We start from the raw sequence: 72089 nt of genomic DNA on the forward strand, positions 1-72089 counted from the left end.
AGGGAACAAATTCAAATATTTTTATAACAAATACCTTCTTATATATCTTTATAATATCCTTATCATATAAATTTCATAACATTTAATTTTAAAGTTTAAAATACTGGAAAAAATAAAAGCTTAAAATGTGCCTTAACTTTTGTAGAGGCCACATTTTGTTTTATTTTCTTCTAGTATGTTAAAATAAACACTAACTGAGCATTAAAATATGAAGTGTGTTCTCCGCAGACCTATTTTTTAACAAAGCATGTACAGTGACCAGAGCACCAAAACTTTTGAATTAGATGTCATATGTCTATAATCTTGCAATTTTGCAAGTTTCAAAAACTGTTTAACGTCTGATATGGTCAAGTCCTGTACAAGGATTAAGTCTAGTCCTACATTAAATCTTCATTTCAATGGAGAATCTTTGATTCACTATCCTTTAGTACTGCTTAAGAGCACCAAATGAGACTGTATTGCTTAAGATGTCTTACTGAACGTGGGCCTGGACTATTGCACAACAGCTAGTACACAGCACATCTCAGACTCTCATAGGGTGTCTCATGTTCTTGCAACTTTCTTTTGTTTTTCTAATTAGAAATCTTCTAATTTCTAATCTTTCTTTTGTATTCTGGTTCCTGAGAAACACCCAAGACCCAGGGCTGGGTACTGAAATTCAATAATTTTATAGTGAATTACAGAATTACCTCAGTACTACCCAGTATTGAAAAATTCTGTGCCATTTAATCATGAAGCAGTCACAGTTATTGGCATCACTGAGCCAATAGACATGCTTGTTCCAAAGTCTAGAGCGCTGATTGGCTGTCTAAACTGTGTTCCACATGCATCTTATTAGCTATGCTGCTTCTTAATTGCTCTGTAATCTGTTGCAAGCAGTAAATATAATCTTTCCTGCCAGACCTACTTTTCTGGTACCTGAAAATTACCATCCAGATTCACTATCAAAATTCAAGGAATAGGTATAGAAAATTTGGAACAATACCCAGCTCTACAAAGAGATGATGTAGGGATGGACTCCAGTTCAGGATGGCCACAGTGTTACACAGTCTGGGTTTTTCACGGCTCAAACGCATCAATATAAACTTTGTACTAAGAGTAAAAGTTTGAAGACACCAACTCATCCAATGTATTAATAGGAAGTTCATCCCCCTTTGCTGCAGTAACTGTCTATACTCTTCTGAGAAGGCTTTACACAAGATGATGGAACATTGCTGTGAGGATTTGACACAAGAGCGTTAGAGAGGTCAGGTAGTGATGTTGGATGGAGCCCCTTCAGTCCAGAGAACACAGTTCCACTGCTCCACAGTCCAGTGGTGGGGAGATTTATACCCCTCCAGCTGCCCATTTGTCATTGGCCATGGTGACCTTAGGTTCATGTCCAGCTATTCCAGAGCATCATATTCCATTGATTAATGTTTTTCTATGGAGATTATACAATCTGCACAACTGAACACTTGTGTCAGTGACGGGTGACTTTAAAGCAGCTGAATTCACTAATTAATTCTGGACATGCTACATGTGGAGTGATTATCAAGATCTTTATGAGGTGACGTAGGTGTGTTACAATAGGGAAAGTCTTTATGAGCCGACAGAAGTTGGAAGCAACAAAATATTATTCCAATTATACTTTAATCAATAAGTATTTTGCAAAAAAAAAAAATACTGAGGGAAAAGTGTTTGTCTTGTCTTAGTTTATTTTTGTAGAAAATTAAGAAATGCATGTATATTATAAAACTAAATTAAACACTTTATATATTTGTACATTCACTGCTAAAATCACAATATTTTACAGTATTTTCAGTGATGAGACATTGATTTCACAGACACTCACAGTTTTATAAATGTACGTCATAAAGGGAGAAGGAGTAACTGAACTGACATCTCATGAAAGAGTGTCCATAACTCACTTTTAATAAAAAAAAATTACCAAGTTTTTCTATGTGAAGTGTTTTATTTGTTGTTGTAAGGTTGTGAATGGTGTGTGAAGGGTTTCTGCTTCAGCAAAGAACAGCTCCGAGTCTCACAAACAGCACCACGGAAACGATCATGGAGGCCAACTGCAAAGCAGAACCATTAATCATTCTACAATGAACAGCGGTGGACAAAGTACACAAATCATGCACTTGAGATACCCAAGGTAAAATATTACTCCAGTAAAAGTAGAAGTTCCTCCCTTTAGAACTCCACTTGAGTAAAAGTACAACAGTGTTTGCCTTCAAATGTACTTAAGTATCAAAAGAGAAAGTACTGAAAGATTAATTATGACTTCAATGTCCTGTTATCATTTTTGTAACAAGACTCTTGCTTTATCAACTTTTGTTTTCACTTTAATAATAATAACATTTAATAACATTAGAATAGCACATGATGTTAATAACATTTGAATAGCACAAGATGCCAATAAATATTCATTAATATAATCTAAAGTCACAGTGTTGGCTAAAAGGGGCATTCTGACTTAAAACGTGAAGCATTTTTCAAGTTGTGTAAAAAGTTACGCATTGCTTTAATCAGCCTCATCAGTTTGATTCATGAGTTTGAGATGAAACAAACAAGTAAATTAAAGAGAGTAAATTTGTGTGCTAAGCTGGGTTCATACCTGCATGATACACACAGTGGCTGCAATGGCACTGATGATCACACTCTTATCCATAATCGTCTCAATCAGCTTCTCCATGCAGCTCTGAGGAACAGAAACAGAGCTTAAGCTTTTCACATATATCCATCCATCCATCCATTTTCTAAGCCGCTTCTCCGTCAGGGTCGCGGGGGGATGCTGGAGCCTATCCCAGCAGTCTTCGGGCGGAAGGCAGGATACACCCTGGACAGGTCGCCAGTCCATCACAGGGCAGACAGACAGACACAGACAGTCACTCACACACTCAAACCTAGGGGTAATTTAGCACACCCAATTGGCCTGACTGCATGTCTTTGGACTGTGGGAGGAAACCGGAGAACCCGGAGGAAACCCACGCAGACACGGGGAGAACATGCAAACTCCACACAGAGAGGACCTTGGCCGCCCGGCCAGGGAATCGAACCCAGGCCCTCCTCGCTGCGAGGCGACAGCGCTACCCACCACGCCACCGTGCCGCCCCTTTTCACATATAGTTCTTTTTAAATGACCTTGACTGAGTTTTATTAAAATAAGCCTGGAAGGGAACCAACTGCTAAACTCCTATTGGCCACGCTGAAACGACTGGCCTAACTGCATTGTATAAAACTGGAAAAATGACCCTGCGTGTCAGCAACAGTTGGATCAGTTTTTCGGCTGTGCTTATTATTGAGCTCCACCCACTGAAAATCAATGTCTGTAATGAAGTTGTGTATTTGAAAGCACAGTGGTGAATTTTCTTTCATTCAGAGTTCAGTGGTTACCCACCATGAGCCTTTAACATGGCATCGCAACCAAGAGCTGTCCCTTTTGCCCAGGGTCTAGGCATTTACAAGTATCTCTAATATGTTCTATGCTATCGTCATAATAACTGTCGGTAGTCTAACTTCTCTAAAAAGAATGAAAAGAATCAAAGAATATCAACTTAAAAGTGAAACAGGATAAAAAAGAATAAAAAAGAATACAAAGACTTCAGCCAGTGAGTTCTTGTGGAAGGAAGGAAAAGGTCTTCTCTTTATTGAGCTTCAAGTGGCAAGACGGCTCTTGGGCAACCTCAATGCAAATACCATCTCGAGGCATCTTTTTTTACACAACTCCACACCTTTTTAGTCCCCATCAAATCCAAATGTTACACCTTTTTTTGGTAACCCTTAAACCCAAACGCATATGATGTCCTTTTTTAAAAAACAGCCACACCAGGCTGTTCCATCCTTATAGAACCATCTTACAGAACTTCTCCACATAAGTTCAGGAGTTCACTTCAGCTATAATTTGTATTGTCATCTGAGTTCTTCCCCTTTAGAAATGAAATTCCAAATGCATGCAGTCTATAGCCTACTCCCCAATGTTACCTTTTTAGGAGAGCTCCAATTGCTCTAGTTAGCCAATATTTAGTTTATTGATTATTAATCAGGGAATGTTTTATTAAATCTTCCCCAACAACGGTTAAATCATGCAGGCTCTTGCATCTTTTCGCTTTAATATGTCAGGGCTGTTGTCTTGTCGCAGATCACGAGCAGCTTTTATCCAAAGTAGAACCTTCTAAATTATCCTTGGTGGTCTGTTTTCACCTGTTGAAATGCTGGAAGACTGTAGCTGTGTGTACGGTGAGCTTTGAGGTCTTCACCATAAAGCAAAAGTGGACTGAGGCTGTTTTGTTTTCACAATGCACAAAACAATCGAACCACAAAACGAACTACAACCCAACTGAGACCAGTGTTCACATATGCACAGGAAACCACGACTTCAGACAATGAAACAGCCCAAGTGTGAAAACGTCCTAATATACACCACCGCAATAGAATCTCACAAAGAATACATGCACGTTATCATTTTAAAGTTTGTAGTCAATGAATTTAAGAATATAAAACTAACTTTATTGCAGAAAAACGTGTAATATGATTCTCATATGACCGTCCTGTGCAAGCTCAGATACTTAAATTCAATAATAGCTCAATAACAATTTAAATAATTGTTGGAAATATTAGATCTAGTCCAGAATGATAGACAGATATTATGGATATAGATATTTATAGATATTTCTATAGATATTTCTAAAAAGACAGAGAAAGCAGTCTAAAAAGTTCTATTAAAATAAACATCCAGAATGAAGTTTGTAGAAAATGAATATCTGGAATGAAATGCTGACAAATTCAATATCCATGAAGAAATTCTAATAAAATTACTATCAGAAAAAAGTGCTTATAAAAAGAATATTCAGAATGATGTTCTAATACACTTAATATCCAGAACAAAGTTGCAATAAAATTCATAATCAGAATGAAGTTCATGTTTAAATGAATATCCAGGATGATGTTCTAATTAAAAAAACATATAAAATAAAGTTCTAATAAAATTAATGTCCAGAATGTCTTGTACTAGAAAACACTCAGAGAAGATAACTTGACACAAATGATTGTAAATAGATCATTAAAATATATTATTTATCATTTAAAAAAACTTCTAAAATATTTATAATATTGAAAAAAACTAAATATATTTAGGTGTCTAGTTTATGATACCTATTACCTACAATGTTCACATTGCATAAGTTATTATCGTATATAAATTGACAAATGATCCCAAACTTTTGAATGAATAAAAATAACCTAGATATCAACCATCTCTCTCTAAAATTAGTACCTGCTGATGGATCAGGCTAGGTGTAGTGTCCAGTCCATTGCATTCTGGTGAATTCATATCCACGCAGCAGGTCTTTGGGTACAGAAGGCCAGTGTTGATGCCGAATATGGAGCTCTTGAAGTCGTCGGTGGAATTCTCAAACCCACAGCATTTATACTGCAACACCAACAAAAAATAAAAATGGACATTACCGCATTAGTACTCAAACCAAAACCATCACTTAAGTACACTCTTTAAAAAGATGGTTCTTGAAGGGTTCTTTGCATAGTGAAATGGTTCTTTAGACTGATGGAGCATGTGTTCTATATGGTTCTATATAGAATCTTTTCAAAGATGGTTCTATATTGCACCAAAAAATGTTCTGCTGCTGTTAGGATGTCAAGCTTTGTGGTGCTATGTCAAACCACTGCAGCAAAATCATTGCTTTAGTATTCATACTAAAGTGCTAACGTCAATGGGCAGGTCTTACTTCGATCATGATGCTGTTCCAGGCTCTAGAGATGGGGTCAGTGGCTGCAGGCCCCATATACGCAGTCATCAGCGACTCCTTACTGGCCTCTCGAATCATAGAGGTCACCTGGAAGCAGGATGAATTTAACAGCAGCACTAATGCAGGTCTTGCCTTACGTTCACAGTGTACATTGTGAAGAGTGTGGTGTGTAAAGTTGGCCTCTCTGTTTGGAAAAAATTAATGCAGTGTTGTGATTTTGTTATGTGGGCCTACAGTTGTTTAAGTAGTGAAAAAGGCATGATGGGATTTGCTCACCACATCTTTGTAAAGTATGACCACAATGGTGCCCACAATCTGCCCGATGAACATCATAGACACAATGAAGAAGTACTGTAGAAAGAAGAGAGTGATGTGAAAAGTGGATGAACAGCCAAACTGATGTACTGATTAATGAATGAATTATTAATGATTTTACATCAATAACATCAGATGGATTTGAAAAATCAGTTAGCCAATGAATGAATGAATGAATTAATTAATTAATTAATTAATTGGTTAATTATTTATACATTAGAGATGTGGTTTGCTTAAATAAATGTAAGAGTTCTGATCATCAGTAAATGCATTTATAAATAGATTATGTGACTAGATGTGGCTTTGGATGAATAAGTTTGAGTGTTTTTGATAAATTAGTTGGTGAATGAATTAATAAACGGACACATGGATAAATGCATGCATGAATGAATGAATGTCTCCCTCTCACCAGTAAGATGAGCCAGCGGTTTTGGGTCCAGGCTCCGCTACAGCCTATCATGCCGAGCAGACATAGAGCTCCACCTACTCCCATGCAGATGTAGCTGCTGGTCAGCAGCTGACTGGTAAACGAGCCCATCACCTCGATGAAGGATGCAGCACCATATTTGATCCAGATCCCCAGGCAGAACAGGACTAATCCGCTGATCTAGACCATGACGGCAAAGCACAGCCTGTTTATGAGCCTCCTGTCACTTTCTACATCACTCTGAAATTGCTTTTTTACTCAAAGGTTCAGAAGGCAGGTTAAACCAGTCATCTTGGATAGTGAATAAAATGGCTATATTTGTGCTGTACATATCATGATGTTCTTCAGAACGAGCTTGAAATGAAAGACACAAAATGTAAAATATATGGTCCATAAATGCATTTATTTGTATATTGTATCTATGATAGAATATAAAAGGCTCTTAAATAATAAAAATAATTATTATATATTAATACTGCAGTGTTCCTGCTCTGCCTTCCGCCCGATGACCGCTGAGAAAGGCTCCAGCACCCCCCGCGACCCTGAGGGAGAAGCGGCTTAGAAAGTGTGTGTGTGTGTGTGTGTGTGTGTGTGTGTGTGTGTGTGTGTGTGTGTGTGTGTGTTCCTGCTCTTCAAAACCTGTGTTCTATCAGAAATAGCCAATTATTTTAAACAATTATAATATTTGATATGTCATCATGTGTGAAAAAGAACCAGATCATTATTGTGGCCTGGAACATAGTTTAACTAAAGTCTGCAGCACCGTGAGACATCGTTGGCTAATCAGTGAACACAACAAGCACTAGTTCATACAACCATAATCGAAAGGTTCTGGAGAGACTGCAGAACTTCAACAAACGATGTAAGTACATCTTAATAAAAGTCTGCTCCGGTCTGTAATTATTCATGTTCATGGTAGAGCTTCCTAAAAAATGTTGAACGGACATTGTCGTTAACTTGATGCTAATATGACATAGGAATTCCCTTTGACAGGCTAATGGAAATTAGTATTAGAAGTATTTGTGGTAGAACTTTGATGAAAGAAATGCTACTTTTAATACAAATTAAAGTCAATTTCTGAATTAAATGTTGCAATATTTAGCAAACAAATTGCGAAATTCTCATTTAAGGTTTAGTATTTTGTAACTACCATAAAATATCAGATACCAGAATATGGTTCAACCATTTAGATTTTACAATCAAAGCTATCTGTTTTATAACTTGTCATAATCTTCTAGTGTTGAATTATGTCTACATTGTTTACCTTCTGGATCTTCTGGATTTCTTGAAATTCAATAATGGCTTTAATCCAATAATATAGATCCTAGTTTGCTGTTTACATGACCACTTGAAGGTAAATTCCACTGATTTTTGAACATTTTCTGAATAATTAATTTATTAATTTATGAAGGGTGGTTAGATGTGAAACAACTCATTAATTCATCATTAAACCTACACGTGTCTTCTGAGTTTTTATATGGAATGTTGATGATGGTGAAATAGTGATAAATCTGGAAAACAAACAAAAAAAGCTTTGCCTTACAACACCCTCCTTGTACCTGTCCACCATGAAGGAATTGTTAAATACACTTAAGACCAAAATCTTATATCAAAAATATTGGAAAACAAAGTCTCAGCCATCAGGTAACATCCATAACCATTGTGTATAAAAGCTTTCTCTGATTTGGCTTTTGGCAGCATTTTGGACGTCTGGTTCTTATGTTGCGAACCATTCTAACTCAGTAAGTTTGGAACGGATTATTTCACAGTACACCACTCTGAATGACTTTGGCAACGTATTAATAATATAATTATGCAGAAAGTTTCTGCTTTAAATAACCTAGTATGAGTTGGGTGGATTGAAACTGAAGTATCTATATTCTAATCTTAACGTTTCCATTTGAGAACTGATTTCACATATGAAAACATTGCAGATTTTCTTTAGCTAATAATCAGTATGTTGTACCAAAGATGTATTTAATGCTGAAACAACATGATTGTTGTACATAAATATGTAGGAAAACTGTGTAGGAACTACTTTTCCTGACGCCTTTTCCCTGCACTCTTCTTAAAGACACAGTTGGTGAAGGAGACACAGTGAATGCTCTGCTGCAACGGCAGAGCAATGGCAGATTACACTAATGCAAAGGTTTTTAAAGATATTTTGATGTCCACATTTATTGAAATTACAACCATCTTTTTCGTTTCTGTTTGTACAGGATGACTTTTAGAATGACAGGCATTGGGATTTTAGCTTTGGAATAGCTTAGTAAAAGAAAATCAGTGGTGATCAGCCATTGTTATTGGGAACCACTTTGTGCAGGTCATCAGCAAGATGGCCTTCATGACTTTACTTACCAGTATTACGCAACTGAGGAGTATCATCAGGTACCTCAGAAACAAGTACCCAGAATTCAGACGGACCATGCTCTGTGGCTGTGGTCAGCAGACTGATGGAGAAGGAGTCTTGTTCTGAACAGAGAAAGCCAGTCAGTGTTATTGATGCTGAAGTAAGGATGTGCACAGTTCATTTTATTCAAGGCAACGACCTTCTTTTAGCTAGTTAGCTAGGGTTTTACTGCCAATTCATTTGCTTAAATAAAAATGAAATGATATTAGTTACGCTCATGGTCCACTAGCTGAAATCACTGGATTGTGAACAGAAGGGAGGAGTAAGTTACATTTACTCAGTTCTATATACTTTAGTATAGGCTGACACTTTGATAGCTTTATACTGAAGGGACGTAGATTATCTCCCATAGTCAAATCTAAATCTTTTTGATATAGAACAGGATTTGTTTATGCCCACCTCCAATCTAGCCTACCAGACATGGCGGGGGCCTGTGGTACAGGAGTTGAAACTACTTCCATCATTGAGTAACTGGCTGAAAGGGCCCATTCGGGAACGTTCAAGGCCTTGAGCCTGAATCAGAGCAACTTCTGTTGATGTCATTAAGATGCACACGATGGACACCGTCTTTGTTGACTGAATCTCACCAACGGCACTGTGTTTAGTTTAGTTTCTGAGCCAACTCAAATCTACCAGTACATGTAATTAGCATCAAGCAGGGGTGTCCAATCTTACCCTCAAAAGGCCAAACAAGAAGAGCCCATCTGATTCCACCCGTTTAATCAGTCAGAGTTTAAACAACTGATCATGTGTGCTCCTGCAATCGAAACCTGCAGCTATAACTGCCATTTGAGTGTAAGACAGGACACCCCCAGTGTAAAGATAGGACTGTTTTGACAAAGTCTGTGTTAAATATTGAAGACACCTGCAGGTGCTCTCACCCCACCACTCTATCTCTCTCTCTCTCTCTCTCTCGTTCTCTCTCTCTCTCTCATTGTCTCTCTACCTTTAGAGTTTTGTCCTGATGATTTTCTTTAAGCTTTTGTCTTAGTTCAGCCTTTCGTGTGATGTTACGTGCGTTTGTGTGAACATGTTAACTTGCTGGGATCATTTTTTTATCCAACCATTTTTATAATTAAAAAAAAAATCTTATTACATTTTACAATCTATTTCACTTTTGACATCCAATGTGTGATCTTCTCCTTTTAGTTTTGGGATATATTTCATCATAGAAATTATGAATTGGTGTTTTTCATACATTTCTACCTTCTTATTTCAATAACTCTGTGGTAAATTAATAAACCTACTCAATATTTCCAGATACTCGGTTAACATAACACTTTTAGTTGTACTCAGGCAGAAAGAGGTTCAGCCATTCACTTTAGTCTTTAGTTCCTACGTCTTTTTCTGGGTTAAATTTCTTGGTTCTTGGTTCAACTCTTGAACTGCTTGGCTGCCACTGTGAACCTTTTTTTTTTATTTTCGAGCAAAAGGCTCCAAAAAAAGAGAAGAATAACACCTGATGAGTTTTTGGACCTGTTGCTACTAACAACTTAAGCATGTTTTGAAGCTACTTTCACTTCTTAGGAGTAAAAGCAGCTACTCTTATTTTCCTGGGTGTTGGTTTAGTCTAGTTTACCCACCTGTGTCTGTCTGTGAACGGCGGACCGAACCGGCTGAACTCGCTGACCTTCCCCACCAGCTCTTAGAACACGGCGGTTTCTCTGGTCACAACATGCTTTGACGTAAATTCATATTTTTTTATGACGTTTTGTTTACGTTTCACTGCTTAAATCGATTTACTGTGATTCAAAACTAACGCTGGGAAAAAATTAGATGCGAAAAGAACGACGCGTCCGTCTTATTTCATATCAGTATGTAACGTTACTTGCAAAGCTCACAAGGAAAGTAAAGCGGTCAGATCGCCCCCTGCTGTCTGCATTCAAAACGCAGGTTAGCGATGAAATGCACATTAAGAGCTGTACAACACCAAGTAATGCCGCCCATATCATTCAGATACATTCAACAATGTCAGCATCCAAAATCCTTAATTCCCTGTGAAAGAGAAAAACTAGCTTTACCCCTCAACGGACTACAAAGTCTAATGGTTGGATGACATCACGTTCGTACGTCAGACGAAGTGGAGCCAGAACCAAGCGCTGGGAATTGTAGTTCAATTATTTTAATTTTCACACTAATACGTCTCAGCTATTAAATGACTTGCTGTTAAATTGTATTAATAGCTACAATGCTTTTATGGTCGCAAAATGACTCAAAGAGGCGCTTTAAGTTATTTTAAACGTGCCTATGTGTTTATCATTATATTATCAAAAAGACCCCTATGATGATTATCCAATCAAAGCTTTTCTAAAACAACCAGCAGGTGGTGTAGGTTTGTACTTTCTTTTCCCGAGGATGTGCCTAATTTTGTAAAAGGTGTCATTCCCAAAGAAGGTTTTCTCTATGGAAAATATGAAGACTGACTTATAACTAAAATCAGCATCATTAACATAATAGCAGTGATAATAGTGTTGAGCTCTGACATTATAATTACTGACTGCACTGTTATTTTATTTATCTTATTCTTTTTCTTCTTCTTCCTTTTTTTTCGTCCATTAACTTCGAGATATCAATACCATTCCACACCAGAATGTTCGGTCTGATCAGGACGTTCTGTTTGCATACAGCTTTTGGATAAGACATACATGTTCGTACAATCATCATTAAATGACATTTTTTCCTGTAGAAATGAATGGGGGGCAAAAGTTTGTGCACCCAGCTTATATCACCATGTTACAAGTCTATTTGCAACACCTTATATCATAGCAACCATCAGCAACCACCTAGCAACCACCTGGAATCCCAATTAAACCACTGGAGCAATCCAAACAACTTGAGACACCTCAGCAACTATCTAGCAACATATTAGCAACCATCTGGGATACCATAGCAACCACCTAGCAACAACCACTTAGGACACTATAGCAACCACCTAACATGATATTAGCAACCATCTGGGATACCATAGTAACCACCCAGCAACACCCTAGCAACCATTTGGGATACTGTTGCAACTGTCTGGCTACATTTTAACAAGCTTAAGCTGTGTAGTCACTGCATTTTCTTTTGGAAATGCGTTTTCTAGATGCTTTATTCCTATTTCATGGTATTTTTTGTTTTTCCTCTCCATGTTTCACATGACTGGATGTTCATAATGAATGGTTTCATGAATGAGCTCTGGAATTAATCACAAGCTGCATCAAAAACCACATGCTATACTATACATATGTACTACTGTGCTGATGAATGCACTACTGCTGGTGTACTATTTTGACGTACTATTTAGCACATCAGATTGCGAACAACAAATGAAGCTGTTAACTAGTATCATCAGAATGAGTAACAGCGGTTGCATTTATTAGGTTTTGTAAACTTAATCTGGAACTCTGGCTTAGCTGAACATGCTTTATGAGACAGGACTCAGGTCTACTGAAAGCTGTAGCTGTGTCACAGTCAAGAAGCTGTGTGCATTTTCTATCATTCCCTATGATGCATGTACCTCAACAAGAAGGGCAATGTTGTTCAAGGCTACATCTTTTTTTCTCTTTCACAGTTAATGCACAGCCTGCCTGAAGGCCTCACAGACAGTCATTTCTGTCACAAAACATCAAAATGTCTGCATAGATCAGCTGTAAACACAGATGTTCAGGGGTTTGATGTGAAATTTTAGGCACTCTAAAAAACTTAGAAAGTCAGAAGTATTCAGAGCAGGTGATGAGAACCAGACATCCCAAGAGTTCAGTGAGTCTAAAAATGACCTCATAGGGAATTTCTCATCGAAATGGTTAGAAACACTCTGCCTGAAGTCTGAGACATTACTTTACAATAGTTGTGATATAAAGTGATGGCATAAAATGTATATTTTAAAATGCATTTTTGGTGGAGAGGTATTTGCAGGGCACTGTAGGTTCACTGGACATTCTGGACAGTAAATAAAATGGTTATATGTGTGTTGTAGATGTCCCGACCCATGGTTCCTATCACCATAACTGTTAAGATATCTGTAAAGATAAGTTTCAAACCACTCTGAATGACTGTTTACACCTCAGCAAAAGAATTATGCAGAAATTTGGAATAAAAGGTGGAATTCCCCTTTCAAGACAGTGTATATAGATTGCCCCAGTGGTTCCTTATAGCCATTACACTGAGCCCAACATCTACATAGAGTACAACTCTTTTGCTTTAGTAAAAGTAGAAGTAACTTTTGCTGTTAACAGTGAAAAGTAAGGACAATAAGAAAATAATCATATGTAATTACAATGTTCCATGTAATAATACCCAATACATGTTCCATGTAGTAAGCAATGAGTGTACTAAGAGTTGATACACTGATTTCATGAAAAAATAAGGTGGCTGTTCAAATGAAATTGAACATACATTAACATACAGGTCATATATTAGTTTTAATGAATGTCAAAATAAAAGTCTTTACATTCCAGGATTTAAATGAACAGCACACAAACATTCACTTTTTAAGCCTCAACTATACATTTAAAATCAAGCACTTAAAAAAGGCTATTCTCTTAATTGGAGAAACAAAATCTAAAATGACACAGTCCTTATTCCATTTGTAAATGTATTATTTAGAAATTAAATTATTATTTTCTGACAATGCGTCAATTGCTCCATTATCTGACTAAAAGACTCATGTCATTGTCCTTATGGAAATAACAATAAATTAACTGGGTCCTCTATTGGTGAACAGCATAGCTGGCACCAACAGCTATCAGTTGTGACATTCATCAAGCATCGTCTTACAGTGATTACAAAATGTTCTTAACAATGTCAAAATGTCATTACATTAAATGAATGAGCAAGTGCTTCAGGCGTAATTGTTCTCAGGAGGGATCCTGACAGTATTTCAGGCTTTTACCCTCACCCTAAAAGTCTGTTGGGCCTATCGCTCCAGCTCAGCCTCCAGGATCTCCCCCCATGTCTCCACGTCTAAAGGACACATGCTGTTTGGTGGAAGATCCTCAGCACAGCAGATATTGCTATAGCAGCCCTTTAACCATCTTTTCTTCACGCAGCCCTTCTGGTAGTTCCGCACCAGAGTCACCTGGGAGAGAGTCAAACAAACTCATGAGCTCCAGCTAAGAACATTAGAGGAATTGTTCACTGGAAAAAAACAAAAAACAAATAACATGTCATCATATCCCAAATGTAATGATCAGCCAGGACATACTTGGTGTTTGCTTCTTTAGTTTTGCACTGGAGCTATGAGGCCAATGTTGCTAAGAAGTAACACGTCTATGTCATCAAGTATCTTGTTTTAGACTTATGTCAGACTTCTATTACATTAAGCTTGAAATCATATTTGATTAAATTTTCAGTATATACTGTACCACTCATCTAGCGCTTTCATATTTAGTCTTGAATGTGAATTCCACCAATTTTTTTTTAAATGTCTGTATGACTAAATGATTGATGTGTAAACAAAGTCATTCAGGGCGGTCTCTTGTGAGATGGTTTGTTCTAGAGAAAATTAAGAGTCAAAATTGTTCCAAGTGGTAGTGATACGAACCAGACATCTCAAGAGTCTCTGAAAGCTCATTCACGGAAAGTTAGTGCATGAAATGCTTATGAATAAATTGTCTGATGCCTGAAACATTGGTTTATAATAGTTCTGAGTTCACAGTTTGGCCTAAAATGTATTTTTTAAATAATGTACATTAATTGCAGAGAGACACATGCAAGGCATTTTATATATATACACACACAGAAAGTAATTTCCATAACAGTGTTTTTACTAGCGGAGGATTCACACTAAATCCTGATGCGTGTTGATTTGCCAGGTTCAATAAAATGAGGCATTCCAGCGCTGAACATGCAGAACCTTTTACTTCATTAACAAAGTTTGTATACTTGCTTATCCAAAGCTACTTCCATAATCAATTTTATTAAGAAAGAGCCTGTACTCTTGTGTAAAGGCTTTACACTAGATGTTGGAACATTCCTGTGAGGTTTGGTTTAATTCAGCCCCTAGAGCATTATTGAGGGTACTGATGATGGATGATTAGTTTTGGATCACTCCAGCTCATCCCAACAGTAATGGATGGAGCTCCATCACTCCTGAGGATGCAGTTCCACTACTTTACAGCCCAAAGCTGGGGTCTTTATAACCCTCTAGCCAAAGCTTGGCACTGGGCAAGGTGACCTGAAGTGATGAGTGCACCTTAAAGTAGCTAATTTCACTAATAAGAGCGAGTGACTAGATACTTTTGGGCGGACTTCTATTCAAGTTGTTTATTTTAGTGAGTAAGTGACAACACTTTTAACTGAGTTTGAGTTCAGGCCACTATGTCCATCTCTAATTGATAAACCTCTGGCTAGTTTATTACTCTGTCATTGTATATGAGGACAGATCACTTGCTTGCAAAGTCTAATCTACCTCTGTGTGTTGACGTTTTGACAGTCTGAATGCTCCTTTGAGAACAGCACCTCACTGAACAAATCTCTCTGAGTGACCAACCTTCCACGAAAGTCCATCCTGTTTGTCCCTGTCCACCTCCCTGCGACACACAGCCAGTACACTCAGACAGTGGCTCCTCCAGAGGTGGTCACTGCCCTCGATAATGTTGTTCCATTGCTTGCAGGTGAGTGAGGCGCAGCACAGGCTCCTCAGGTCCAGCTCACTGAAGATCCGCACACTCATCTCTGTGGGAAGCGTCTCTGTGAAGTTCTGCTGGGAGATCAGGGTGGGGCATCTTTTACAGAAAGCCCAGGTGTCGCTGTTCCTTCTAGAGACATGCTCTCTCAGCATCCCTCAGCTCTCCAGTTGCTTCTGTTTCAATAAACAAGCAGATTTGATGTAAAGCAGCACCAGTGATAACAAAAACATGGTGTCTATCAATATTAATTATTTATCACTCGTATCTCATTGAGTGATGAAATTCTGCAGATTATAAATTTTCAATTTCATACCACTTTTGTGTTTGTAAGTAGAACAGAAAGATATTTTATTATGGCTTGAATTTGACTGAAAGTTAATGTGGTGTGTAGCCTTTTTTGCAGAATGACTTTTTACATTTTTGCCATTTCTAGACATTGAAAAAGGGGAGCAAAAGGGCTGCAGAAGTGCAGGCTCGAAGCTGTCGACACGGAATGTAAATTGAATTTAAATGCAGTTCACTGTATAAACTCACTATGTAATGAAATGTTATAATGTAATCACATTTGAATATAGCAAAACAAAAGTACTGCACAAAGTGTTACTGAACACAAATCCCATCATGTTCAGAAACATGCTAGAAAGTTAGCAGTTGCAAAAAGTAATGGAGCACATGCACAAAGAGGAATCCCAAACATTGTTTAAATGTTCCGCATAATTCAATGAGTAAGATGTATACAAAGTCATTCAGAGTGGTTTTCTGCTAAATGTTTCAGTGTAGAGAAACTTACTGACTTAGATTTCTTTACAATGATGGTGATAGAACCAGGCATCAAATATAGCCGTTTTGTTTACCATCCAAAATTGCCCGTGAACCTGCATGTACTGACGAGTTTCTACATGTAAAATTCATAATGCTAAAATAGTGTCTAATCTCTGTACCATACAGTCAATGGAGTATACAATACCAAAACCTTATACCAAAAACAATCTCTCAGGCATCAAGCAGCATATTCATAAGCAACTTGGAGCTTTTAAAGGCATTAAAATTGGTTTTGTTGTGACCATCACCAGAAAACCTACGCAGCATTTCTGGTAGTATTTTTTTCGGGGCAGTCATGGGCTGGAGGTTAGGGATCCAGCCTCGTGACCGGAAGGTCGCCGGTTCGATCCCCAGAGCTGACAGCACATGACTGAGGTGTTCTTGAGCAAGACACCTAACCCCCAGTGGCTCCCCGGGCGCTGCGGATTGGGCTGCCCACTCCTCCGGGCAAGTGTGCTCACTGCCCCCTAGTGTGTATGTGGTGGTTCACTTCACGGATGGGTTAAATGCGGAGGTGAAATTTCCCCGTTGTGGGACTAATAAGGGTCACTTAATCTTAATCTTAAACTCTTCGCACATCTGGTTCCCAAAACCTCCACTGTGAACAATTCTGACTCATTAATTTCTCTAGAATGGAGCATTTCACATCAAACCACTCTGAACGACTTTGTTTACAGCTCCATCAATTAATTAGGCAAAATAAATAAATAAATAAATAAACAACCTACAATCCTCAAAAGAAACACCATCAATGCTTGTTTTATTTACTATTTTAAATTTTATTTTAAATCAGCTTATTAGATGAACTCCAAAGAGAACAGTTATTAATTTCATTGTTACTGAGCTCTGCTAAAACCTGAGTAGACTGACAAATCAATGTAATGCAGCCATAACAGTGAACTGCAACACACACGAGATTGCATTAGAGCAGGGAATGAAAAGTAAAAGATCCGTTACATTGATTTAACGACGTTTTCAGTGCAGCAGAGAACACGTGCTTTTGTACATTTATAGGCGGACTGTATTCAGTTCAGGCATGAGATTCAGTATTGCGTCTTTAAAATGCAAATGCTGCTGCACATCTTCAGTAACGAGGTAAAGCGACGCTAACTCAGTGTAATAGAGCGTTTGTTGTTCGTTTCGGGACGTATTCGGCAAAAATAAATGTCCCGACTGCATTACATTTCACGTTTTTCCTCTGTAGTGACTGCTTTCCAATTTGACACGAATTACTCCCGCAACAGTCTGTCTATGAGCTGCAATGCAGTGCAGGTCCACTTACTTTCGGTTTCAGTGCTTCTGTTAGTGCTGAGGTGTCTTTACACTTTCACTTTCTCCGTCAGCTGTATCTACACAGCAGGAGCAGGTACGCCATAAACATGCTTTCTTTATAGGATTAATTGTAGTAACCGTTACGAATATGCTGCACAATGTCTGATGTCAGCTGCTGTTTAACGACACATTTGAGGGGTTTTTCCTGCGTAAAACGCGTTTTTGATCCATTCCTTTATTTACATCACGGATTGAGTCGTGCATTTGGAAGAAAACTGCTTTTAGAGCTGATCGGTATCAGCGTCCCTTACAACGAGGCTGAAGTCGGTTTACTATTCACCAGCTTCTTTTTCGAATTCCGCCCCACCTTAAATGGTCCAGCATGTAACTGCTGCACTATTTAAGGTGGAACGTTAAAATTCGAGCAAGAAGCTGGCGAATAAGCTACTTAGCTAGGCTAGCAAACAAGCGAAAAAACAGCACGCGTTTACCATTGCTTATCTTTATGTAAAGCAGCGTATAATAAGCCTGTGTCCTGGAATCGATAGGCTGTGAAGGGGGATCTGAAATCAGAAGCTTTACCCGGTTTTCTCCGCTCTGCTCCGCGTCCTCCCTTTCCTGACAGCCGACCGTTTAAATGCCTCGTTTGAGTGTTTATTTACAACGACGGCGTCACTACAACGCCCGTCCTCACTGCGCATGCGCGCCTGTGCAAAACAGTATTAAATTACATTTTATTCATTAAATTTTATTTTACTAACCTCAATAACTTTTAAATATGGAATAAAAAATTATATCATTATTTCTGCGAAAAAACAAAAAAAAAGATTTCCCGTCGCTAGTTTAGCGGCTTTGTTTAAAAATTGCGTACTGCGCATGCTCCATATCCCGCCTTTGCACTCGGAAGTTTCTGCGCAATGTGGACGGGGTTTGTTTTGTGGAAGAACGTGTAGCTTTACCCGAGGGACCGTCCAGGTGTGTGGCTCGTATGAGAGGGCTTTGTGTGCCGCTTTAGTTAGCGACAGCTGCCAACCTCGGAAATGTATCGGCCGCTTGTGTATATTTATGGAGGGAGTCCAGGAATCCAAGAAGTTGTTAAGGCTGCGCGCCACAGCCGTGCTGTGCGTTAAAGATACAGCTATACGCCGCATGCTGCTGAATAGACCATCGCACAGAGCTGTGCTGGAGCTTTGCTGTGTCAGACACTGAAGTGAAAGTGCTGTGTGAAATCTGGCGTTGCATGAATGTTTGATTAATGTATCCATCTTTCCCATACAACTCAGAATGCCTGGGTTTGAATTGGAGCAAGTGGATGGAGGCCAACCCATTGACCTGCCTTACGGAGAGACTGTCATTGGAAGAGGACCTTTTCTTGGAGTGAGTCATTACCACATTTTAGAGGATTAAGCTGTGTCTTAAAGCCCAACCTTTTTTTGTCTTGTGGTTCAGTGTTTGTGTTGGGCTGAGGCCCAAATATACAAGTAGACAGGTTTCAAACAAAGTTTTAAAGATGTAATTGATAACATTACATTAGATTTTGCTAGCAAAATATCTCAAAATGGAGTAAAGTAAATGAGAATTTAATACATTTTAAGCAGAATGCAAATATGTTTATTCTTTCATTTGATGGGGTCTAACTTAGGGTAGCTTTCCTAATCAAACTGCATCAAATGTACTTATAGGCTACTTTTAGACCATGGGCCATACTTTGGGCAGCCCTGTCGTAAACCATGTCCTATACTAGTGTTTTTCACCCTGGTCATGGAGGCCCAATGTCCTGTACATTTTTAGTGCTTTTCCATGCCTTAACACAGCCACTTTAACTCAATAATGATTTGTTAATGAGCTGATTAGTTGGATCAGGTGGGTTCAGTGCAGGGCAGTGGGTCTCCAGGACCAAAGTTGAGAAACAGTGTCTTGTACCCCCTTTTCAGGCCCAGTCATTGCTTGTCAATGTTTGCCCAGCAGGTCCCACCTGCACTGCACAATTTAAGGTTTTTCCTCATCTAACACATCTGATTCAGTTCAATAAGGACTTCATGATTAGCAAATGTTGTGATTTACGACAACTGTGCAGTGCAGGTGGACTGGACTGGACTGGGATAGGATCAGAGTCTAGGAGCAGGAACTTTTGATGTCTTTTACTTTCGGTTGCCCATAAAAAGCCATTTTTTGACCAGTAATTACTGTCTCTGTCCTCAAGATGGCACCACATACATTGGACTTCCACGTAACAGTGTGAACAGATTGTAAAGCCTTGATCATTTTATGTCTTGTCTCCCATTCAGCTCTGGAGAAGGAAGCAAAATCATTCAGAGTGGTTTGATGGGAAATTATGTGTTGTCGAGGGACACTTTTCTTTACACCGGTGGTGAAAGGAACCAGGGGTCACAATGTCAACACCGCAAATATAGCCAGTTCACTTACTGTGTGAAACGGCCAGTGGACTTTTCATATTGCTGCTGTCGGATCAAAACCTCATATCTCCCAAATTGTCACTTTACAGGAGACAGAAAAAACATACTTTACTTTTAATGTAAGTTCATGGAACCAGAATTTTTTCCAAGTCATTTTGGGCCATTTCTTTTAGACCATTCATCATCGAATTTACAGACAATGTAGTGAGCAACAGGCTTTTGAAAAACTGAAACACTCCAAAAATGGAGTTACGAGGTTTTGTTCCAACAGCAGTGATGTGATGTATGGAATATGATGTATGATGATGGTGAAATAGTGGAAAATCTGAAAATGTAAGGCAAAATAGTCCCCATTAAATCGCTGCACTGTGAATTGATATTGAAAACCTAAATGGTGCAGACAGTAACTGCTGCACCATATTTAAGACCAGAACCTGATCTGGAAACTATTGTAAAACAACGCCTCGCATTGTACAGTGTTTTCATAGCTGTTTTATGTAGCAACTTTCTGTGCAGTAGCTACTCAAAGTGTTGTCCATGGGCCAGAAAGTTACCCAAACCCCAACCTCACCTCCACACCAAACATATATTTATATTATGTATAGCTTCAATTCTGTGTTTTCTTTCAAAATTTGATATCAAAGTTTTGTACTGTTAAGATTATAGTGACTTCTTCTTCTTCTTTCGGCTGCTCCCAGTGTAATGTTCTAAAATACATTGTAGAACCCCCCCGGAAAAAAATTTAGACACCCTAGTTTTAGAGGCATTAATAAGTTTCTCTAGAACGGAGTATTTCACATCAAACCACTTTAAATCTGTTTTAATAATGTACTCATTATAAATTAATGATTGAAAATGATAAATTTTGCCAAAAATTTGGTGGAATTCTAATTTTAATTTCTACAATATCCTAAAACTCACTTCAGTTTGAATTAGAGGCTACCAGAAACTGTGCATGTATAAAACGTTTGGTTTGCAAATGCTAATTCCTAGCTGTAGGTGGTTGTCTAAGTTCATAACACTCCATAAAAACACCATGTTTTGACTGTACTCAATGCAATTATAAGGTTTATAAAGTATTCCTAACTTGTAGCTCACTGGCCATTTTATCAGCAACACCTACCATAAAGGTGCGCCTTCAGGTTTACTGTAGCTCATCTGTAAATGTGCTCAGCTCAGTGTATTAGCAGTGTTGCTGTGCCTGATAAACTTATATTTATGCCACCGACACGACGTTCATCAGTCAAAACCACTAGATCTGAGTCAAGACCAAGACTGGGACACAGAGAGTAAGACCAAGACTTTCAGTAGACACGTCCATGTCAAGACTAAGACCAGAAGTGACAGAAAGACTGGATTAAGATTTTTTTTCTTAATATACATACAGTTAATTGTACGTTCAGTGTTATTTAGTTAAATATGAAATGTAAAAATATGTAGTGAGAACATTATCAATTATTACTATAGTTTGTCAAACTTTGCCTGTGACTTAAAGCAGTGCTGAGGTTATTCTGTCCTTTATTCTCGAAGACGTATTTAGAATTACCACCTTAAGTCAAGTACAAGCATAACCAAAACTAAGGAAATACAGCAGCGAATGTGAAGCGCAGGGCTTCACATGTGTGGGAGCTGAAAATGGGTAGCGCCTGCTTGGTGCCATTTGCTCAGGGGTCTTTTCAAATGAAGCCTTAAATCCCCAAATTTACCCTGTCACTTGGAGACTAAACATAGTGAATATGTATCTAAACCAGCTGAACTGAGCCAGAGATCCCTGGCTTTCCTCTCTTCAGCCTGAAATCCAGCACTCGGTAGCTGCCAAACATCAGCCTTGTCATTAGGCAGGTGAGAAAAAAAACGCTCGTCACTTATCTCTGCGGGAGCTTTTGGCTGATCTTGCGCACGTCTGATCTTGACTACAATTTCTAAACCATTTTACTGCGAGATTGAGACAAGACGGAGTCCAAATAGTGTTGAGACCAAGACTGGGCTCAAGTACTACAACATGTGCTGGGAATGGTCCATCATCCAAGTAATTTTGGGTCAGTTGTGGTTCTGTGGTGGTTGTTTTCTACTGAGGATCGGGATAGAGGGGCAGCTGGTATATTGTACAGAAGTAGATGGGCTACAGTCAGTAAATGTAAACCTACAAAGTCTGCACCTGCAGTACTGTGCAAAATACAAAGGCCACCCTTCCAGTCAAAATTGACATTTTTATTCATTTTTCAGCATCAAGAAACAGAAACCTGAACTAAATCGTCACTGTTCAAGGAAATCTGTGTATCTCTATATCTGTGTTTTTGTCGATTTTTAGTTTTCTGCATCATTTCAACACACCAGCTGTCCTTCATGTTATGTATACATTTCATGGAACATGCATGGAACAATGGAAATGCTCTTAAATCACTTGGAATAAAATCTATTTACAATGACTTACATTAAAAGCTAAGAGTGGTAAGAAAAGAATGTTTTCCCCTGTCTACCACTCAGCTTCTGTTCTTTTCAGGAGACTCACTTTCAGGTTTTCAAAGAAATTGCCAAGGATATTTTTCACACCTCCAAAGTTCAGTCTTAGAAGTGGGTTGTGTTTTCTGCTTATTGCAGATCCAAATAATCCCAAACACATGCTGTGATGTTGAGGTCTAGACCCTGGGGTCTGGACTTAATTATTTAATTTAGTTTTCTTTGACTTTCCCCTTCCTTATGCAAGTGGATTATTGTGTATCTAATCACAGTAATATCTCTTAAAAATGTCCTTCATGGCTGTTTTGACTGGTAATGCAGAGTGAAGGGTGGTGTCTTTCACAATACAATGCATGGTAGGTGTCTCAAATAAAATGGCCAATGTGTCAAGATACAAGTTAGAAGTTAAGTGTATCTTTTCCATGTCTACACACTGAAATCATCTGACCTCAATCTTCTTCTCTCCCTAACCAGGTGAGTGATAAAAGGGTGTCCAGAAACCATGGTGTTTTGGAGAACGTTGATGGCCAGCTGCGCCTCAAACCTGTATGTGTTGGATGATTCACTTTTCCGCTTGCTTTCTTTGGCCGTAAGCTTGTTGTATAATCTTGTTGACGATGATGGTGCTTTGTCATTTTGGAGTGCACCCATAAGAGCGGCTGCCTTTGATGCGAAGACATCAAAAGTTTTTGATTACAAAGCCTTGCTCTTGCTTACTCTCTCTCTCTCTCACTCACTCATCTCACTCACTCACTCACTCATTTCACTCATTCCCCCCCCCCCCCCCCCCCCCTCTCTCTCAAAGTTTCCTCCCTCCATCTCAAGGATTCCCTGTATGTGTTTGCAGTGTTTTTTATGAGCATCAGTGACTGGTGGAAAAATAAGGACATGGTTGAAAGAACTATTATTTGGCCTGGCCTTAGTTTTCACTGGGCAGCAGTTGTTTTGGTACACAGTCCAATCAATAGTGTTTTGGCTTGTACACTGCAATCAACACCAGGTTCGATCTCATGACACCAAATGTTTAATCATTTTTATGTCTTGATTTATTTGTGTTATGGCTTGCTTGGCCTCTTTATCCACATTGCGTCCTGCGTATTATGGCTGTTGCATGAAATAAGACAGTAATTAATAGTTAATTAAGGCTTGCAACACTATATACCTAACAGATTGTAGACACCTGCTCATCCAGCATTTCTTTTGAAATCAAGGGTATTAACAAGGAGTTTGTCCCCCTTTGCTGCACTAACAGCCTCTGCTCTTCTGGGAAGACTTCACACTAGATGATGCTGCCAGGATTTGATTGCATTCAGACACAAGAGCATTAGTGAGCTCAGTTACAGATGTTGGATGATTAGTTCTGGATCGCTCCACCTCATCTGAATGCAGTTCCACTTCTCTGTTGCCCGATGAATTTGAGTTTTTTAAAAAAACAAATATTTAAAAAAAACTCAATAGTGAATACTGAGAAATGTCTAACTGCTGTAAGTTGCTGTATTTGCTATAACAATACTAGAAAATGACATGCTTGAACATGTTTAACTACATATAAAGTGCTGCATTTTATCCCAGGTTAGGTTGCGCCCCACGCAACACGGCACCGCTACAGCTATCACTTTTTAAAGTTAACCGTGGTAAAGTCTGATTAGAGCCGTCTTACACTCTAAAAATAAGGGTTCTAGAAAGGATTCTCCGAGGAGCCACCATTGATTTCTTAAATAATCTTTTAATTTAGTGGTTTCATGTGAATTTTTTAATGAGCCATCTGTCTAAAAGCCATGAAAACCAAGTGATTCTTCTGTTGCAACACTTCAAAGAACTGTTTTTGGCATCTCTATTTTTAAGAGTGGACTCTGAGACAGCTTACAGTTGGAACCAGACTTATGCTTTTAATGTCCTCTGCAGACACACCTGAACCCCTGTTTCATTCAGACATCTTTGGGAGCACCTTCTGAGCCTCTGGAGAAGGACCAGTGGCACTGCCTAAAGGAGGGGTCCATTTTCTCCCTCCTACCTGGGAAATATGTCTACAGAGTGCGGGTCATAACGGAGGACAGCACACTCAGGTAACTCACCATCCACAGCCGTAAACGAGTAGACATCAACTGACCTCACTGGAGGGCACAGGTTGTTCCAAAGCCATTATTTGCCTCAGTTAACTGACAAACTGAGAAATTAAACTGGCTACATATTTCTAAATGAGAGAATATTAATTTATATATAATTACTTTTTATTTATTTCTTAGTTTATTATTTTCTTCACTTTGTCTTGTCTGGTGAGTCAAAGGAAACTTTGAAGAGTCTTTTGGTCATACAGCTGTTCCAAATTTCGAAATCATTGTTTTATATAATTTAAAAGCAATTTGTATCCCAGATACATGTATGAAATCATTCTGAAATGATGCTAGTACTTAATATATTTTTCAAATATATTTCATATACACATGATCAGGCATAACCTTATGACCATCTCCTTGTTTCTATGCTCACTGTCCATTTTAAAAGCGGGCCAACAAAGTGTGCAGAGAAACAGATGGACTACAAAACTACAAAGTGTGCCTGTACAGTAAGTGGAGCTGATTAAAATGGACAATGAGCGTAGAAATGAGGTGGTCATAATGTTATGCCTGGTCGGTGTATATGTTTCAAATATTTTGTAGGATGCTCTAAAAATTAAGATGATTATTTTTTATAAATTATAGATTTCCATTAATAAAATAACAGAAGGATTTATAACATTTATTCAATTTATAACGAAGTTAACATTCAGAAAGGCGTTATAATCAAATTAACATCTACAATCAAACATTCAGAATATGGCTATAATTCAGTTAATATTAGAATGAAGTTTTAATAAAATTAATATCCAGGTTAAATTCTATTAAAATTAATACATAGAAGGAAGGTATAATAATGTTAATTACCAAAATGAAGTTCTAATGAAGTTAATATCCAGACTGAAGTTACAGATTTTGTGACCTGTTTCCATTCATTGTTACCACAGCGCTCCAGTTATCAACCATCAAACTGTCCTTTGAATTCTCCTCTTTATTTTTGTGATTTTCTTGGCTTGAATGATGATTCTGACCTGAACCTGACCTGATATAAAACGTGAGGCATCTCAGCATAAAAGCAGAGCACAGAATGCATCTTCAGCTAAGAACAGTCTCACACATCATGTTAGTCCAAAAACACAACCGTGACACCCCTCCCGCAGAAAATCCTGCTCTTGCGAAGACTCTGGGCTTCAGTGTGAGTGTGTGTGTGACATCACAACATTTTCCTGTTTGTGCTAGTAGATTGTTCTGTGTCCCTATTTTGTTCAAATCACCTGTCCTGGGCAGGAATTGGTTAATTCATGAATTAATTAATCAGTTAAATTCAGAATTTACAAAACACTCACGTAAACATTACATATTCCCAAAGGAAAGAGAAGTGACTCACGTGCATCATTTCAGTGCTTGCTTACATTCAGCTGTGGAAATATTTCTGTTTTCTCACATCTCTCACTCTCCTACTCCCACTAAGGATAAAATACATGGACCGAATCCATCTGTTCTCGCATTTCCTCACTCGTGGGAGACCTTGTTGTTTTGTCTTTTTGTTCTCTTTTCCCAATTTCATGTCCTGAAATTACGTTGTCTTTGCTTGACGGTCTGTTTTGGGTCCTTTAACTCTTGATATAGACTGCAGCAGTTGGAGAGCACTAAATGATGCTAATTGGTGCAGCTGTGCTGTCGTGACTAACTGATCCAAGATGCACTGATTTGCACCCATTTCAGAGTCATTGCATTCATAAACAGAACCCAAGAAATAAACGGCTACTTGGCTAAGTGTCTCAGAGTGGACCTTTTGTCACCTTGTTAGTTCAAGTCCAGTGTCATATTAAACACCTAAAATTCATCATATTGTCTCATTAAAAAGACAGAATTCTTTTCTTTCAAAGTACTTTTTGTCATGCAGCCTTCCTTCAAACTGTAATACCTTAAATGAATAAAAATCGTTGTTTGATTTTTGATTCCAACTGGCAATCTGCAAGGGTGTATCCTGCCTTCCGCACGATGACTGCTGGGATAGGCTCCAGCACCCTCCGCGACCCACAAATAGAAACTGCTGAGAGAGAGAGAGAGAGAGAGAGAGAGAGAGAGAGAGAGAGAGAGAGAGAGAGAGAGAGAGAGAGAGAGAGAGAGAGAGAGAGAGAGAGAGAGAGAGAGAGAGAGAGAGAGAGAGAGAGAGAGAGAGAGAGAGAGAGAGAGAGAGAGAGAGAGAGAGAGAGAGAGATTTGATTCCATCACTGTGTACCACCTGGCAGGGAATAATACACACTTAAAAATAATGGTTCTTTAAAGGTTCTTTAGTGAAGAAAACGTTTCTATATAAACATGTACACTGACACCCTTTGTATGCTTAAAGGGTTGTTTGCATGGCGAAAGCTTTCTTCAGACTGACTGAGAATGTGCTGTAGATGGTTCTATATAAAAACTTTTGAAAAGGGTTCTGTGTAGCACCAAAAGGGGTATGTCTGTTGTCACAATGTAAGGCTTGTTACAATAGAAGAACCCTTTTTGGTGCTATATGGAAGCCTTTTTGAAAAGGTTCCATACCTACATTGGCTAGCTAGCTAGCTGTAAAACATGAAGAGTTTGAGGTTTTGCTTTTACAAATCACTCTGATGAATCATCTGTGGGATGGGCTTGAACAACATGTCTGTTCTATGGCAGCTCCACCTTGAAACTTGAAAGGATGTGCTCTTAAGTCTTGGTGCCAGATTGCACCTTTAGTGCTCTAGAGTCCTGTAGAGTCCTGCTCAGGTGGTTCGGAGCTGGTTTAACAACACAAGGAGGACCAACAATATCATTGGCAGATCTTGATGATATTTGGGCTCGTTGTGTGTCATGTTACTAATATAGCAATTGTCATGACAGATGCCATGATGCATGATGTGTGATAACATATATCACAGGCTGATTTTTGGTAAGTGTTCTGTAGTTAGCAGTCATTGCATTTAACATTATGGCATCATGACAATCACCGAAAATGGTAATATGATGCTGTTGTATTACTGGCAGCGTGTTCTAAACATACTCCAAGGCATATCAAAAGATATGTAGCAGTATAATCGCAATACTAGTGTTGTTTCTATGTTGTGCAGTTTTATCTCCTGTGTTACTTTGTTTTAGTTGCGATTAGTTGGGAACGGAGAATTAAGTCCTACAATGCTTGTTTCTCTGTGTGTGTCTTTATCTGTGACAGCAACAGCCAGGGTTTTGAAGAGGAGACGCAGACAGAAACAGAGGAGAATTCTAAGCCTTCCCGAGTGAGTCAGGAGACACAAGAGTACAATCCTCAGGCCAAGAGCAGTACGCCTCTCAAGACTGAATCGGCACAAACAGCCCCAGAGGAGGAGGAGAAGGATGAAGACGCACACAAACCTGACCCTACCTCCTGCGGCCAGGTGGGCTTTACAGCTGACCCTAATTCTAACTCATTCTGGCAGTATTGATGAAGTCAATGTCAGTGTTTGTTGAACATATCACGGTATTAGATTTTCATTCTTCCTGCTTGTCTGTGCTAAAATAATGTGTTTTTCTTGTTGTTGTTTTGACTGTGCTGTTTATTTCTGTTTTCCTCGCTTAGAATTACACCAAAGGGAATCAGAAGGCACATTTCCAGAAAGGAAACTTTTTTTTTTTTTTTTTGTATTTTATGTGTTTTCAGCTGTTCTTTCACACAGTATCAAACACCCAGTAAATAACAAGCATTTCAGTTACCTTTCAGGCCTTTGAAGCCATGAGTAAACATAGGTAGGAATAGCAAATACATTAATAAAAATAAAATCGCAGTGCTCCATCTCCCCACTCTGAAGATTACTGTAGAAACCAGTTATCTAGCATATCCTGCCATCTGGCATTTCACCGTCTACAGGCAGAAAGCTCTTGCATTTGCACTTTTAGAAATGTATCTATGATTGGTGAGCATGATGCTGCTTGTACAAACGAGTTGAAACGAGGTATGAGTGTGTCTGAGTGAGTGAGTGAGTGAGTGATGGTAGGAATGCATGCTTTATTATTATTTTTTTTTATTTTGTTGTATTTTATATTTAATTATATTTTTACATACTTTATTTTATGCTCTGCATGTGAATGTCTGTCTGATACTGTGCACTGTGAGCTCCTGTAACCAAAACCAAATTCCTTGTATGCGTAGCACACCTGGCCAATAAAGCTTGATTCTGATTCTAATATTTCACACTATGAAGTCTATAATATGGCTATATAACATAATGGGCATGTACAGGCAGAAAAGCCAAGCGGTATTCCAGATATTTTAGAGATGGCAACACAACCTTATATTGATTTTTTTTTTTTTTTTTTTTTTACCTCTAAAAGGCCAAATTTAGCAAAAGGTCTCCATATTATTTGACCTTCTAAACCACAGGATATGTTTGAGATTGATGGTAACTTTCCTAGCAGTAATTTGATGGATTACCTCATATACCATTTTCCAAGAGGACGATACTTCAGGAGCTTCCCACATTCACTGGATTAATGGTTAAAGTGTTTGTTTTGAAGAAATGAATACTTCCAAATGAATTTATAATAGTCAAGATGTTGGAATAGTTCCTTTTATTGTTAGGTTTTTTATTTTTATTTTTTTTTTTTTTAAGTTTTTGAATGTCTCTCTCTATGTGTGCAGGCTAATGATGTGTCCAGCCCTGCTAAAGCAGTTGAGTCTGCCCCTCTGACTCCTCAGAGGAAGAGAGTTTTACCTGCCTGGATGACAGCCGCCACTCCTGCAGCCCAGAGCCCATCGACAGTGAAAGGTAACATTCCCATGACAACTGTTGCACGGCAATGGTGCAGTGTTCCTGTGGACAGATCACTTAACTATCAGTTGCCTGGAGCACAGTTCCAGTGGCAACGTGCTTATGAACCAGCATGCACTATTAGTAATGGTGATTAGGGAAACAAACTGGCCACACTTGGCCTGGTAGAGAGAGGGAGAGAGGGAATATGAATGGTCTCTAATGGCAACAATCAGCAGCTTTGATCTTATCATAGTAATTATTCTGTTATGAAACGGAGCTAGACCTGTAGCTTCATTTGGATTCTGGATCACCTCTGCCATCTCCACACCTGCTTGGCTTTTGGTTGCTAATGGTAACAGCACAGGTCAAGCCACACAGCACCCCATATTCTGCCCATTGGACCCATTCATTCACTAATTTATTGCTATAAAATGCTATAATATTGTTGTAATTTTGTATTATACATATTCTGATGTTTGATTCACTCATTATACACATTTTCTTTTGACCTTCCTCGTCCTTATGCAAGTGTATTATCATCTCCTGTCTCGTCTCCTTAGAATTGTCTCCTGAAATGAATAGCATACTTAATGGTTTTTGACTGGAAATGTAAAGAAATGAGCAGTGTTATCTGACTCTTCATCTGCTTTATATTAAGAAGGAATCCATTCAGCGCTTACCTTCAGTATTAATACATTAATACATCTCATTAATATTTATTGAACATTTCATGTCTTATTTAAATGTATTCTGATGCAGTGGACTAGCCAGCGTGTGCTCAGATTACACCTTCAGTACAATGACCGCTGGTCTCCACATCATTTGGATTTAGTCTTGTGTTCAGGTGGGTGGTTGAGTGCAGTACCTTCATCTGAGGTAACGGGAAACTTTTTTTTTTTTTTTTAATCATTACTGAATATCAACAAAACCTTCAAACAAAATCAAACAGTCCTTTCTGTAAATGTAAGTAAATGTGTTCATTGCTGGTTTAGGATCTAGTTGATCTTTTCATGATGGCTTAACTAAGTATTATTTGTTTGTTGATGTTTATTGATTCCAAAATTCAGTCATCCCCTAAGGCAGAAGTGAATGGTACTATTACTGTGCTAATTTAATGATAAAAATGGATATATATTGTTTGGTTTATGCTCAGTTGACTTTAGGTGGTAATGTTGAATTTGTTTTAGAGAAGAAGAGATGGAGAACAACCTCAACCATCATTTATTTCCGAATGTCATAATGCAAAGTTGGGCAAAGATGATAATTTAATAATAATAAGTAATAGTTTTGGGCTTTATATTATTTAATGTTATATATAAATGTTTCTTTTTTTTAATATTCTTTAAAAATCCCAATCTGGTCTTGATCTTGACTCAGACTGAACTACTACTGTGTCTCAGTCTTGGCTCAGGCTTATCTCTAGTGGTCTTGACTACAGCACTACTTCACCGTTCTTCACTGCTGGCCTCTGCGTCTGTCTGGTTAGATTTAGTGCCCCCTTCGTTCTAAAATGTGGTCTTTCGCATGAATTCTCCTTAAGTATGATTTATCTGTTTTATCTTGGTATGTTCTTACGGAGCACTTTATTTGTCATGACCTTTTTCGTGACGGATTTGTTTTATTACACCAGCACTTAGACTCGGTGGAAACTGGCTGAAGATAAATTGACATAAATTGACGTATACCTTGTGGTGTGTTGCGCGCTGATAAGATCTCAGTCTGACGGTATTGGCTATGTTAGCTGCCTACATTTCTCATACTAAACATGAACAAAAAAGGCCCAGCTGTGTTACATTAGGTGTAATGTGTGTGAAGAATAGTACAGCTTAAAAGCAACTCCAGAGCATCGTACCTTTTGTACCCCTCTCCCCTCACATTGGGATCTGGCAAAGTAAAGTAAGAGTTTTTTACAAATTTGTATTACAGTTCCTAATTTAGGAATTAAATCTTATCCTACAGCATCTTATCCTGTCTTAAGTTGCACTTAGAAAAATGAAACTCTAGATTTACTGAAAATCGTTAGTGGTTTCATACAGCTGTGTTAGGCATCTTATAGATGATCAATTCAGTAATAACTACTCAGTGAATTCAAATAAATCGCACACAAGTTTTTATTAACTGGACTGATCTTTTTATGTATTACTTCAATAACTTAATGTAATTCTGTTTTTCTAAATAAAGTAGAAAAATAACTTTTAAACTTGTAAAAGAACAAAATTTATACAAATAGGTTTAAATTAGATCTACATTATTTTGTTATTACTGTGCTCAGCAGTTGGGTACATGTAACTTTCATTTACACCCAGCAACAGTGTGGCTAGGCAGTTAACTGTGGAGTGTAAGAAAGATGCACATGCAGTGGAATATAGGCCAGGAGGGAGTATAAAAAGTAAAATAATATTCAAATAGATGATGCCATCTTGTTTACTCAGCGATATTACATTGACCAAATAAACACTTATGAAGTAAATCTGACAAGTCACTTAATTTCATTGGAACAACAAAACTGACTGAGTCTCAGTATCTTACTTGCATTTGTGAAGGAAAAACAACTAAAGAGAACTGATTAAAACCAACAGAGCGGTTTAATTTTTGTGAATGTAGGAATTTTTTAAAACTATTTAATCAATAATCAGCTGTTATGTCTTTTATCATGCAACTGACAATACAGCACAGCTGAAACGTAATCAAAATAATGTATGAAATGTGAGTTAGTTAGATGGACTGCTGCCATTACTGATGTAAATATGCCAAAACTAACGTGCGATAAACTAGAAGGTAAGTGTATTGTGACAGAGCTTAGTGCTGTTTATCAGAGACAATGTCGCTCCCCAGTTTATTCCTCCTAATAAACAGTAACACCCCGTCTTCTCGTTATTTAACCCATATTTTATCTGATGAGTTTTCAGCATTAACTCATAAAGCCAGTAGGGGGAACAGTGGAGGAAATGGCCTGCTGTGTTTGGGATGAAAAAAGAAACGGCTCAACTGTTTTGCAGTATGAATAAATGTGATATCATTATGCTAGTTATAGTGAGCTTGTTTTGCTGACTGTTTAGTTGCTGAAAAATGATAGAAGCAGAAGTTTAAAACAGAAGCTGGAACACTGTTGGGCTTATAAAGTTAGGACTGATTGATTAGTAATAGCGGCTGTTCTAAATTCAACTAACTGAAGATGTCATGTTGACTAATCAGATCAAATAAAATCTCAGGATTTGAATATTATACATTTCTGTAATACAACCTCATGATAACAAATTGAGTGCACAAAATAGAATAAAAAAATCTAATATACCTCTAAAAAATATATCTAAAACTGAAAAGCAATATCAGGGCATAACAGCACTTAATTCATCGTTTTTGTTGCCTCTTTCACACTTATGCACGCACGGTGCACGTGAGAACATATCTACTGTCAGTTATGTCTTAAATGGTATTTGCATAATTATTCCCAGTAGTTGACCAAAGACCAGGTGCAATCCCGAAGTCACCTGTTGTTTCCCTCACTGTTCTCACTGTTAGAATCAGCTTTCCCTGTAAACTGAGATTTAATATGTAACTTTATTACAGTTTGTGAGGTTGAGACAGTTGTTTTGTCACTTAGATTCATTTAGCCTTTAATGTAGAGTCATTTCTGGCCGTGTGAGTAAAGCAGCAGAAGGAACATGTGCTACAAAGAGAAATCTACCCTCTAAATCATATTCACTGGGTTATAAAAGACTAAACCCGGCTCTAGAGCAGGACAAACACTATGGAAATCTAATACACATGACCGCTGGGTTTAAATGTGAATGTGTACGTGTGGAAAGGACATTGCAGCTGCTGATTTAGGTCAGGTACAGGTTCTGCACAGGCAGCTCCTATTAGTGCTCTGACAGACAAGTGTTTGCACACGCACAGGATGATAAGTACTTCACCCTGGAGAGAATCGGCCACCGTATATCAGTGTCTGGATCGCTGCTGTACTTCTCTCTCACTCTGCTCTAATGAAACACCTGTGTGACTCATTAAAGCAACATTAAATTCACCTCACACTGTCAAGCGCTGATACCGGTGATGATCTGGTCCTTTTCATTTCTCTTAAAGGTGCAATAAATGGCAGTAAATAACCTTGTGTGGCTGACAGTGACTGAATCGTAATGAGGACCGGTTGTTCTGTTCCATAAGAACAGATCCTTATTCTTATGTAGCTTGTTTTAATTGAGCTATTTCGTTTTTTGTTCTCTTAAAATTACAGCAAAGGGAACCTTACATGGTACTGTAAATGCAAACCAGACAGAAAAGGCATTTCTGGAAATTAAGCCTACAATTTATTTATTTTTATGCATTTTAAACTAAATCTTTATAGTACCTGTATGCAGTGCTGACTGCTGCCTCATAGTGCGCACACACACACACACACACACACACACACACACACACACACATACACACACATATTTTCAAAGCCGCAATTTAGCATGTCCAATTGGCCTGACTGCATGTTTGGACTGCGGGAGGAAACCCACACAGACACGGGGAAAACATGCAAACTCCACACAGAAAGGACACTGGTCGCTGAGCTGGGGACTCGAACCCAGGCCCTTCTTGCTGTGAGGCCACCGTGCCTCATAGCATTTGTTCATTATTAGTAACGTTACCTTTTTTTGGTGCAAGAGGGGCGTGTAAGTGTCCTTTAATACCAGGCAAATTGCACAATAAGGATCTGTATTCAGTAACAGCATGCCAATGCAAACACATTTTATTCTTAGGTTATAGAAGTGCATAGAAAATGTTTGGACCTGCCTTGATGTTTAAAGAATTATTACAAGGTTTTCAGCAATGCCAACGCAGCTCACCAGCTGCTGTAAGTTCAGAAGTGTCGACAAAATGTTTTCAATACGTCCTGCACCGCTCTGCACCTCATTTTCTTAATTATTTAAGGTTGCAGTAAACAAAAGGAAACAGTGAAGCATGTCAGCACACCATTGAGGTAACACATGCACCATTTAAAGTGGAAAGGAAAGGTCTAATAAGAAGCAGGCGAATACGAAGCCAACCTAAGCCTCGTGAAAAGAGGAGCAGAATGTCCAACTACCCTGTAATGAATACCTGGTTGCTTTTCAAGGAATTGAAAAAGAATTTGATAATGATTCCTTTTCACATGAATCTGACTGCGCTAATAATTGTCCCAGGGCTTTTAATACTCCAAGTTTCCACTCAGCCGTCACTGTGTTGAAATGGGCTGAATGTAAGATGTGTTGAAACATTAATCATTAAGGTATAATCTTTTTTTAGGCTGTATCTGTAAGTACTTATAATCTACTAATTTCACATCGCAGTAGTCTGTAGCTACTCGAAAAATTGGTTAAACTACATTTAGCACAGTTCAGGCTCTACTAAATCTCTTTAACATCAGCTCTGATGCTGTTTAGGTTAAATTTAATTGGAGTGAACTCCATCAACATCAGACTGAAGTTGAGAGTTCATCAGTCTTTATATGAAATATTCCTCAGTTGTGGCTCTTTGAAGTACTCACTTGTGTTATTAAGGAGGAGATATGTTGTTAGATTTTGAATATGAAGAATGTTATTGCTGTCATTTTTTTTTTTTTATAACTGTAAACATCTAAGGCAGTCATGTCAACCTGGGGACCTTCCAGATGAAATTGCTGTGTTTACCCTCATCTAGTCTGAATTCTGGTCATAAAGTCCTAATTAGATGATGAGCTCAATCAAGTGTGTTTAATGAGGCAGTGCGCTGAAGTCTCTAGTGTTTTGGCCCATGAGGACTGAAGCCTGACATGTGTTCTAAGGGTTATTAGAGCAAGTCCACCAATTTTTCAGAATTTTTATTAATTGTTCTAATGTTTGACATTCAGAGTGGTTTAATGTGAAATGTTCCAGTCTAGAGAAACTTATGAAACTTGTGTGGTGAACCAGATGTTTGAGGAATCTGAACACCTCTGAAAGCTTTGTCACAGAAAGTTATTACATGTTCTATTTACAAATGCACTTCTTGATGCCGGAGATGTTAGTTTTGGGAGAGTTTTGGTCTAAAAGGGATTTTTAAAAGTTATTTATGGCAGGAGTACCTGCACGGTATTGAAATGCAAAACAATCCCCAAAGAAAACAATTTTTTACTTTTATACTCATTATTTCATTATCATTAATGTTACATATAAAAACTCAGAAGACACCTGTAGGTTTTGTTTAGTACATAAAATGGATATATTTTTGTTGTTGACACTGTGACTCCTATTTCGCCAAAACTGAAAAGAAAATTGAGACTTTATTATTTTTTTCTACAGTGAATGATTTCACATCAATCCAATCTGAATTACTTTGCTTATGGCTGTGTCTGAAACATAGTAAAGCCTGCCTACTCATACAGTAATCTGCGGCTGGAAGGCCTGGAAAGGCTGTAAAAATCTAATGTTTGTATAAAACGCTGCCTGCTGAGGTTCCTTCACTTGGCCGTTTTGAAAGCAGTGTACATGCTTCCTACACTGTCTGCATTTCATATTAATCTTTTGTGTCAACACAGATTTGATTAGAAAAAAAGTAGCAGAAAACCTCAGCACTGAACCCAGTGGACACTGCCTCTAAGACAGCTCTTTCACTTTTGGATAGTTTTGGCCTATATCTGAACAATAAATCCAGAACTGGACCCCTTGGTCAAGGTGGCTGAGACAAGGACATTACACAAATTGCTCACCATTATGGAGGATGATGGCCACCTTCTGCACACCATCGTCATGGACAGGAGGAGCATGTTTAGTGGCAGGTTGCTGTCACAGAGCTGCTCAACTGACAGATTCAGGAGGTCCTTTGTCCCCAGAGCCATCAGGCTCTTCAACACTTCCCAGGGGGGCCAGCAGAGAAGGGGTGGGAGAGAGGAGGACTGAATCTGAATCTCATGCTTATCTTGTGTTTCTCTATTTATCTGCACATATAGACAGCGTGCTGCACATATTGCTCTTTCTGCATACCTCATTGCACATCTTGCACATCTGGACACTTTATTTGGTACAATATATGCACATATTTATTTATTCATTCATTCAGTGTGGTCATTATATACCATTGTCTGTAAATTCTTGTACAGTCATTATTGCACTGCATCTCTCATCTCAGGTTATAGATATTATCACAGATTGTTGTATTTTTTTCTATTTGTATATATGCCTGTAGATAGGATCTGGTATATCTATCCTTGTTATATGTCTACACCCTTGTAATGGTTACTGTACAGTGTTGTGTATCTGCTACTGGCTGCTAAATTTCCTTCGGGATCAAAAAGTGTCTGAAAAATGGGTGGAATTCCCTTTAAAGGAGCCATCAGTGGCGTATTTATGAGCAAAGACAAATGACTGATTAATGTGATCCTAATTACGTGATTAGAAATGTGACTTAATTCCCTTATTCGCGCTCCTGTTCTTCTCTGCAGCAGCTACTAAGCGAGCTCCAGCACAAGCTTCTGCCTCGAAGGCAGCTGCAGCTCAATCTAAACGAGCCACAGGGCCCAAAAGGGCAAGAACCAAGAAGTCTTCATCAGGAGATGAGGAGGATGAAGACGACGAAGAGCACATCAATGTGGAACAGAAGCCCAGAAAGAGACCGAAGAAGTTGAACAGTGACACAGAGGAGAGCCAGGTACACTTAGAGCTAAAGATACAGTTGTACTGTACAAAAGTCCAAGACAGCCATGGAAAATGGCTAAAACTATTAATATAATTGCAGCTAAACATAAATATGGAAAAACCACAGGTTTGGTTTCTGACGTCTTGCTGTACTCCAGCCATCACATGGATTTGTTGAAATCTATGAGCAGTAAGCTCAGATGATAATAATTTGTTTAAATTAACATTTATTTTCCGCATCATATTTGAGTAAATTATATAATCATGACTCACATTCAGAAAGTAGAAGAAAGGATGTACTGGTGTCACCGTGGCTACCTATATATGAAATAAGTGCTGTTAAGTAATGAGTGGTGGAGAGAATGGAAGGTGATTAAATACAAATATGTGAAATATGGAAGCTTGTCCAATTCTCATCATTTAAATATAATCACCTGAAGACCTTCAGCCAACTCTACCATAATCAGCTCTGCAGCCTCAACAACACATGCATACCAGCTGTGTTACAGAAATATCTCACAAGGCGACTTTGTGGCTTCACTACAGTGTTGAAAGGTTTTATACTGTTGTAAATTTTATCCATGTCATTCTGTCTTTACTGTCTCTGCTGGACTTGGAAGTCTCAGTCTTTCACATACTGCTTTTCTTCTGATGGTGGGAACGCTGGCTCTGATGGAAGTTCTCCAGTTCTCACCATCCACAGCAAAACAGGTGCATGAGCTGGGCTTAATTTGTGCCTGAACAAGCCAGATACATTATGGACCCAGCACCTATTTTGGAACTGTGTTTTTCAGAGTGTGTGGTTCACCATCTCATACCTTTGGGATGAGTTGGAGTGATGTTTGTGATCCAGAGCCAATTAGCCAAAGTCACTGCTAGGGTAACATGATGAAATGTCACTATTGCTGTGCTGAGTGAGTAGAGGCTGTTACTGCAGCAAATGAGGAACATTCTTCCTATTAATACCCTAGTTTTACAAGAAATGTTGGATTTTTGGTTTTATAATATACGAAGTAAGAGTGGAGCTTGATTACTCCTCAGATGAAAGAGTTGTTTAACTGATGGTGACAGTTTTGGTGGTCAACCAGGTCTTGCATGTTTGTTGGGGGTCCCACTTTTTCTGTATGTTTTAATCAATTTTTTTGAGCTACACTTTTGAAAACTCGTATTTTCCATATGCAAGTGGATTATCTTATATGTAATCCCCTCAGAAATATCCAACCCTCCATACTTGGTTAACTAACACCAGACACAAGCCTAACTGGGATTATCCTGGTTGATTTTGAAGGTGACAGAACTGACATCTGCTTAGGCATGTTACAGTTATCCTTGTGCTACAGTGTTTTTGAGCAGCAGGTGATTAAAGCTTTGACGTTTCTAACAGGATCAAGCTCCCGCCCCAAAATCAAGCCAAGAAAGGTCACTCGAAGACAGACTCAGCGAAGACTCTGAAGAAGAGAGGAAAGGAAGAGCAAGTAAGAGAGCAGAGGCTGCTCCGAAGTCCAGGGCTGGAGGCTCAACGGCAGAGGCAGGAGACTCTGGAAACTCAGAGGTCAAAAAGCTGCTATCACAGAACGGAAAGCAGAGCAAAAAGACCAGTTCTTCGGAAAACAGCTCCAGCAGCAGCAAGCCCAGAGTTAAGTGCCGGACACCATGTCCCTATGGCACCTCCTGTTACAGGTACAAAACAGATAAAGCTGTAGTTCAGTAAAAATTCTAATTTACACAGCTTCATAATACAATGAGACTTCAAGGAAAACTGTGCATCATACAGTGTTAGAAACCATACATGCAAGTTTATTTTTTATGTTTTTGGCTATGTAGGGTAAGTCAGAAGTGCCTGATCTTATATGCAAATGGCCAAGCTAGCATTCTAATCAAACGTGCACACCTTTAATTATATATATATATATATATATATATATATATATATATATATATAATTGTTATTTTTATTGTCATTGTGGTCTTTAAAACTGAACAAAAACCTGCAGCCACACCTTCTTTTCCTTGGGGAAAAAAGCTGAGTACCCCCTGTGTGTGTGGGGACGCTAAAACATTACATCCATGTGCATTTATTTATTATAATTCAGTTCAGTTCAAATGTATTGTAATGTAATACAATACAATACAATACAAATGTAAACAAAACAATATAACCACAGTGTTAACCATTAATTGGTAACATCTCATTCCAAAATCGCTCATACAGAATTGGTACCCCTTTGGCTGCTGTAACAGCCTCCGCTCTTTTGGGAAGATTCTCCACTAAATTTTGTAACATGGAATCACTTTTATTCAAGCACATAAGAGTTAGTCAGGTTAAAACTAATGTTGGGTGATTTAAGCTTGACTAGCAGTTAGCTTTCCATTTCATCCCACAGGTGTTGGATTGGGTTGAGGTTAGGGCTCTCCGGAGGCCAAATGTTCTTTCACACAAAGCCATTCCTTTGTTGAGCTTGCTTTGCACATGGGTATAGTCATGCTGAAACAGGAAAGGAGCCTCCCCAAAGTGTTCCACAAAGTTTTAATGACACTGTTTACTAAAATATCACTGGCACATTAAAATTTGTTTTTACTGGAATTAAAGGACCCAGCCATTTTACTGCCAGCATTTGTCTAAATAGCCTGAAAACACAAAGTAGGAGTGTCTGCATACAATCCTGTTTCCAAAGAAGTTGGGACTTTATGCTAAATGTAAGGAAAAACATAATGCAAGTCATTGAAAGTTGTACAGTGACAACATATCAAATGGTAAAACTGAGAAAATTTTGAATTGGCTGCCAGCAACATGTTTAAAAAAAGTTGGGACGGGGGCATGTTTACCACTGTGTTGCATCACCTCTTCTTTTAATGACACTTTGTAGGCATTTGGGAACTGAGGAGACCTTTTTTTTTTTTTTCCCCATAACTCACCAAATATTTTCAGTGGGTGACCGGTCTGGACTGCAGGCAGGCCAGTTTAGCACCAGGACTTTTTTACTAAAAAGCCATACTGTTATAATACATGCAGAATGTGGTTTGATATTGTCTTGCTGAAATAATTAAGGCCTTTCCTGAAAAAGACATTGTCTGACTGGCAGCATATGTTGCCAAAACATGTATGTATCGATCAGCATTAATGATGCCTTCACAGATGTGCAAGTCACCTATGCCATGTGCACCTTCAGTCCATCTTTTATGAGCTTGGGTCCAGAAAAGGTGGTGGTGTTTCTGGATCCTGATTATATGTTTTCTTCTTTGAATGGTAGAGTTTTAACTTGCATTTGTGGATGCAGTGATGAACTGTGTTCACAGACTGTGGTTTTTCTGAAGTGTTCCTGAACCCATGCAGTGACACTGCAGAATAGTGTCTGTTTTTATTGCAGTGCTGCCTGAGGGTCCTAAGACAACAGGCAGCCAATTTTCGGTATTGTTCCTTGCATACAGAAATTTGTTTGGATTCTCTGAATCTTTTAATGATATTGTGTGCCATAGATGGTGAAATGCCCCAATTCTTTGCTATTTTATGTTGAGAAACCTTATTCTTGAATTGTTGCACTATTTGCCCACACAGTCTTAACAGAGTGGTTAAAGACACTTTATATACCTAGTCATGTTAATGACCTGTTACCTGTTTAACCTAATTGTGAGATGTTTAATCAGGTCTTTTTTTTTAAGCCTGATGCCACTTTACAGTCTTTTTGTTCTTCCATCCCAGCTTTTTTTAAAATGTGTTGCTGGAAAATTCAAAATGGGAATCATTGCATTATGTTTTTAGAAATCATTGCATTGTTTTTAGCTACATTTTGCACAGCATCCCACATTTTTTGGTCATGCTGTGCAATTCAACATCTCAATGTAATTTGAGGAAAATGTGTGATTTAATTAGGCATGCAGTGTGGGCAGTTAACTACTGGCTGTAAGCTAAAAACATATTTGCTGGCCTTCTAGCTCAATTGTAAAACTAAAGAAGCAAACTTCAGACATCAGTCATGTTGGCTAACTGCTTTAATTACTTTAATTCAGTTTGAAGCCCTTGTCCCCTTTTGGGTTTTGGTTAGAAATCATATCTTTTAATTCAATCTGTCTAAATGGTATTATTCGTGATATCAGGTAACCTCCTGTGTTATGCTCACACTTGTCTCTGGTTAGGTTACTATATTCTGTTTTTTTTTCCTTTTATTGCAAATGCTAACAGATGAAGAACACTTAATAGTTTCTAGTTTAGCCCAAGGTAAATGTTCCTCAAATAAACAGGGTTTCTGGAGTTCATTTCAGATGGCTACAATCTTATATGGCATCTTTTATCCATTAAATTATCTTTTTAAAATCTTTTGATTGGGAAAGCAGCTGAAGGATCACCTCTCTTCACATTAGCCCTGCCAGTGTCACTGTTGTGATCATAAGTAATTATTTCACCAGACTACTGTCTTTAACCACAAAACCGTGAACATGATGACAAGAGCTGGATGTACTTTCAACCGATCAAGTACTTGCTCAAATATTTTTTCAGGACTGCTGCCTTTGGTTCTTTCCATGCTGCTTCCTTACTGACACACAAGTTAAAACAGAATGCAATTAAATGACAAGGCCTTCTTCTGAGGTAAATGGTTGTGGTGTCAATCGGTGAAATAAGGCACTCTATGTGCATAGAGGGAATACTTTCTAGTTTTTGTGTTTAGCATAATCTTTGTTTGTTATTCTGATTTCATTGTTAAATGCGCTACATTCGTATTGTGTATTCTATGTTGTTGCCGTGATATCTTTTCTACGCAGTTTAAAAGCAATGTTCCTTTTTTTTTTTAACCAGGAAAAATCCAGTCCATTTCCAGGAGTGTAGTCACCCAGGAGATGATGACTTTGAGGAAGAGCTAAGTAACAGCAATGAGGATGATGACGACCGGCCTGAATGCCCTTATGGAACTGACTGTTATAGGTGAGTATCCTTAATGTGAACAGGGGAAAATGCTAGATATTCTCTCATTAGATGCTAAGGCTGGATTTACATGGTGAAAATTTATTGCAACTGACATGAAACAAAATTCCAGTTTGGTTGCATACAGGAGGCTTTAAGTGAGCTGCAGTAAAGATTCCTGCAGTTCGCTTGAAACTTGTTTGAAACTTCCACAACAGTTGCGGCCATTTCAGCTTCATGGTACATGTTTCATGAAATAACCATCAGAAGGCTATTAATGAAGATTCTGATCACTTCCAGTAAAGTCCATTTAGTAGGTTTGAACCCTGATCTGTCTTTTTAAGCAGCAGTCTCTGTAGCACAGCAACAGCAAGAGCCACATCTGAGGCTAACACATCTGAAGTATATATACTGCTGTGCACTGAAGCTAAAAGACAGGTGGTGATGTCCATGGGAGGACAGTACAGTCTCTCTGCAGGCTATTTTACTAAACAAATTCTATTCAGTCAGAGTAAAGTTAGTGTAGATGGGCTTTTTGCCTCCGTTTCACTGGTCTTCGTGTCTCCATCTGTTATTGTGTTTTAAACTGGACTAAAATCACACAGTGTAGGTGTCAGTAACACTTGAGTTGTTTGTTCATTAGCATGACAGCATACACTTGACTTATGTCATCAATGAGTATCGGAATGTTGGTATTGGTGAATTTTTATGGGCATCAGTATAAGTAAATAAGCACAGTACTGGCCTGATACTGGTAGCAGGTATTGGGCCAGTACTGTGCTCATTTACTCATACTCTGTGTATCTCTACCTCAAACATAAGTAAGGCAAATGTTGATTTCAGTCAACACATAGTGGTCACGAAAATAAGATTTTCTATAATATCTCTTGGAATAATGTTGCTAAATTGCTGATGACCAGTTCACCTAACTAAATAGTTAGTTAGCTAACTAATATTGTAATAAGGCAGCTGTTTGAATGGCTGCTTGTGCCAGCATTGGTTCTGCATTGTTGGCTTGCTGTGTCGTGACTTCTGTAGATTATTAAAAAGATTCTTATTGATTTTATATACAAAAAGGTGTTTTCAAAAAGGTGGGATGCTGTGCAATGATGTGCAAATCATTTGAACCCCATATTAAATTTAAAATATTATATGGGCAACATATGAAATGTTGACCAGGATATTATATTGTTTTTTTTTTTAATCTAAAAAGTATATGCCCATTTTGAACGATCAAATATTAGAATGTTTGAATAACAAGAATAACATTTCTCAATGTAAAATAGCAAAAACCTTAGGGATTTTCATCATCTATGATACAAAAGCTCATTAAAAGATTCAGAAAATCTGAAGAAATCTCTGTATGCAAGAGTCAAGGTTGAAAACCAGTACGTGCTGGCTGTGATCTTCGGGCTCTCAGGTGGCACTGCATTAAAAACAGACATAATTCTGTAGTGGAAATCACTGCATGGGCATCAGAAACACTTCAGAAAATCACTGTCTGTAAAACAGTTCAATGTTTCATCCATAAATGAAAGCTAAAACTCTGTCATGCAAACACAAAACCCTTTATAAACAGGATCTAAAAACACTGCCACCTTCTCGGCGTCTGAGCTCATTTAAGACTAACTGAGGTGAAGTGGAAAAGTGTTTTGTGGTCAGACAAATCAAAAATTTTAATTCATTTTGGAAATGAATGGAGGAGAGGGACCATCTGGCTTATTATCTGCAACAGTTGAAAAGCCAGCATCGGTGATGGTATGGGGGTGCATTAATATACGTCATGTGTGACCTGCACGTTTGTGAAGACACCATTAATACTGAACATTATAAACAGGCTTTGGAGCAACATTTGGAGCTTCCAACCAGACGTTTTTCAAGGAAGACCTTGCATATTTCAGCAAGGCAATTCCAAGCCACATTCTGCACAAATTACAACAGCATGGCTCCAAAGTAAAACAGTCCAGGCACTAAACTGGCCTGCCTGCAGTCCAGACCTGTCACCCATTGAGAACATTTAGTGCATTATGAAAAAAAACAAAGGAGACCCTGAACTGTTGAGCAGCTGATTTCAAATTATTTTCTCATAATTGTATTTTTTTTCACATTTTGCACATCATCCCATCATTTTTGGAAGTGAGGTAGTAGCAAGAACTGTAACATATATGAAAAATTCCAGTGATTAATTGTGCTGACCAATGTGTTTCAAACAATATATATATATATATTTTATTGCTTTTTGTAACTCTCAGTTTTCTCTGAAAGTACATCAGTAAGCAACTAGCTGTTAGCCATAGGTTCTTGCCAACTTTAATGCAACATAAGACATTTCATCTTAAAATGATAATGTACATTTTTTTTTTTTTATTTGTTTTCTAATGACATTACTCCAGAGAGTACATTTTGCCACCTTTAGAGCATCAAAAGTAATTGGAATATAAATTAATTCAAATAATGAGTTATATCTATATATATTAAATAACATTTAAAGGCTCAAAACCCTGTTAACCCATACTTTAATGGCTTTTACCAGATGGTTATCTCTTCTGAAAACCTTTCCAGATATACTTAAAACTACTTTGTCCTTCTGTTTTTCTTTCCAGAAAGAATCCTCTACACAAAAAAGAGTACAAACACACAAAACCTCCAGGTTTGTATTTCCCACTAATAAGAAATAAATCACTGACACACTGTAATGCACTGTGAAAAACAGGTGGTCAACCCAACACCCCCCAAATAAGAACCACCAAGAATAATAAGAGAGAGTAAAGGAAAAAACACCATGGCAACAACACATCTTCCATCTCTTTCTCTCTCCCGGTCACTGGAAGGCCATTTAAATAACATGGAAGTGAAGCTTTAAGCAACGGCCTTGATCAGGCAGCCTTAATAGCAGGGTTTTGAGTGGCCCCTCATTGGACTGTAATTACTACAGCCCCTGTGATTAATAACTACTGTGCACAAAGCTTAGCTTCTAGACCAGAGGGTGGAGTAGCTCAGAGCGTATGCTAGCTTCCTTTTGATATCCTGATGGAAATGGTTATGAATACGGCTGAAGGAAATGGGCACTTGACGAAGCAAGAGTAAGACCATGGCCTGGTTCAGTTACTTGGTAGCTAAGGCTACCATCCGACTTAGCTGACTGGTATTTCCTGGGTTGTTGCCTTTTTTGAGCCAGCTTTTCCAGCCAGCTTTTCCCACAAAGATTAAAGGAATACTCCACTAGCATTCATTAGTATTTCTTTGAATAAATGACACTCTCATTAGGGTTGTAAATCTTTGGCCTCATAATGTGTTGTTTTAATCATGAATTCTTTAGGAAACAGTTCACTGCAATAGGACATTTCAAAGTTTAATATTTTGGTACGGTTCAGAATGATTTGTTAAAAATACGCTGAATACACAAACATAACAGGATAAACCATAGACAGTAATGAGCCTTTTTAGATTTTTATGTTTAATAATGGTTTTATATGTGAACACCAGGGCCATAACTAGGATTAAAAATTTTAGTGAGGTTTAGCATCAGATACAAGAATATTGCCAATTCATTGTTCCCTTTTTTTTACCCATCCTTTCATTCGTTCACTTCCTATCTTTCCATTGTTCTCTAAACTACTCTGTTCCATAAAATGTTCTATAAACTTTGTCTCTCCAGTTACCCTGTTTAATTTTACTATGCTCATTATTTAATTTTCGTTATTTGTTGAAACCAAATAGTTTAACATGTATTTCATTTATGCCTCTGTCTCTCTCTCTACCACTAATTTCTGCTCTAAATTTCTCACTTGATCACTAAATTCGTGAGCTATAGAGCTTGTAGCCTAAACTGAGCAGCTTCTGAAATTAGACTAAAGCATGCTGATTAGGCAGTAACGTCACAAGTGATCCAAATAAAAAAAATAGTTATAAGGTTTGCATTTTACAAGCATAATCTGTGAATTACACTTGTAAATGATCACATTTGTATTACAGGGATGTCATATTTTAGGATGTAGTATGTGTGCTGCATAACTGTGCATGTTAAGTCAGTCATTCTGGGTTGCATAGCATCTGAGATAAACACGGCAGGCAGTTTAAGCAGAATTCCGCTGTTTCTTTACAAATGTCTGCATAACTCATTAGTTGAGATGTATGCAAAGTCACTCAGAGTGGTGAAACGGTTCATTGTAGAGAAACCTACAGAGTCAGTGGTGGTGATAGGAACCAGGGGTCACAATGTCTACAACACAAATATAACCATTTTATGTACTATCCAAAACCTCCAGTGAACCTACATGCTTTCTGAGTGTTTATATGTAATGTTATTAATGGTATAATAGTAATAAATCTGAAATATGTTTTCTTTAAGGACTTTATTGCCTCAAAACACCCTGCATGTATTTGGGGGGAAAAAAGGTATCAGAAATGTATCTGTATTTAAAAACTAACATAAAACATTGTCTCAGACATCAGGCATATTCATAACCATTTCGTGTAATAGCTTATTTAAGTGGACGTCTGGTTCCTATCATCATCACTGTGAATTCTGGCTTGTTAAGTTTCTCTAGAGCGGAGAATTTCACATCAAATCACTTTGAATGGCACTGTTTACATCTTGATTTAATTATACAGAAATGTACCACCCACGAAGGGCTTGAGGGTGGCAGATGTGATAAACACAGATGTGCAATCAATACATCCTGCATGTTCCACTCCGCCATGCATTAAAAAAATAACCAAAAAAAACAAAAACAAATCTGATCTAAAAGCCAGGCGGCACAATGTGTTGCCTCACCGCAAGAAGCACCTGGGTTTGATACCCTGGCTGGGCGACCAGGAGCATTAGCAGCTTAGAATGCATGTGTGTGCATGTGTGTGTGTGTGTGATCTAAAAGCTATCCTAAAATGTCTTGGGCACCAGGCAGCCTATTCAAAATGATCTCTTTCTCTGAGAGAGCTTTTAGAGGCAGCCAGAAATATCCAATATCCAGCCAGAAAATATGTGCAATCGCAAAGTACATGTCCATGTTTGGTTTTGAACCAATCAGTTTAAATAATATAGACATACGTGCCATATGCAAATGCAAATACACATATGCTCAAACTCAATTTATTCCATCCATCTCCATCTCTTACAGTTAACCTAAGAAACCAATGTGTGCATTCATTGCCCCAGATAAAAATGAAGTCCTTTTGAATAAACAATAGATTTAGGATTCTTCTAAATTATACAGCAGACAGGTCCATTAAAGTGGAATGTCCTCAGGCCACAGATGGCACAGGCCTGCATGGACATTGTGATTCATGGTTAATCAACAGGCCTCACTGGAGGCAGATGCTGTTGATCTTATTAAACGCTTAGAAATAACTACAGCACATTCACATAGGCAGTGTGGAGAAAACGGCCACACTGCTCACACGGGTGCACATAATTCATGCAGTTTCAATTTGATGTAATTTGATGTTAACCTTTGCATCCTGAGTTGCCTCAAACAGTGTTAAGTAATCTCAAATAGATTTGCTTGCTGAAACAGTTTGACGTCCTTTTATCTATTTAAAAAAATCTATTAAAACAAAATGTTGGTTTCAAGATGCTGCTGTTTTTAGGGACATACTTTATGTGGCATATTTAAGTAACATTACCTGAAGCTATGAGGTTAATGTAGGTAACAGTAATGGAAACGTATACATTTGTTTATGTCGTTTCTGACGCAGTATGACACACTTATCTATCAAAAAAGACAAAAACAGACAAAATTTAAGCTTCAAGATACCACTGTTTTTAGGTATGTGATGTACCTACCTGATTAACATGAACTGAAGCTGTAGGCTAATGTAGCTAGCAGTGGAAACTTATTAGCCCCCCATTAACATGCCTAAATCATCACCACATTAAGTAATCCTAAGTAGACTTATGTTGTGTCTGAGACTGACATACTTTTATCTACTGAAATGGCAAAAGTAAAACAAATAACTAAAAACAGTAGTGGCACCAAATCATGAAGCCTGAATATTGTTTTACTATACATATATATATATATATATATATATATATATATATATATATATATATATATATATATATATATATATATATATATATATATATATATAAATATATAAATGCTGGTAAAGCCATTAAAGATTTAGTGACAGTTGCACCCTGCTGAATCCCCCTCCCTCACACCCTCACACCTCCCTTTCTAAGCTTGTGGTGGAACCTATGGTTGCCATATGTGTTTGTTTCTTTAACAAAAAACATTTACCCTCCCTTTTCTTGTGCTAAATAATAAGTATGATCCTCCATTTGTCAAAATTTGGGTTCTCAAGCATGCAAAACGAAATGGTCAGTCAGCAACGGCAGCAACCACTCATTCTACTTTCTGCGTCCTCCAACTTATGTAGCGGCACCAAATTCGAACTGCAGCTTCAAATTAAAAACATGAAAGGCGCTCTCTAGAGCCAGTGTTTGGGGCAACTGTAGAAACATGATGGTGTCACATGGCAGCCTCTGTTGGAAGAGGACCTACTCTCTATGTAGATATGAAGGGCTTATTCTAATCTAACAAACACAGTGATTTGTAGTTATAGGTGATTGTACACAAATGAAAACATGGTTTTATATACTGTATTACATTCCTGCTCATAGATGGCCCCTAAGTCTTACCCTTTACCTTTTAAAATCCAAGGAATGATGAACAGTTACAGCTTCACAGTAGTTAGTGAATTATTTTTACTATTTACTAAATAACAAGCTTTAAGGTTAGTAACTTAATAACAGGCTTGGAGTATAAGTTGGTAATAAATGCCTTTTTGTCACAGTTCTAGCTTGCATTTGTGTTTAGTTAAATTAATAGTTAATTCTCTAATACAGTATTTCTGGTAGTAAAATAATTCATTGTTATTCTCTAATATTGCTCCACTAATGGGCTCTGCAGCAAAGAAGTCTGTGCCAGATGATGAGGATGATGATGATGATGATGATGATGATGATGAAGACCGCTATGAGAACAGCTTCATTAATGATGAAAGTGAAGAAGAGGAAGTGGATGAAGACTCTGACTACGTGCCCGAGTCAGATGACGGTGGGAAAGAGGACATTAAACGGCTGCAGAAGGAGGCCAAAGCTTTTCTGAGGAGGAAGAAGTAAATAAAACCCAGAACCAGACAAACAGCAGGGGTTCCTAACTGGAGTTCCACCTTTTGTCAGAGCTTAGATCCTGCCCAGCACCTGCCTCTAATATTAAAGATTTGTCCAAAAATCATATTTACACAGTGCTTTTCCTTACCCCCAAAAGTAGCCAGTCAGCCAAGACATGACTGGTGTCTGGAGTTTGGTTCTTCAGCTTTGTGCTGGAGCTACAAGGCCAATGAAGTTAACAAGCAATGAAACCATTATCCACCTTTAACTGTGAGCGTTGTATACTGCGTGCTGAAACTGTATGTCGTTTGTGACATTGCATGACATACTGTTACCTAAAAAATGGACTGAAATACAGACAACATTTTAGACTTTAAGATGGCTGCTACTACTGTTTTAGCTATGCAATTTACACCTTATTAACATGTAGAAAATGTTCGTAGGTTACATTCATACAGGTGCCCAATGGACCTGGTGCTAATGCTGTTTACATGGGTTGCCTCAGCAGGAAAAAATTAAAGGGGAATAATTTTGTATGTTTATCTCTGTGGCCTGTTTTTCCATCAAGTTGCAGCACATTTTAACTCCTTTAACTGCTTCAGTTTTCCTGTTGCTACTGATGTATACAGATGCGATATACTTTTGTCCATTTTTATAGATGTCAGTATGTCATAAAGTGTCAAACAACATAAGTCTGTTTGAGATTACTTAGCAACACTGGCTGTGGTTACAAGATTTTTTGGCAATCCAACCGAATATATGTGAATTGTAGATTAAGATTGGGGTGTTTTTATGCTTACTCTACTCAACAATCTGGTGGCAAGTCTCCATTTACATGCAAACTACAAGTAATCAGATCCAAAATTCTGCACATGCGTAGAGAACCACCAAAGTGTAGGCGTTACCGTGACAACGTGCAGCATGTGAGTCCAGAGTGAGATGAGCAGCAGTGAGCAGTGCCTGTGTTTTTAATTGTGCCAGTTGTCTTTAAAATGATGTCAGACTCAGGAAAACATCCTTCACATATACTTAACACATATAAGAAGGCCTAGAGGAAGACGTCGTATTCAGAGACACATAAGTTGAGCGTCCTGTCCCACCGCCGTCTTTTAAAGTTGAAAGCACAAACTTCATCTGCTCTGTAGATCAGTTTCTGCTCCCGCCATGTTGAACAGTATAAACTTTTGCTATGATGTGACGCACATGCGCAGATCGTATTTAAAATTTCCGATTGGGAATGTGATCAGATGCAGTTGTTTATATGGTTATTATTCTTCTGTGTAACTGATTATTTACAGGATTACCAACTTTGTTCCATTGGATAGAAACTGGATTTTCGAATGGCCTCAATCAGAGTAGCCTATTCCAAATGAGGTGTATACATGGACATATTCTATTCCGATTGACCTATTAGTCTGATCAGTAACAGATTATTAGACTGTGTGTAAAGGTGGCTACTGTTTGGGGCAAGTGAGTGATGATTTAGGCCAGCAGTTTGCATGATGCTAACGTGGCTGAAAGGTTTGTTGTTTGCCAGCCTTTTATCTCCACTACAAAACTAAAGTATAAAACTTAACACACTAGACATGTTTTGGCTGATCAATTGCATTTGATTAAATTTGTATTTGAGTAAATTGATTTTTTTAGCCAAGCCTTTGCTTTCAAATGTCACTGGTGACGTCCGAAGACTGATTCATTAGCTGGGTTGGGCAAGTCAGGTTTCCCTCCACAGTACAGTACAGTACAGCACAGTACAGTCCACATTGAGCTATAAACAGAAATAAACTCTCAGGGTAAGAGTGTTGTAAGAACCTTTTCTGTGCTTCTAATTGTGTAGAAAAACTGAGCCCAGTTGAGAACTCTTTGATGAATCATCATCTGGAAGCCTTTAGGTTCTTCACGACAAACATGAATTGAATGTACCAGGCAAAGAGATCACAGATTTCCAGAACCAACAGTGAAGGAAGACTTTGTTTAAGGTATTTATCTGTTCAGAACTGTAAGTAACAGACTTTATTCTTTCAAAATTGAGAATTGAAAAATGAAGGCTGGCAAAAGTGGTGACCCTGATCAGATGTGATGACCAGTGTATTGCTGCAGTCTTAACAAAAAACACTGTCCCAAAGCTTTTTAAAACCACTGTCGAGGCTCTGATTAGAACACATCTGGCATATTGTGAGTTGTTTTTTAATGTTTGCATTACTCAATTTTTAAGGTTTGTAGGGATCTGTAAGTGGTTTCAGGGACAACGTGAATGTGTGCCTATTTTTCCATTATTTGTTTTAGATGCACTTACAGCTGTTTCCTTTATAATTATTGTTTTTAAACCAATATTTTTATATCATCTCTGTGTTCTGTGTTTATGGTCTGTTGTGCATATAATGTAAGTGGTCAATAAGTAACATTTTATTAAATTGTAATTGAAAATGCAACTTTTTGTGTGATTTTATAGGTGGATGGTGTTAAATTAATATGTATTTGAGTACTTTAGGCTATTTATGTATTATGCATATTACCTATAGGGATAGCACTACATACTAACTTGTAAACTGTAGAAGCTGAGGCCAAATACACCTAGATCAGCACTGAGGAGAAATATAACGTGTTTCAGTACGGTTACAAATACAGTAATGAATAGAATGCACATATTTAGATATTCAGCACAGTCTTCTAAACAGTCTGCTCTTCTGACCAATGATAAATTTGTCATTAATTGTAGAATTCTGTCTGGAGGTTATTAGTTCTAAGCAGGAATGAGCAGAGAGGATGATGGCAGGGAAGCATGAGCCACTGCTCATTACCATTACTGGCTCTGTGCTCTGTGTAAAAGGTACCCTTACCCAACAGTCACCAGCCAATCCAAATGCTTGGTGAGTTGATACGCCAGACTTGTGTACAGTAAGGTTTTCACTACCAGTGAGTAACTGCATGTCTGATTATTGTCTTTTCGTCCGTTCCTCCACCACAAGAATTCCACTTTGGCGAAGACATAAAATTTGGGAAGTCGTGCTCTAGAAGTCTGTTTGTTCACCCTGATCTAGAATGCTCTCCCCATTCTGTTCTTAGAATATTCTCTCCCTTATTCTAGATTGCTCTGTTCTCCCTCTCCCCATTCACTCTGGTTCATTTGGCTTGTCGGTTCTATTTTAGATGTTCTATAGACAGCTGGAATATTGGAATGTTTTCAACACTGGTGTTAAAGTAGCTTTGAAGTACCCTCAAGTCAAAATTTTCCTCTGAAAATATAACAGATATGCCATTTAACTGCATGCAAACAGCAGTAATAAGTCTGAAATGAGAACACATTTCGTTCATGTGTAAAGAAATGCTGGAGTCAGTTCAGGCTTATTAGTGTTTTTTTTTTACCCCTAACTGTGATCCAAATTGCACATTCAGACTGCAATTATGGAACCAGATTCACATGTAATGACAGATATTTCTGGATGACTGTCAGGTCGAGTGCCTTCAGTATTGCTGTAATATTAATGGTAATTGTGTAACGTTAATGCAGTGTGTGTGTGTCCTAATTGAAGAGGCTGTAGGTCTCAAATGCCCACCTTCAATGGAGCCATTACTCTGTCAAAATAGATGAGAGCCTTTCACTCAGGCTGGAATTGAAAAGCCCAGTGGAATATTATTGTCAACCAGTGCCGTCTTTCTGCTTTTATTGTCTCCATGGATATGATTTGGATTGATTTTCTGGATGGTGAGCGGCAAGCCGGACTAAATGCCAATGGAATGCAAAATCCTGCCATCTCTTTTGGGGTTTGGGACCTACTTTGGGATTTCAGAAAAAGGAAAAAAAAATTATAATTAGAAACATATATCAAAATTTGTGAAAATTCACTTAGCAAATGTTACAGTTCAATTTACACAAGCAAAAAAATGTGTTCCATTAAAATTGCATTGAGAAAATAACCCACAGTTTATATGATGTGAGAGATAATCATAAATTCAGTTTGAACAGGTGAAGTTGCCTTGATGTTTTTTTGTAGGGACAATTTAATTTTACCTTTTGATAATTCAGTTAAAAAGTACATTCTTTACTAGTGGAAAAATGTAAATATTTAATTTAATGTTAAAATTCAGTCTTTTATGTGTGATTTTATTGATGCTAAAAACATACACATTTCTGGGGCCAAAAATGATTCTACAAAACAATATCAGATAAAACAGGCCGTTTAAACAAATCTCGTTCTAAAATGAGCAGATTACAGCTTTAATCAGGCCCTTAAAACTGTCCCATGTTACAAACTAATTCTCAGAGCTTAATGGTTTAGAATGGCACTCATAAAGCATCTGCTGGATTTGCACTTCATAACATTAAAACAGTCATTGTAAATCTCAGTTAGGCTTTAAATCAGGCCAGATTTAAAGTTACTGAATGGGCACTGTGTCAAGGCAATCAGCATTTCTGTCTGGTCTTCAGTCCCAGAATTCAATTATGATAAACTTTCATTTCACCCCTGAGTCCGAACGTAGGCTTTAGGGCTGAATGTGACCTGTTCTCAGAGAGAAAAGAATCAATACCACAGCAGTAAAACATCATCCACCTCCCGCAGTGCAGTCAATGTCACAATGTTATGAGCTACTGTCCAAGTCCACAATACAAGAACTCGAACAGGGACACTTGTACCCAGTCATGCGACTGAGATCTTATGGGCCTCCATACAAACATTACCTTGAAATAAATGGCCGTGTAATTTGCTTGTTTACTCATTATTGCTGTGTTTCAAATTGGTCCTCAAATGTAATGTGTAAAGTCTATTATTATCAAGTTACTGTAGTTATCCATGAGTTACAGGTGTAAAATTGCATAAGTAGTGCTATCAGAGAAGAACCCATTCCCCCGCACACAGGCTATGGTCCACCACTGCTTGAAAACGATCTGTTCTAACTCACTGCACTAATTAGATTCAATTCAGTTTGTTCAGGAGATCTGCACATTAGTAAAGTCATTGATTGGGTAGTATTGGACTCAATAACTATGCACACCGTAGGCATCAATATAGTCTTAGACCCAATCCCATTTCACCCCTCACACCCTACCGCTTAGCCCTTAGCACTCCATTGCATGCGTTCACGCCTAGGTGTAGGGTGCCCGATTTTAGTTGAGATAGAGGGGTAGGGCTACATGGCCCTCCAAATGGAGGTTTTTCAGAGACTCACTCCAAACAGTGATATGAGAAAAAAAGACAAACTGGCAAGATTCACAAATGTGACAATGTTTTCAGTTAATAATAATAATAATAATAATAATAATAAATTACATTTATATAGCGCCATTCACAAATCCAAGGTCGCTTCACGTAGCATGGGCAGGAAAACAAAAAAAAACTGCAGAGGAGGAGGAGTTAAAACGTTAAGATAACCACTGTATTATCTGTATTATCTGTATTATCACTGTATTAGTTTAATGCTGTTTCAACATATTATGGTCCTTTTCATAACAAGCATAAAAAATCACTAGTAATAGTATGCTGATGTCTCAGTAGTTAGCCAGCTAAATTTCCTGTTCTACCTTAAATAGTCTAACAGTACTTGCGCCTCAGGTGTCAGAATGTAACTGCTGCTCCATTTAAGGTGGAACGGGAAAATTCGAACAAGAAGCTGGCAATATATGACTTTAGCTTCATATCACTAAAGAATTAGAGCTGGGCAATAACAAATAGTTGTCTTATTCCCCCTCTTAATTAAAGCCCAGCAGTGAGGAGCTGAGCTTTACCCTCCTCTGCAGACTGGCAGGGTCACCTACAGAGCAGTGCTATCAGCCTGTAAATGAAGTAATGTTCTTTTTTTATCTGAGAGTCCCATTTCGTAAGGGGGGAAGATTTCAACTACGATCACTTGTAACTCAGGTGATGCTCGAAAACAAGAGGTAAGGATGAAAATAAGAAATGGAATTGGGCCCACAGTTCTCTAAGAGGTGAAGTTTGCTCTTAAATAGGTTGTTTTTAAATTGCAATATTAGAATGCAGACCTAAGGTTAATGTAGATAAACATGTAGCAAATATCTTAAAAACAAAAGCCTTACATTTTATGAGCAACCTCGTGATCGGTAGCATTACCTAAAAATTGTGGAAAAAAATTGTGCCATGTCCTCTGGAGAATCTACTGTAATCAATGAATATGAAAACAAGTGGTATCTTGTGGTAGTCATAAAATGTGTCTTTAATCTGGAGATTAGCTTAATCCAGATGTTATCTTAGTGCTAACATACTACTAGAATCCCACGAGGTGCTAGCAGAGATTCGCCTTATTAACTCAGTGAAAGATTAGTTCCTCACACATTTAGATAAATTCAGGAGAATTTTTGTCTCTGCTTACCAACCACTTGATGTTTTGTTGTTAAAGATTTAAGGCTTTAACGTTTGCAGCGCTATAGTAAAGTGTAAAGGGTGGCTGGCTGAAGTCAGCAAAGTGAAGTCAGTGCTGGTCTGGTGCTGGTTCAGCTGATCACCCACCTGAAACTAGACCATCAATAGCAACAGGAAGCCAGTGTAAACCGAACAAGACTAGGTAATATAAGACTTTCTTTTCCTGATGACCACACAGTCTGCTGCATTCTGAACTATTCCGAGATAGTTGTATTTAGAGATACAGCAGGTCAGCCAGCCAGTAACACATTACAGTTTTCTAATCTAGAAGTTATGAAAGCATGAACTACTTTCTCTGGATAATACAAGGTTAGCAATTTTAGGTATATTTTAAGTGAAAAATTGCAGACATCTTACTTGAGAGCAGATGCAAGGGGGTCTCATCCTCATCCATGCTTTTTGAATTAATGTTGATCTACTGTATTATAGACGCATCAGCATTAAATTTAAAGTTAGTTGGCTAAGAAAGAAATTCTGCCCCCTCATTCAGACCCCAGGACTGAGAATGCTGAAGTTATCTGTATTTTAACCTGTAACTTATTAGAACTCCAAACAAGCATTAGCAACAATTAGCCACAATTACCTGCTTATTAATTTATATGATTTGGACAACTTGTGGTAGTCACTTATCATTTAGCAACATGTGAGACCCCCTATAAAAATTCATGCATAGCTGAGGCTACATGAGCCTGCATGTATTTATTTTAAGCAGTGAAAAACAGATTAAGTTGTAAACTGGCAGTTTGTTGGGGGATATTATAATCTACAGTTTGGTCTAAGCCTGTTAGCTGTGGCGCCAGCTTTATAAATGCTTTCCTTTCTTTAGGTGATATGATTTTCATTTCTTTTTTTTTTTGTGAAACCCATGTTTCATGTGATGAAACTGTTCCTCATAAACATATTATTCATGGTCAAAGTTGTGAACCTTTGTTGCAAAATCTGCTAAATCTGAGTTTGTTTTTGTTTTGTGAAGCTGAAACAGACTGAAAACCTGTCTAATTTGAGGCTAGTTCATCAGACAGACCCTACATTAGCTACTTCTTGTTGTCAGACTTGAGGCCAAAACATTAACACCACATCTTTAAGCTTTTTTCTCCTCATCTTTTTGTTTATCTTTAATAACCATTTGCTTTTCCCCCCTCACTCTTATGCAGCTGCTTATGGCCCCTACATATGTTACTTATTAGGCACTCCATATTTATACAGTATTTACTTTGTAGAGAATGTTATTCTCAGTCACACCAATCCCATTGGGATGGTTTAGACTTACTTGCCTTCTTGACAGCTGCTTAATAACAAAAAACTTGAGTTTCTTTTATTTTATTTACACTGAGAACCAGATAACGTTGGCTAAAAATCATGGATCAGCCCTGCATCTCATTAAATTGCAGTGCTTGCTGCACAGACCATGCAGTTTGCTTTGTCAATAGTCTCTTTTATCCCGTTTCCAAAGTTAAATTTGCACTAAGCTAGTGGTGTATTTTGACTCTTTGCGGCATTTATGCCAAGCTTGAGCTTCAAGACAGACATTTGAAACTTGTAATTTGGATTGAGGTAACGTTCTTTCATTTGTATGTTGTCATTTAGTAAGGACCAAATTACAAAGCTTGTCACTGAGTATTATTTGAGAAGCCTGTGAGTCTGTTTGCTTTCTTGAGAGCAGCTCAGCCTGCTCTAATATGTGCAAAATACACTGCTCAAAAAAATAAAGGGAACACTTAAACAACACAATATAACTCCAAGTAAATCAAACATCTGTGAAATCAAACTGTCCACTTAGGAAGCAACACTGACTGACAATCAATTTCACAGCTGTTGTGCAAATGGAATAGACAACAGGTGGAAATTAGCAAGACACACTCAATAAAGGAGTGGTCCTGCAGGTGGGGACCACAGACCACTTCTCAGTACCTTTCTGCTTTCTGGCTGATGTTTTGGTCACTTTTGAATGTTGGTGGTGCTTTTACACTCGTGGTAGCAGGAGACGGACTCTACAACCCACATAAGTGCCTCAGGTAGTGCAGCTCATCCAGGATGGCACATCAATGCGAGCTGTGGCAAGAAGGTTTGCTGTGTCTGTCAGCGTAGTGTCCAGAGGCTGGAGGCGCTACCAGGAGACAGGCCAGTACACCAGGAGACGTGGAGGAGGCCGTAGGAGGGCAACAACCCAGCAGCAGGACCGTTACCTCCGCCTTTGTGCAAGGAGGAACAGGAGGAGCACTGCCAGAGCCCTGCAAAATGACCTCCAGCAGGCCACAAATGTGCATGTGTCTGCACAAACGGTTAGAAACTGACTCCATGAGGATGGTATGAGGGCCCGACGTCCACAGATGGGGGTTGTGCTCACAGCCCAACACCGTGCAGGACGCTTGGCTTTTGCCAGAGAACACCAGGATTGGCAAATTCGCCACTGGCGCCATGTGTTCTTCACAGATGAAAGCAGGTTCACACTGAGCAAATGTGACAGACGTGACAGAGTTTGGAGATGCCGTGGAGAGCGATCTGCTGCCTGCAACATCCTTCAGCATGACCGGTTTGGCAGTGGGTCAGTAATGGTGTGGGGTGGCATTTCTTTGGAGGGCCGCACAGCCCTCCATGTGCTCGCCAGAGGTAGCCCTTCTGCCATTAGGTACCGAGATGAGATCCTCAGACCCCTTGTGAGACCATATGCTGGTGTGGTTGGCCCTGGGTTCCTCCTAATGCAGGACAATGCTAGACCTCATGTGGCTGGAGTGTGTCAGCAGTTCCTGCAAGATGAAGGCATTGAAGCTATGGACTGGCCCGCCCGTTCCCCAGACCTGAATCCGATTGAGCACATCTGGGACATCATGTCTCGCTCCATCCACCAACGCCACATTGCACCATAGACTGTCCAGGAGTTGGCGGATGCTTTAGTCCAGGTCTGGGAGGAGATCCCTCAGGAGACCATCCACCACCTCATCAGGAGCATGCCCAGGCGTTGTAGGGAGGTCATACAGGCACGTGGAGGCCACACACAATACTGAGCCTCATTTTGACTTGTTTTAAGTACATTACATCAAAGTTGGATCAGCCTGTAGTGTATTTTTCCACTTTAATTTTGTGTGTGACTCCAAATCCAGGCCTCCATTGGTTAATAAATTTGATTTCCATTGAGGATTTTTGTGTGATTTTGTTGTCAGCACATTCAACTTCAAATTCAATAATAAGAGGGAGAATAGTCCATTGTGAGAGAAAATCAGGACAATGAAATAGTATTGCAATAATAATGATGATAATGGATTATGCATCTACAATTCCTTTTATTGTTGTCATTTATCTTTCATGTATTTGCCTTTTTATCATAATTTTTTTATATATTCTTATTTTTTCACACCTGTAAAGGCCTCTCTCCTTGCAAGTTTCTACATATGGGTTGTAAAAACTCATTCTCAATGGCATTTTACACTACTGCTGAAAAGGTTTTTTTTTTTTACACAAAAAAGTATAATTCATAACCACCATTTTTTTTTGTGAGCCACTCAAACGGCAAAAATACATAAGTGAACATATAAACAGATAAATGAAGCATCACCCCCTTGGTTAACACTTTTAGCACCTTTAGCAACAATTATAGCAAGTAAACTCTTTGGATCAGCCTCTATTACCTTAGCGCACTGAGATGGAACGATATTTGTTCAGTCCTCCATGGAAAATTCCTCAAAGCTGGGTGAGATTAGTTACAGATTGATGAAGGACAGCAAGTTTGAGCTTTTGCCAAAGATTTTCAATTGGATTAAGGTCAGCCCTCTGCTATGCAAGCACATCCATTTGATTCTTTTTAAGTCTGTCTCATGTTGACTTTGCAGTGTACTTTGAATCTCTATCTGTTTGAAATACAAATATCTTCCTTTGTTTTTGTTGAAATTTGCAGGCATGTATTTATTAGATATGAAGCCTGGGCTTCTTCTGTTTCAAATATGTTTAAACGGTTCTTTTTAGGACATCTAAAGTGTCTTTTGGCCTTGCAGTAATTTCTCTGATAAGTGCTGAATGTGGGAGAAATCTGGTCTAGGCAGTGTGGCTTATCCATACAGAAGAAAAGATATATATATTTACACACTGTATTAATGTCGCACATAGAGAAGAACAGCTTAGACTCAGAGCTCCTAATATAGACATGACGCAGGCTACAGAATGATGAAGTTATCCTGTTTACTTAGAACAGCATCCAAATAAGTGTGCACTTTTTTTCAACAGAGAGCAGCTACACTCTAGTTGACCTCTAAACTTCATGTTGGTACCGGACATACTGTGAGCTGTCAAAAATTCACAATGTTATCAGATTCACTATCTATTTTATTATATACACACACAATGCATTGCAGTGGTTTTGCCACACATGAAACATCAATAATAAACATAACCTCAGCTGTTACTTACAGAATTTTGGTTGCATCTGCAATGTTGGACCTTTTATTTACAGCAGAATGTAACAAATTAGCTTCTTTACCCAGAAGACAAAACTTTGGTCAAGGGCAAACTTTATTCCCACATTTCATTTATAACACCGTTTATAAAGTTTATGTCCCGCACCTGAGCTGGGAGATGAGCCATGTTCTCCAAGTTGACCGATTGCCTCAGAAGCTCCATCATACCGCTGGAATCATGGGATTGAGTGGTGTCCCATGTTCACACAATTCCAGTTTTAAGCAGATGTGATGCAGCATCCAGGTACTTTTTTTTCTACTGCTTGATGAATACCATGATTTTCGACACACAAAGCTTTCTGGATTTTTTGGTACACTACTTATTACTGATAGATGTGCAAGATTTCAGATGAAGCCAATGTGTGCATCAGTGAGCTTAACTGCTTTATGACCTATATGCTTTAAGGACTTTGTTTTGGATTTTGTTGCCCTTGCTTTTATTTACACCTGGTGACAATTGGAATCCTTTGAGAATACCTTCGTTTCTCTGCTGTCTTTTAGCAAATCACAAACTTTGTTTTGAAGATGCCAGCAGAACATTAGTGTTAATTCTAGATGTATCATGAATGTTCCACGAAGCTGCTTGGATCTACTGGATTGCTCTGTGGAATTAAGTGGAGTGGAATTTGGTCATGCAGAAGTAAAGCTTTACACAAAACATTTCACTGAAAGAGGAAAAGTTAAATTCCAGCAAAAAAGGGCACAGGAGATGAGCTTAGTTTAGTTTGTTCTGAGGTATTTTCATTTGTTCGCCCTGTGAAACCTTGTGTCCTTTGAACTATGCACTTGCTTCACAAGAAAAGGGCAATGGATAAAAGCTAAAGCAATTCCAGTTCTGAAGAGCTGTAATCCAGCACAGTTTGTTGATTTCCTTTCATTGTGTATTGCTTTACCCCATAAAGTGCCTCAAGGCTCTGTTTTGAGGCATATTACTTTGTCTTTAGTATTTGTCTTTGTCTTTAGTACTTTGTCTTTATGATTACTTTAGTATTTATTTTCATTTTTATTCTAGGAACACAAAACTTTACTGAACCTAGTAATTAACAGATATGTTGAACAGTAGAATTCGGGACCTGCTGGACTGCAGTTGAATATCCCAGATCTAGGTTAACACTATAAGGATTCCTCCTCAGTTTTATAAAGGACAAATTTCTGCTGTATCCAGCAGCTACCCTTTCTGGACTAGTCCAACTGGACTGTAACCCTAAAATATAATTTATATCAGGAATGGAGCCTAAGATGCCACAATATGTCCCTTGGTGTAAGTAAAACGCCTCACTGGCTTCAATGCAATCAGCAACAGTAGGAACACTCTCTCAATTTCTTCCTTCCTCTGCTTTCTTTCCATTTCTTCACTTTATCGTTTTACATTCTACTTCTTCTGTCACTCTAACCGAGGAAGTCCTGATATCGCCCTCTTCTGTCTTCTTGCAGATGGTAGCATTGGTCCTCGAAATGGCATGCCATTGCACAAGTTTCGTCCCCTTGAGACACTTGGCAGCACTGTTCCTCACACTCACAAAGCACAGCGTGTTGATGACGCCGTTGCTCATAGCAATGCATTCGATGATGTAGAAGGCCACCAGTGAGTTGCGCTCACGTGTGATTAATGCTGGATAAAAGTCACGCAAGAGTGCAAAGCCATAATATGGTGCCCAGCACAACACGTAGGCCACCAGCACGGCAATCAATGCCACAACGGTTTGACGACGACGACGCAACCGCCTCTGGAGCTGCTCAGTCGGAAACCCTGGGACATTCTTGAACCACAGTTCGTGCGAGATGCGGGCATAGCAGATCGCCATGACCACCACAGGCCCTAGGAACTCCACGACTAGAACAGACAAAAAGTAGGAGCGGTAGAGCAGCTGCTGATCTGCCGACCAGATCTGGGCACAGAAGATCTTGTTGTCGTGGGCAACAGTACTGGGAGGGTACTCCTGCTCTGTGACAAAGTACGCAGAGGGGACAGAGATCAGGATGGGGATGATCCAAACCCCAAATATGAGCCAGTAGGCGGTCTGGTACTTCATCCGTGGCTTCAAAGGGTGCACAATTGCCATGTACCTGCCAAATAGAAGTATAGAGAGGTTGTTAAATAGCTAAAAATGGATTTCACTTGGAGCCTAATCTCAGCAAAGTACATGACCTCCCTATGACACTTCAAGTGGACTCCACTCAACATATACATCCATATACATGAAACGCACAGCCATGGCACAATCAATGCTTTCTTATTTTTACCACATAGTTCCTTCATGAGACACTCAATACCAGCTTTGAAAATCTCTGAGTTGCCTGATCCATCAGTGGTGTAATGAAGTTGGCCTGTTTGAACCTATGTGAAAACCCATGTTTTGTTATCACAGTGGGTGGAACATCAGTCTGTTTTCTCTTGAAAACTGGTGTCCGTATTCATATCACTACAGATAAGCAACTGAAGATTCACCCAAAAATTGCATACATGTAAAACAGAGCTGGTTCCAAGTTTACTTTGCTCTCTTAAAGTGTATCGAGGGGGCTTCCTGTACTTTATTCCTCTGGATGTGTCAGTGGAAGTATCCTTAGAAAGACCTTCATTATGTCTGAGCTCACAGAACGTCTCAGTGTTCTGAAACAACATTGTGTAATTCTTCATCCAAATGTCAGCATTCAGCGGAATTCCAATAACCACCAAACCATCATGAATTGTGGATTTTCGGAAATCTCATGACAAAGGCCTTCAGTATTAAAAAAAATGTTTAGAGACTCTGAACGCAGTGATGATCTCATCGCTTAGATCTGACCACATTTTGATGGAGCCTGCTTTGGTTAAGAATGGAACAAATGTGTTTTGTTTACCAACTCATTTCATGACCTTAAAATAGGAAAACATTTGAGATCTTTTAATTCCAATTCTCTTAAGTAGTACATCAAAGGACAAGATGATATGCGATATATACATCTACACATACAGTACTATTAAAAAGTCTTGCTATAAAAAATTGTGTGCAGCAAATTATCTGGGAAGTAAACATTTAGAATAAACACAAATAAACAAGTAGATGCATTGTGATTGGATGTGTGTCTGTGTGTTAGGTTAAAAATTTCCAGTATTTACAGTTACCATTGAAATACTTCATTAAATTAACTCGATTGTGCTGCTGATGGAATTCAACAAATCCATACACAAAGAAATCCAGAACAAAACCTGTGGTCGTCAAAATGTATTCGTCTAACACGTACAAATTCATGTTATGCTTTACTGGATTTATATTTATTCTACTCAGCAAAGCTGCTTGATAGGCTATAAAGCACATATGCTCATGTACATGTTATTGATGGTGTAATTAGACTGTGCAGAACACAAGACCTATTTCTATCAAGAACCCCCCCTTCTGTGGATTTTAAGCCAGATTTTCAAGGAAAGGCCTCTCCCACTCCATAGCATGTGGACTTCAAGGAGGTCATGGCATGGTACTGTTATAAGCAGACACTCACCTATCTACAGCGATGGCCAGCAGGGCATTAGTGGACACATAGAGAGACACTGTCCTCAAGTAGTTGATGGAAACACACAGGACGATCCCATGGTCCCACGAGAGCTGCTTAACGACATAGTAATCCACCAGGAATGGACAGCACACAACTGCCACCAGGAAGTCTGACACTGCTAAATTAGCAATTAGCAGGTTGGTGATGTTCCGTAGTTTTTTGTAACGTGCTAATGTGGCGATGAAGAGGCAGTTCCCAATCCCGCAAACAAGCATGATGCTGACCAGAACAACAGCGATAATGATGGTGGCTACAAAAAAGGCTCTGCCCTGAGTTGTGTCCGGAATCTCGTCCAGGGGAACGTCATAATCCAAAAGAATGTCATAGTTTGTCAAAAAGGCGTCCTGAGGGCTCTCTAAAGGCTGGCCTTGAGACAATGTAACTGCCACGATTGTCTGGTTTCTGTCCCCCATCTTTCCTCTTTGTTGCTTGTACTGGATTAAGCTACATTAGCTGCATTGCTCTTACTCATCTCATCCTTCTCTTGACATTTCTTCTCTTCCTATAAAAAATAAAGGTAATGGCATTGTCTAAAACAGAAAATCATGTTGGAGTCTATTTAGCTTGTCCTGTATGTTATATGTCAAGCTAGAAAGGCAACATATTGAATTTTAAATCACAAACAGTTTGTCATATTCATTGTCTTGAGAAATTGTCCTGCAAGGTTCAGTCATAGAGCCTATGTTTTTTTCATGTTCTTTAAAGAGCAAGTAAATGTAGATATCCATTTCTTGTGGCAGTTGATCGTAAGTGGTTAACAATATAATTTGAAGGTATATGTATTTCTAACAAATTTACACTTCTATTTTACATTATTTGTACAGTTCTTTTTGTTGTATATTTTGTTGATTCCTCTTAATTTTATGGTATCTGTCTGTCTGTTTATCTATCTATCTATCTATCTATCTATCTATCTATCTATCTATCTATCTATCCATTTTATATTTTATAACTTCCTATAGTTTCCTATATGCTAAACTCAACTTTTGCATATGAATATATCTTATACATATTCATATATAGATTATATAGGTATATAATCTTAAAGATTGTCCTCCAGACTTTGTTGCACATCAGATTTAAAAAAAAAAATCTATTCATTCAGTAGAAAATGAAGGCTTTGTCTCAGCCTGATATTGACTGGACATAATTCTCTACCGAATAATATTTTAGTTAAACAGTTTAGAAAGTAATACCTCACTCACAGTTCATCATTATGAATAACTATCTTATTCAGGGCTATTCACTTTGAGTACCTCACATAAATATTTTTCCCTGAACACAAAAGCAATATTCAGCAACCTGCCGGCCTACTGCAAGAGACGCTGTCTCACTAAATGGCCCATGCTGAAAATTGTTAGTATTCAAACACTGGCCGGAAGCCTTGAAGCTTTCCTTCTATATTATAGATTTTACAGGTTTTATTGTGTTTTTATATGTTTACTGCTTTTACATTTTCACATTAGAGCCCTGAGACTTTATCTGAATACATTTGCATATATGTATGTGTATGTATATGTGTGTGTGTGTGTGTGTGTCTGTGTGTGTGCGTATGTATATTGCCCAGCTCTCTCTCTCTGTGTGTGTGTGTGTGTGTATATATATATATATATAGATAGATAGATAGATAGATAGATAGATAGATAGATAGATAGGTATGCGCGTGTGTGTGTTTTCATAACGAACTGAATATGAGAATATGAACTGAAGTCAGCTGGACACAGAGCTGGGCAGTGTGACTACATGTATTATTATGGTGATAAAACACACCACAGGCTGCTTTTCTGGGCGCATCCTGCATCGTCAGTGTGTAAAAATTACATTCGATCAAAAAGAGCCGTAATTTAGTCCTGTTTAATTGGATTTAGTGCAGCACAGTGTCTGAAATGTTGAAGAGTAATCAGACTGATACTTTTGATATGTTTAAAATGCGGCTCTACTTCAATCTCGACACGTCGTGCATCAAAAACCGCCCTGAAGTATCTTGATATTACATTTTGCTCACTGCCCACCTCTAACTCGGCATGATTTATGTTTTGCTGTATTGCCGTTACAGTATTTATGCTTGGATAATAAACAGTCATACAGTCTATTCTAACAGTTGTTTCATTCATATCTAGTCAGGCGTTTGTCGTGGCGCTAAATGAAGCGCAATTTTGCGTCACTGCGGAATAAGCAGCCAATAGCTGCGTGCAGGCTAGCGTGTTAAATAATAGTCAAATAAAAATACTACTACTAATAATAATAATAATAAGTGTAAGTGCATAAAGGCCTCGGCTTTACAGACGAAAACACTACAACGTTTTAAACATATTGTAAAAATGTAATAAAATTCAAATCGCATTAATTTACTCGTTAATAGTTCATCTAAGAGAGGCTCGAGCTCAAATCCATCAGAATATCCAATAATCCTGAATAAGCCAGGCTCTACAGGGCGAACATCAGCGGGAGAAGACAAGAGAGGAAAGTAAACCTCAGGTTTGTGTTCAGAAAAGGAAGAAAGTACAGACAGCTCACCGACTGCTGGACGGAATTACTCGGTCCTCTTGCTTTGGCTGTAATAACAGGTTTGTCCCACTTTAGCGGCGTTTCTTTGAAAAGCAGCCCCCGGAGGGCCGGCGCTGGTCCGGGGATGCACAGCGCTCAGAGCTCCCTCTCCTCCCGGCTGAGAGAGGAGGACTGTCTGCTTTCCTCCCTCTGGCGGCGGTTCAGCTCCGCTCTGTGGACAGATGAGCTGAGGATGATGGATGACGGTAACCTGCTGAGTGAGTAAGTGGCAGATCACTGGAAGGTGGTGAGCAGGCTTGTCTGAGTCCGACGGATGCGCTGCTGAACCCAGAAGACGCTCGTAGGGCTCTGGTTGTTTGGCCTGAAGGCAGAAATCAGGCCTGCGCTCTTAGTACACGTAACACTGAAAAGCAAGCTTTTATATTTTTATAAGCTTTGAAAAGAAGCTTTTAAAGGAGTCCTGCAGTCCAAATTCAAAATATCGAAGAGTTGTCTGCCCCTGCCCCTTCCTCCCCACAACTGAAGCTCGCGTGGGTTGCCAGATTGAAGACATAGTCAAGTGCAAGACAAGTGCAATAAACTTTGACAATCACAAGCGATGATGAGTCCTACACTGTAGGCTGATCAGCTAATCTATACCTTTGCAATGTTTTAATTGTTTGCAAATTATAAACCAGCTTATGTGGATCAGTCAAGGTTAGCTAACCTTAGACGAAGCTCGGGGCTTACCTGTTCAGGAGAAAATGAGCAATATTGGCTAGAAGTCCTTCTGGGCTCTAATCTGTCTCCCTTTTTCAGATGCAACCATCAATATATACTTGCGTGTTACTACATTTCTGGTAATGGAGCTTTTTACAAGGATGCTTAGACTTCTCAGGACATGTAGAAGTCCTCTCTGTAAGTCCAGGTTCTTTGCTGGCCAAATGGTTTAATATCTGGCAACCCGGGGTGTGGCAATGACACTGGGAAATGTGCAGTGGGCAGGATCACAGGCCAAAACACAAACAGAATTTCCACTCCATGATGGAAATTTCAAAGGGGAACATACTGGCATTAGCCCTGTTGTTGGAGAAGACAGTATTTCAGTTTAACATGCTTTCTTAACATCTGATTCATTTTGGGATTTAATACACTAAATATATTACATATTGTTCCTTTAAGTTGCTTTGGCAGTTTTAGGCTGTAGTCTGAGTAGCTTGGCTTGGTATATAACAGTGCTATAGACTTTGATGCTGCTTTTATTTGAGTGCTAGGTTGCTTATCACATGTGGCATTTTTCATATTTTGACTGCAAAATGACCTCATCGCTCAGAGGATCCTCGACATTTTGAGGACAAATTGTACGCAGGACAAAGTGTATTGGCTTTGGAGCATTTTTGTTCAGCAAGTTACACGACAGTGACATTGTATGAAAGCATTTATTTTTGCCATAAACAAAAATTGTTTTTGTACTACAGTAGGACGAACGATATCAGAGGTCTACTGTAGATTTTTAGCATGACCCATTTCACTAAGTTGTCTCTGACAGACAGTCCTCTCATTTGTTTCTGTGCGATTTCAGGATCTGATCTCCAAAATCAAGCCTCATCTGTGCTTAGCCTTGCACTATGAGCATGTATTTCCACAGATGTTTCCACATTTGTGTAGAAACGTTTTTTTTTATATGTAAATAAAGTCGTAAGGAGTGCGTCATTCTCGTCTGAACTTGCTGGATCGGAATGGTTCACATTGCTGGTTATAGGAACCAGATGTCTGAAAATTGCCATGCCTCTAAAAGACACGTTTTCGAAAGTTTTTACATGAAATGGTTACAAAAACATTGCATATACCTCCAAGACATTTTAGACAATTATATGCTCTAACCTTGTGCTGAAAGTTTGCAGGAATGCTTTTTCCTGTTCCAGCTGCACCCCTGGGCACTAAGATGTCCAAAAAGACATGATTTCATGAGTTTAGCATGGAGGAACTGCAGTGGCCTACACAGAGCCTCCCATTGAGCACCTTTGTGGTGAATTGGAACATTGATTATGAGCCAGACCTTCTCATCCAACATCAGTGCCTGACCTCAAAATACTCTTTTGACTGAACGGGCACAAATTCCCACAGACACGCTCCAAAATGTTGTGGGAAGCCTTCACAGAACAGTAGAGGCTTTTATAGCTGCAAAGATGGGACCAACTCCATATTAATGTCCAACAAGTTCATGTAGATGTGAAGGCAATATAGAGTATGTTAGCAGATTACATATAATTGGACAGTGTGTATTGTGGTGCACTATAGATAGATAGATAGATAGATAGATAGACAGACAGACAGACAGACAGACAGACAGACAGACAGATAGATAGATAGATAGATAGATAGATAGATAGATAGATAGATAGATAGATAGATTGCTTTGTCATTTATTGAGCCTATTAACTGTGTTTCTCTTTGCCCATTTAGAACTTCACACAGAAACATCAGCTGAAACTGGAAGTTTGTCCTGCCTTCAGAATGAACCCACCATTCATAATGTATTATAAACATGGCTATAAAGTGTAATTGGGTGTAATTCATTTTTATAAATATGTATAACCATATTTATAATGCCTTATAAATGTGTTTATAGATGCTTACAAATGTGACATTCATAGAAAGTGTTACCGAAACTACTAGCACATTGGAGCAGATGCATAAGGCAGGCTGTTTGAATTGTTGATGGTTGTATGATGTCTTTGCATAAAGCATGCTCTGTATTGTAGTGAGAATGGACAAAAACACCAAAAGGATATACATCTGTGAGTAAAGGTAAAGCTGACGTCAGATAAAGCTGAAGTGCTACTTTTAGGCCTGAATGCCGTGTAAGCATTTTTCCCATTTAAGTTTAGTTATTTGGTAAACATTCTTACCTACAATATAAGGTACAAGTAACTTCAGGCAAATAAACGAACTAAAGCGTAACGATATAATAAGATCAACATGTTAGCTTCACCTCTACGCAGAAAACTCCACTACGAGGGAGTAGATCAGTAACTGCTCAACCACTTAAAACACAATGCTGCTGTCCTACACTTAACTCGAGGCTTAGCTCAGGTACCAAACATTAATCATTTGTCTTTTTTACTTGATTTACCTTTTTTCCTGTCTAAAGAAGCATTGTACCTCACGTTGACCAGCCAACTGTCCCCACGACATTGCAATGTTAATGATTTACATTATCTTGGGGACATTTCATCTGGCTTTTATTAGCACTATTGCTTAATGTTCTGTCTCATTGTTTCTCTTATTCCATTACTCCTTTGCTCCGTCACTGTTCTGTGTCTTCTCTTTCACCTCTCTCTGTTCTCTCTATCCTTGTGGCTTTGATCACAGGACTTCAGTAGTTTAAAGAACTTTCAGTGTGCTGAGGGCAGGGGTGGAGGGAGTCCTGAAAATGTGAAAGGTAAACTCTGCACAATTCACTGGTAGGGATGTAATCAAAGTCATTCAGAGTGGCTTGATGTGAAGTGGCTCATTGTAGAGAAACATATAGGCTCAGATTTCTTTACAGTGGTGCTGATAGGAACCAGGAGTCACAACGTCTATAACACAAAGATAGCCATTTTATTTGCTATCCAAAATAAGCAGTGAACCTACACGTGTCTACACACGAGTTTTTATGTGTAATGTTCATGATAGTAAATAGTGTTCATTCTAAAAATATAAAAATTATATGATTGAAAAAATATATCATTCTATAAATATTAAAAAAATTGTCCTTGTTATATTGCCATTCTTTTGTAAAACAATGTCTCAGGCATCGGGGAAACTATTCATAACAATTTCACGTAAGGTGTCTGTGAGGTGGCCGTTATTATTATCATTATTATTATTAAGTGCTGTCACGTCTTTTCCAACTCCTGGTGACCATATGGATAGTGTTTCTCCAGAGTATCCTATCTTCTGTTTGGGTCTCCAGACAGAAACTCCAAAAGTTTTTGCCAACACTAGAGTTCAACGGCATCTATATTTATTCTGTCCTTGTTTATTTTCCAGCTTTCACATCCATAAAGAACCACAGAGAGGGGGATTAAACACTTCAGGAATATGGTTTCTATCACCACCACAGTGAACAATCCTGACTCAGTTTCTCTTGAAAGGTTCATTTCACATAAAACTGCTCTGAATTACTTTGTTCACATCTCAGTGATGTAATTAGGCTGAACTTTTGAAAAAAAAAAGGTGGAATTCCTCATTTAGTATGCCACTGTTTTTGTGCTAATTTGCTTGAAAACCTGTAAATCTGTTAGTTATTATTATTACACTGCTCAAAGTTTCACCACCCGACAAAGCTGATCCCTTCATTTAACATGAGTTTTTGGTTAGACCAGGGGTCTTTAATTAAAATTCAATAAGGTCCCATTTCCTCAAGCAACAGTCCAGAACGTCATAATGTCTAACTTGCATCACGATTCAGTGCCATATACAGTTTACCGAAGTAGCCTATTAGGTATATCAACATCTTATGCAGACAACTGAATGTCAAATCAAATAATGCACAATTAAATGATATTTCAACAACATTTATTGTCAGTTTTTTCCTTTCAGATCACATCATGTAAAATAACTTCCCTCTGACTCACTTTCTTCTCTGACTGCTGTGTCTTGCCTTGTCCCTCCCACTGTGTGTGTGACACTCACTCCAGTCTCAGTGCTCAACGTAATGCACAGATCTGGCTGAGTAATGCATGTGGTTAGTCTGTGAGTTTCCTGGGCCACTAAAGCTACCGTAATGACTAGAAAATTATTAAGTAAATTTCACCTCCACATTTAACCTGTCCATGAAGTGAACCACTACATACTCACTAGCGAGCACACACACACACTAGGGGCAGTGAGCACACTTGCCTTGAGCAGTGGGCAGCCCAATCCGCAGCACCTGGGGAGCAGTTGGGGGTTAGGCATCTTGCTCAAGGACACCTCAGTCATGTGCTGTTGGCTCTGGGGATCGAACCAGTGACCTTCCGGTCACAAGGCTGGTTCCCTAACCTCCAGCCCACGACTGCCCCATAAGCTAAGCCGTTTAAAATAGGACCACTCTGTCGAAATTAAATAATTCTCCTTAGTTTATCAGTTATAGTTCAGGTCTGCATAGGACAGCACCAGGGTCCGGACTTGGACTACAGTCCACCTATTAATGACCTCTGGCTTAGACAGTGAACTACCTTTTGAAATAGAACATATGTGACAACTTTAAGTTAAAGTTGCTTGTTATTGTAACATGATACTGTCACGTTGTTGTAAAATACAATGTAAAATGTACACCTAAGTTGTGAAAAACTTTTTTAATTAAAAGCTGAATAGTTTCATAAACCAGAAAACAAAACACAAGTAAAATTATGTACTCAAGTGTTGCCCTGAGAGCAGTTGTAATTCATTACTTTCTATCTCTGGCCGAATGGCCTCCTTTTATTCTGCAGAATCTGCCAATCTAGAGCACATCTGAGTCCGTTCAGTCAAACTCCATTCACGTTTACTTTTATTCACTAATCCCATAAGCTTAGAAAAAAAAACCAAGTAATTTGATCTGAAGGGCCACCGTCATACTTATGATTACTGAAATCTCTCTCTGACCTTGCGGAAAATAAATAACAGCCAAAATATAACAACAAAAAAGGATTTACAGGGCATCAGTGAGGCTAGGACGATTTTAACACAGGCGGCAATTCAGCAAGAAAGGACAGTTTGTCCCTGAAAAGAAAAAAGATATGCTGGGCTTGGGAACGGTTTCATTTCAGCTCATTCAGTGTGGCTTCATTCATCACAGGTTCATTTCCCTGCAGCAGGTTTGGCCAATGATTCATTCTATTAGCCTGATTGGATTTCTCTCCTGAATGACTTTTGAAATGACAGACCTCACCACAACCCTGGTTTATGTTATAAAACGTGTTATAAAACATGTAACAGCTGAGGTAACTGAATCAAATTGAATGTACAATTCTAAAGCCGAAAGTCAAGTCAGTTAAGTTTATAGTCTGAAGTTTGCCTCTTTAGTTTCACACTGGAGATACGAGTGTAATGTAGCCAACAAGTAACCCCACTGCTCACTTAATCATCACCATAGCCTCAAATCAAGTTGATAACTTTGCTGCTCTATTTAAATGGAACTGAAAATTCAAACAAGAAGCTACTAACTTTAGCTGGAGTTTTCTCCTTGCTCTGGTAACTGACACATGTGGACGATGTCTAAATGAGTTTGCATAGTTGCAGTACTAGCCCAGGTATTTGAGACAGTATTGGCACACTGTCACTGTTTGCCCATCATTA

The 72089-nt window shown here is 38.5% G+C and overlaps 4 protein-coding genes across 6 annotated transcripts; 1 reads left to right on the forward strand and 3 right to left on the reverse strand.

Moving 5' to 3' along the window:
- Positions 1 to 1788: 1788 nt before the first annotated feature.
- LOC108441201 (tetraspanin-16-like) lies at positions 1789 to 8919 on the reverse strand. Its single transcript, XM_017720599.2, has 7 exons — positions 8851 to 8919; positions 6475 to 6672; positions 6027 to 6101; positions 5730 to 5837; positions 5261 to 5416; positions 2603 to 2686; positions 1789 to 2060 (listed from the first exon to the last, which is right to left on the reverse strand). Exons 1-7 carry the CDS (start codon positions 8917 to 8919, stop codon positions 2001 to 2003), a joined length of 750 nt encoding a protein of 249 aa, XP_017576088.1. The 3' UTR covers positions 1789 to 2000.
- Positions 8920 to 13286: 4367 nt separating this feature from the next.
- On the reverse strand, positions 13287 to 18287 carry LOC108441189 (F-box only protein 48). The gene is made up of 3 exons (XM_017720585.1): positions 18190 to 18287; positions 15375 to 15686; positions 13287 to 13961 (listed from the first exon to the last, which is right to left on the reverse strand). The coding sequence occupies exons 2-3, from the start codon at positions 15663 to 15665 to the stop codon at positions 13800 to 13802; spliced, it is 453 nt and encodes a 150-aa protein (XP_017576074.1). The 5' UTR covers positions 15666 to 15686; positions 18190 to 18287; the 3' UTR covers positions 13287 to 13799.
- On the forward strand, positions 17651 to 51366 carry aplf (aprataxin and PNKP like factor). 3 transcript variants are annotated; one of them, XM_017720583.2, is made up of 11 exons: positions 17651 to 17701; positions 18891 to 18984; positions 22959 to 23030; positions 24390 to 24550; positions 27738 to 27939; positions 29181 to 29307; positions 36722 to 36927; positions 38299 to 38594; positions 41707 to 41832; positions 44415 to 44461; positions 48732 to 51366. In XM_017720583.2, exons 2-11 carry the CDS (start codon positions 18892 to 18894, stop codon positions 48941 to 48943), a joined length of 1542 nt encoding a protein of 513 aa, XP_017576072.1. In that variant the 5' UTR covers positions 17651 to 17701; position 18891; the 3' UTR covers positions 48944 to 51366. The 3 variants fall into 3 exon arrangements, with proteins under 3 accessions (XP_017576072.1, XP_017576071.1, XP_037399519.1); XM_017720582.2 differs by lacking the exon at positions 17651 to 17701 and adding an exon at positions 18491 to 18582; XM_037543622.1 differs by lacking the exons at positions 17651 to 17701; positions 22959 to 23030 and adding an exon at positions 18491 to 18582.
- Positions 51367 to 59610: 8244 nt separating this feature from the next.
- Positions 59611 to 66240, reverse strand: prokr1a (prokineticin receptor 1a). Its single transcript, XM_017720597.2, has 3 exons — positions 65811 to 66240; positions 63240 to 63795; positions 59611 to 61826 (listed from the first exon to the last, which is right to left on the reverse strand). The coding sequence occupies exons 2-3, from the start codon at positions 63704 to 63706 to the stop codon at positions 61112 to 61114; spliced, it is 1182 nt and encodes a 393-aa protein (XP_017576086.2). The 5' UTR covers positions 63707 to 63795; positions 65811 to 66240; the 3' UTR covers positions 59611 to 61111.
- Between the last annotated feature and the right edge of the window lie 5849 nt (positions 66241 to 72089).

The sequence above is a fragment of the Pygocentrus nattereri genome, chromosome 12, assembly GCF_015220715.1.
Source record: "Pygocentrus nattereri isolate fPygNat1 chromosome 12, fPygNat1.pri, whole genome shotgun sequence".
Lineage (NCBI taxonomy): Eukaryota > Metazoa > Chordata > Actinopteri > Characiformes > Serrasalmidae > Pygocentrus > Pygocentrus nattereri.

Coding starts and splice junctions, on each gene's coding strand:
- aplf (XM_017720583.2), top strand. CDS start 18,892: ATGCCTGGGTTTGAATTGGAGCAAGTGGATGGAGGCCAACCCATTGAC. Junction 36,928..38,298: donor GTGACACAGAGGAGAGCCAG/GTACACTTAGAG, acceptor CGTTTCTAACAG/GATCAAGCTCCCGCCCCAAA. Junction 38,595..41,706: donor TATGGCACCTCCTGTTACAG/GTACAAAACAGA, acceptor TTTTTTAACCAG/GAAAAATCCAGTCCATTTCC.
- LOC108441201 (XM_017720599.2), bottom strand. CDS start 8,919: ATGGTCCGTCTGAATTCTGGGTACTTGTTTCTGAGGTACCTGATGATA. Junction 6,673..8,850: donor TCCTCAGTTGCGTAATACTG/GTAAGTAAAGTC, acceptor GTCATGGTCTAG/ATCAGCGGATTAGTCCTGTT. Junction 6,102..6,474: donor ACCGCTGGCTCATCTTACTG/GTGAGAGGGAGA, acceptor TTCTTTCTACAG/TACTTCTTCATTGTGTCTAT.
- LOC108441189 (XM_017720585.1), bottom strand. CDS start 15,665: ATGCTGAGAGAGCATGTCTCTAGAAGGAACAGCGACACCTGGGCTTTC. Junction 13,962..15,374: donor AGGATGGACTTTCGTGGAAG/GTTGGTCACTCA, acceptor ACTCTCTCCCAG/GTGACTCTGGTGCGGAACTA.
- prokr1a (XM_017720597.2), bottom strand. CDS start 63,706: ATGGGGGACAGAAACCAGACAATCGTGGCAGTTACATTGTCTCAAGGC. Junction 61,827..63,239: donor CTGGCCATCGCTGTAGATAG/GTGAGTGTCTGC, acceptor TCTATTTGGCAG/GTACATGGCAATTGTGCACC.